The 56,315-nt window shown below is 34.3% G+C and overlaps 3 protein-coding genes and 1 non-coding gene across 4 annotated transcripts; 2 read left to right on the top strand and 2 right to left on the bottom strand.

Moving 5' to 3' along the window:
• Window positions 1-16,037: 16,037 nt before the first annotated feature.
• On the top strand, window positions 16,038-18,346 carry LOC141707063 (beta-glucuronosyltransferase GlcAT14A-like). The gene is made up of 4 exons (XM_074510032.1): window positions 16,038-16,859; window positions 17,236-17,311; window positions 17,412-17,527; window positions 17,710-18,346. Exons 1-4 carry the CDS (start codon window positions 16,244-16,246, stop codon window positions 18,219-18,221), a joined length of 1,320 nt encoding a protein of 439 aa, XP_074366133.1. The 5' UTR covers window positions 16,038-16,243; the 3' UTR covers window positions 18,222-18,346.
• Window positions 18,347-18,432: 86 nt separating this feature from the next.
• On the bottom strand, window positions 18,433-18,504 carry TRNAD-GUC (transfer RNA aspartic acid (anticodon GUC)). Its single transcript has one exon. It is a non-coding gene; the product is annotated as a tRNA-Asp (tRNA).
• A 156-nt stretch (window positions 18,505-18,660) lies between these two features.
• On the bottom strand, window positions 18,661-22,377 carry LOC141707062 (putative galacturonosyltransferase 10). Its single transcript, XM_074510031.1, has 2 exons — window positions 22,119-22,377; window positions 18,661-20,405 (listed from the first exon to the last, which is right to left on the bottom strand). Exons 1-2 carry the CDS (start codon window positions 22,266-22,268, stop codon window positions 18,954-18,956), a joined length of 1,602 nt encoding a protein of 533 aa, XP_074366132.1. The 5' UTR covers window positions 22,269-22,377; the 3' UTR covers window positions 18,661-18,953.
• A 2,151-nt stretch (window positions 22,378-24,528) lies between these two features.
• Window positions 24,529-54,115, top strand: LOC141686088 (uncharacterized). Its single transcript, XM_074491148.1, has 9 exons — window positions 24,529-24,584; window positions 24,665-24,740; window positions 25,398-25,460; window positions 26,222-26,325; window positions 26,406-26,481; window positions 26,901-26,987; window positions 27,281-27,430; window positions 41,328-42,417; window positions 53,328-54,115. Exons 1-9 carry the CDS (start codon window positions 24,529-24,531, stop codon window positions 54,113-54,115), a joined length of 2,490 nt encoding a protein of 829 aa, XP_074347249.1.
• Window positions 54,116-56,315: the final 2,200 nt, after the last annotated feature.

Below are 56,315 nucleotides of genomic sequence, written 5' to 3'. Positions count from 1 at the left end.
TATTGTTATGAGGTTGTAGACATTTAAATGAAATATGCTGATTTTTGGATATAATCATGTATATAATTGTTTATTATATATCTGTGTGCCTTCCCTCTTTAGGGTTATCAGATATAAAAAACGATCCCCGCGAATCTGGTATCAGAGCTAGAAAATAGGCCGGAAAAAATGAACAGTAAATTACTGTAGCAAAATTTCGGAATGAATAGTAACCGATGAATAGTAAAAAATGAATAGTAATTATGAATAGTAAAAATTAAAAATTAAATGAGACCTCCAGCAAAATTACTAAAAAATAAGAATAAAAGTTATAAATCTAAAATAATAGCAAATCTATTAATTTATTTTATAGTAGAGAATAAAGAAACAAAACAAATGTGTAAGAAAAATCTATATAGACAATTAATATATTTATATAAATAAAATAAATATTATATGGAAGACTATAAGTTAGAAAGTATTAAACTAATAGCAGATAAAACTTTACTTTTAATAAAGATATAAATCAACATATTGAAAGTTGTAAAATAAGTATGCAAATAATAAATGAAAAATTAGATATTATAGCTAGGTTACGAACAATGTTGAAAGAGAGAGATGAAAAAATTAGAAGACTGGAAGAAGAAAAACTTTTAATAAAACGAGAAAAATTTATTAAAGAAACTAATTTAGAAATTCAAATAAAAGAATTAAAAGAAGTATTAACTGAACAATATAAATTAATAGATGATTTAAGGCAAAAAATTTAAAAAATGAATTGGATAGATCCAAATGCAATAACTAGAAATAATAGAAAAATAAAAGAATTAATAAAAAATCAAGAAAAACTAGAAATAGTACTAGATAAATTGCAAGAAAGAAAAAATGAAATTGAATGGACAAGAGAAAATACGGATGAAATAATAAGATGTTATCAACAACTTGGAAATATGATAATAACATTTAGAAATAATAAACTAAGAATTCAAGGACTTAAAAGAATAATTTTATCGAGTAATATAACTGGATAATAATACAGTTTGAAAAAATGTCATTAGAGAAATCAAGTGAAACACAAGATGTATATTATCAAATGGATGAATACGAAGAAGGAACATCACAAACTCTAAGTTTTAAACCAGATATATATAATCAAATCCAAGGTGAAACAGAAGAACTAACAATAAAAAAGATATTCAAAACATCATATTTTGAAAGAAATAAAGAAGTTAGATATATAGCTCAAAAACATGAAAATATAATAGACATATATACAATAAATGGAAAAGCAAAAATAAATTTAATAACAGATGGTTTGATAAAAAAAGAACTATCTAAATTAAAACAAAAAGAAGCAAATAAACTAAAAAATATTTATTTTGGAGCAATAGAATTTACAATAAAAGCATATTTTCAGAAAAATATTGATACTCCCATACAAATATATGTACTAGACGATAGAATAATAGGAAATATACAAGATTCATTAATAGCAGTAGTAAAAGGAAACTTAATATATCAGAAATTAAAATTTATAATACAACCTGATTTCAGCATATCATTAAGAGATGAAAATAAAGAAAGATCTTTAACATTATATTATAAATTAGATGGAATAAAATGCAAAAGGGAAGTAAGGTAATTAGTATAGAAACTAAAATAGTATATGCTATGACTGGAAACCATCATGTAAAGAAACAAACGGAATTAGGAATAATAGTACCAAAATTATATAATGATATATTAGAAAAAATTGAACATAAAGAAGAATCTCAAATAACAATCCCAGAAGAATTTACAATAGACTTTAGTAATAGACAAATAATTCCAACACAAAGAATTAAACCAATATTAGAAGGATCTAGATTAAGTTTTAGAAGAGAACACAACCCTATAAATTTAGTTAGATCAATGAGTATGACCAGTAGAAAATTAGATTTAATAAAATTACCATGTTACGAATCAGATAAATTAAGAATAAAAACAATAATATTTAATGGAATATTTGCCAAAGAAGTTATAACAGAAATAAATACCGGAGCAACAAAAAGTCAAATACATATAACTGAAGTTGACTCAAACAAATGTGAGGAAATAGAACCTCAAATAATAACTGAACCAAATAGCTCGAGAGAAACAATAATAACAAAAAGTATAAAATTAAGATTAAAAATTTTAGACTTAGAATATAATATAAGCCTAGGAGTAATAGAAAATGACGTTAGTTATCAACTATTATTAGGAATGGATTTCTTAAATGAAATAAAATATAATATAACCAATGAAGGAATAGAAATAAATGATCAGAATAAATTAAGATTTATAGACAGAATATGAACCCTGAAAAGGAAATAAATGAAAAGAAAGATGAAATAGAAACTATTAATAGGATAATAAAAGAAACATTAGTTATGTCTCAGGAAAAAGAATTACAATACTTAAAAGAAAAAGAAAAACTAGAGGAAGAAGTAAAAGAATTAGAGAAAATAAAAGGTAAGAAAAGAAAAATATGGATAATTAAAGGAGAATGGAGAAAACGAGTCTATAAATATGAATAATACTGAAAACCAAATAAAAGATATTTGGAACGAAGTATTTATAAAGGAAAGTTTAAACGCTATATTAAAAAAGATGGAAGAAAATCAAGAAATTAGTAGAAAGATAATTAAGGAAGAAATAACAGCGTTATGGAATATATCAGAAATCCCAATCTTTAAACAAATATTAGATAAATTAACCATTATACAAAATAGTTTAGAACAAAATAAAGAAAAGAAAGTAATTAAAGATGAAACAGAAGAACCAGAACTAGTACCTATAACAGTAATAGGAAGAACTAAAGAACCTATATTAATGGATATAAGCAAAGCAAAACCGAAAATAACTATAGGCGTTAAAAGAACAATAAATGGTTTAGCAGAACTTCATAAATCAGGAAAATTTTAGGAAAATGTCTATAACAGAACATAGTGCTATAACATTTCTTAAAAAACATGGAAAAGAGTTACTGGAAAAAGAAAGACAAAAATATGAACCTATAAAACAAGAAATAAGAGAAGATGAACTAAAAGAATTAAGAAAAGAAAATGCTAAATTAAAAACTAAAACTAATATAGAATGGTTAAATAAATATAAATTTTATAAAAAAAAATATAAAACCCAAAAGAAAGAATTAAAAGAAACAAAGTTAGAAGTAATAAGTGTATTAAAAGAAATAGATAATTTAAAAAATGAGATTAATCAATTAAAAATAGAATTAAAAGAAAAGGAAATTATTAAGTCTGACGATAGTAATCCAGAAACAAACAAGAACAAGATGAGAGCAGTAATACAAGTACATCAGATAGTAATCTAGGAAAAGAAGGATTAAATTACTTAGAGGAATCAGATAATGAGGAAAAGGAAATAGTAATAAAAGAAAATAAAGAAATATTAGAAGCCCTTGGAAAAACCGTAAATGCAATAATAACAAATGAAGAGAAAAGCGATGAAAGTGATATAGAAGAAAGAGAAACTTCACATAAACAAACAAATTATGAAACCGAATCAGATAATATAATGGATAACGATGCATACCCAGAAGAAGAAATAGAAGATCATATAATAACTAAAAATAATATTAAAATGCCAGGAAATATACCTATAGGACAACAAAATGAAGTACAAGATTTCATAGGATCAATACACCAAGGAATAAATATAAATGGATATTTTCTAGATTTAGATAATGTCTACGACGATCAAGAAATAAGTAGAAGAATAAAAGACTGGAATTTAGGGATGTATATAGCCTTAATGAATTCAAAAAATATAGAAGATCTGGATTATGTTTTTGAACTAATATCAAAAACAATTATAGGAAAAGCAGCATTTTGGTTAGAAAATATTATTTATGAATTAAAGGGACAAGTAAGAACGTATGCTAGAAGCTGGAAAGATACATTAAACGCATTTGATATATTATTAAAAAGAGAATTTCTAGGAGAAAGAATTAGATTATTAAGAGCATATTTAACTCAAAAATGTGAAGAATATAGAATTCAACAGAAAATTAAAAAGGATAAAAAACAAGGATTAAGAGAAATCTGTAATTTTACGGAGAAAAAATTAATATTTGGATGTGATAATCAAGATTATAAAACTAGAAAGAAGTATAGGAAATATAGGAAACTAGATTATAATAATCAAAATGAATATTATAGAAAACAAAATAAAACCTATAGACCTTATAAACCATTTAATCGAAGATTTAAAAGAAGAAAATTTAAAAAATATAGAAATACTCCTGAAAATAGAAAGAGATTTAGATATAAGAGAAAGTTTAGAAAAAGAAATAAAACAAAAATAGCAGATTGTAAATGTTGGAATTGTAATGAAAAAGGACATTATGCAAATAAGTGTCCTAAATTACAGCAAAAAGGAGTAAAATACATAGATACCACCGAATTAATAATGAAACTAGAATACATAAGAGAAGATAATAATAACTGGTATGATGAAGAAGTATTCTATATAAGTGAAACAGAACCAGAAGAAATAAATTATATAAATGAAAACGATAGTAATAATGAAAGTTTAACTACTGAATAGAATAAAATGGTAGCTATATATATTGAAGCACAGGTTGAATATAAACCTACGAAATATATAAAACAAAAGATATTTATAGATAGTAGAGCAGATATTTGTTTAGCTAAAGAAGAAGTATTTACTCAACACAAATGGAAGCATACAAAAAATAGAATAATAGTAACAGGATTCAATAACCATAAAAAAGAGATAGATATAATAGCAGAAAATGTAAGATTTATATTAGGAAAAATAAGATTTAGGTTACCTATAATATACCAAGAAAATAATATGAAACAACAAATGTTACTAGGAAATAACTTTTTAGATTCTTTTAAAACTCAAATAATAAAACAAGATAGGATAAGTTTGTTAACACCTTGCGAAAAATGGATAGTATTAAAAAGAATAATACCTGTAAAATCAATAGAAATAAGTAATATTAAAGCAGAAAGAAAAATAAATTTAGAACTATTAAAACAAAAATATTTAAAGGCCTTAAAAATAAATTTTGGAGAACATCCAATGAAGTTATGGGAAAAAGAAAAAATATATGCTGGAATAAAACTAATAAACCCTAATGATATAATTAGAAACAGACCAATAAGATATAGTCCAACAGATCAAAAGGAGTTAGGAGTTCAAATAAAAGAATTATTAGACTTAGGACTAATACAAGAAAGTAAAAGTCCGCATAGTAGCCCAGCGTTTTTAGTAAGAAATCATAATGAAGTAAAAAGAGGAAAAGCTAGAATGGTAATAGACTATCGGGAACTAAATAAAAAGACTATATTTGATGGATATTTTTTACCATATAAAAGAAATTTAATCAACCAAACAAGTAATAAAAAATGGTTTAGTAAATTTGATTGTAAAAGTGGATACTGGCAAATAAAATTAACTAAGGAATCTAGATGTTTAACAGCATTTAGCGTTCCACAAGGACATTATGAATGGATAGTACTACCATTTGGATTAAGAACAGCTCCACAAATATTTCAAAGAAGAATGGATAAAATATTTAGAGAAATGAATGATTTTATTCTAGTATATATAGATGATATATTAATATTTAGTGATAATTTAACAGATCATTCAAAACATCTAGATATATTTATTCAGACTATTAGAAAACATGGAATATTATTATCAGAAAAGAAATCAGAAATATTTAAACACAAAATAGAATATTTAGGATATATTATAGACTCTGAAGGAATTCAATTACAAGAACATATATCAACAAAAATAAAGAATTTTAAAGAAATTTTAGAAAATAAAAAAGAAGTACAACAATTCTTAGGAATAGTAAATTACGCTTCAGATTATATAAAAGATTTACCAAAATTAAGAAAACCACTACAAGATTTAATAAAGAAAAATAAAACTTTTGAGTGGAAGAAAGATCATACAAATGCAATAAGAGCATTAAAAACAAAGGTAGAAAATTTACCTAAACTACGATTACCCAAAGATAGTGATCAGTTAGAACTATTTACAGATGCTAGTGATATAGGATGGGGAGCAGTATTAGTAGCTTTTGAAAAAGATGATATTGATAAAGAAAACCCTTTAATATGTGGATATGCAGCTGGAACATGGAAACCCAATGAAAAGAATTATCATATTAATGAAAAGGAACTATTAGCTGTAAAATTAGGGATTAAAAGATTTCATTATCATTTACTACCTGTAAAATTTATTGTTAGAACAGATAATACTCAAGTAAGATCATTTATATTCAATAAAATTGACCCTTTACCAGAATTAAATAAAAGAAGAAATTGGCAAGCATTTTTTAGTTATTATGATTTTATTGTAAAAAACATATCAGGTACTAAAAATATTCTTGCAGACTATCTTAGCAGGGAAAATGGAAAGTATTAGCAGTATTATGATACAGGTGGGAGAAGTAATTCAGAAGATAAAGGAAAAGAATGACCAGATAAACTTTATTAACGAGGAAATCAGCCAACTCACTACTACTTTAGAAGGAAAACTCAGAATATTAAACAACCTACAAAAAACCCCCAGAAACCTTTGTATCAAGATTAGCCAATACTCCTACTATCAAAACAATAACCATACCAGAAAATACTATCAACACCATTACACTAAAAGATCGTGTAACCTTTACCAAAGAATATACCGAGTCCTTTGAAAAAATACAAAAGTACTATGATTATAAAACCAATACTACAATCCTGAGAAATGGGAAATTTGGAAAATACCCAAGGTATATCTGTAGGGAAAACGCAGATTCAACTGTAGTAAAAAACCTATTACTCTTAGGATTTATTGACAAAATAATGGTAGATGAAACCTTATCAAGTATAGCACAACTACCATCAACTATAACACAAAGCCTTCAATCTTACATGAATTCATACGGACCAGGAGGAATTTATGGTATACAGGTTTTTGATGCCTGTACTGACTTAACAGGAAAACCTATATTACTCTGTCAAATATTTAAGTATGGCAGGAATACTACTATAGAAGGTGAAAATACTAGCCTAAAGACGGACATGGCATGTACAATAGAGCAATTTGGCGACTGGTTGTGTAACAAAAGAGCAATCGGCATAGCAACATTGAAGTCTAAACTTGAAGATATGATACGAGGAGGAAATGCATGTGTCATTGGCACAAGTAAAGGTGGATTAGCAGAAGAAATACTAACCATTTATTATAATAATGATATAATTAGCAGGGATACTACAGCTTTGAACGAAATGCATGCAAGATTATCAGATTTAAAGCACAATCATGCTCAGAAGACAAAGGAAATTTATCAGAATTTATTATCAGGCCAAAGACGGAGACCAGTGGCAACTCTAAAGAATATAGCAACAAAAGAAGAAGGATGTTCTGATCCCTTTGCATAAATATTTGTTAGGCCCTGAAAGGGTGACCTAACCATATAATACAATGTAATACTATTTGATGAAAGTTAGGCCCAATAGAATTTGGTGACCTAACAATGTAATAATAACGATGAATTGATAGGCCCAATGAGAATTGGTGACCTATGGATATTACAAATGATATTTCGGCCCAATGAGAATTGGTGACTGAAAGCATATTACAAATGATATTTCGGCCCAATAAGAATTGGTGACTGAAAACATATTACAAATGACGCTACGGCCCAAATTATATTGGTGACTGTAAAAAAAAAAAAAAATAATAATAATAATAATAATAATTTTCAGGAAAAAGAAAAAGACAGCAGCAACAAAGAAGAAAGGTTACTAGAAGAAAAAGACAGCAGCAGAAAAGACAAGGACATTTACCAGAAATTTTATCTCTAAAGTCAAAAAGAAGGTGGAATGGCAGACAAATTACAGAAAGTGGATTCAGCTTTTGAAAAAGAGGAAAGAAAAAGAACGGAGGAAATTAAAAGGAATCTTAGAAATAGAAATTAGTAGAATCAACAGAGATTGAAAAACTCTATAAAAGCCATCTTGTAAATCATTAAGAGATATCAAAAATTTTCATCAATGGAAATAGCTGTTTATAAATTTTCTATGAGTAGCTAAACCTTTCTCTCTACAATCTCTATACAAGAAAATATTGTGAGATCGAAGTAAATATTATACTATGTCTATGTTTAGTAATTGTTAAGACAGATATAATATTTTATTAAGTATTTTAGAGGATATCCCAGGCGATCCCAAGGTCAGGCTATATCCCAAAGCAAGGAAGCGAGGAGGGAAGGAGAGCCAAGACAGGTTGACAGCCATAGGTGATCTAGGATACTTATAAGGTATTATTCTGAATTTATGATTGCTAAATTATGATATTAGTAGAATGTTTATGGAACAGATCACAATATGAGTATTGTTATGAGGTTGTAGACATTTAAATGGAATATGCTGATTTTTGGATATAATCATGTATATAATTGTTTATTATATATCTGTGTGCCTTCCCTCTTTAGGGTTATCAGATATAAAAAACGATCCCCGCGAAGTAATCCCTGAAAAATACACATTGATCCATTGGTCCAGGTTAGGCCATCTATACTAGCTAGCTAGAATATATGCGTTATAAATGCATAGTACATAAAAAAATTATACAATACACTAACCTTTTGTTCCGCCTATTCAGGAAAAGCCACTTCCATACATTCCTCTCCTCAGTCGTTATAACATGGCTACTCACATCAACAACTCTGCTCACGTACTCGGCGCGGTCTCACCATTTTTGTAGTTACAATTCTTTTATCTCCCACCCTACAATGTGCACCCTTCTCATCAACAACTTTAGGCACAGGTTGTCTTTTACCTACTCAACTTACTGAACCCTGAACTTCCTTGTAGTTGTGAATTACCAATGCCCTTTAGATCACTGAGGAGGTTTTTGGGCGTCAAATGTGACAACCCCAAAGAATAGCTAGGTACGAATTTAGGATCCTTTAAATTTATTTCAAACCACCCTTTTATAACTTTATTTAATTTATTACCTCCCCCCTTCACTGCTTATCTCGTTATCTCTGACCTGCGTGCATATAATTTGAAACAGATTAAAAACATAACATTAACTTAACACATATATTGAACCAAATAAAAGAATGACTTGCTTCCTTACATTTGTCCCATCATGTAATTTAAGTAATATACCCTCTCCAAAATATTTTTCTTCTGTATCAACTTTTTGACGTTCGCGTATAAGTATGTCTGACCAAGCACGGTAAGCTGGATAGGTTGTAGGAACACGAACAGTGTCCCTGTTCCGTATTTTGCACACATACAAATACTAAAAAGACAAATAACTATTATTATCATATTACTACCATTTAACGTACACCATGTATACAATTTCAAACAACTGTAACTTACAATCAGAAAAGCCAATGGTCCTGCAAAATGCCTCTTTGTATTTGCAGCCCAATAAGTATGTGTCTTTTTTAACTTCTCAACTAGAATCTGACACCAGTTATATTTGCCACAGTTTTCAATATTTCCAGAAAATCTTAGTATATCTCTCTTTAAAAATAGATTCTGATTTGATTCGATGAAGAAATTATAAAGCATGACCAGGAAATTCCACTTGAAGTTTGTATCTGCTTGGCGATTTTCAAGAATCTTGCATGTAACCATCAATGGTGAAATTTGGGAACTTACAAAACCAGAAAACTGTTCAGCCCAAATGTCACATACTGCGCTATCCTCATTACATATAATTATTTCATCCCCAATTGGAAAACCCATAACACTATGCACGACCCGATCATCTATTTTAATAACCCCAGCTTTTAGCTTAACTAAACAAGATTTACCATCGAATGACTCAGCAATATTATCACCAAGATTGTGTGCATAATGCTCCATTCGAAAATGCAATAACTCACCAAATTCCGTTGATTTCACCCATTCCACTTGCGATTTTGACAAATTTCCTATAACATCTCTCATTATAGATGGAGAGAACTTCCATTGAATATACCGCTTATATATCCTTACCTTTTTTTTCTTCTGGTTTGTCTTTGGTGTAATGCTCTTTGCCCTCCTTCCTACAACCTCCTTTGCTCTTTTTGAAAACAAACTTCTCTTCCTAACATTAGCACTTGCTTCAACATGTATATCCGCCAAATAAAAAAATACATTAATTTATATACAATACAATTTTTAAAAAAAATACTTCTATTTATTTTAAAATAATGGTAGTACAAACTTTTGAAGAACGTGCCTTATCTTTCTTTTTCAATGCATGTAAGTGTACCCCACTCCTAATTTGATCTTTCGTGTTTATTATACACAAACTTCTTTGATTAGTGTCCTGCATCACATCAAAAATATATCAAATTAGAACATTGAAGCTTAATTAGATTGGTGACGGGTTAAATGGCAGCTAGGTCACTCAACTCACTACTAACTTTCAGTTGGGTCATCCAACTCAAAAAGTTCTCATTGAGGTCATATGTAAATTAAAAATATTCATTTAAGTCATTGTACTCGTTTAAAATTTCAAGTCCGTTAACTCGCGTTGACAATAGACAGAAGTCCGTCTATTGCTGCCAGATAAGTGCCAGGTGAGTGCCAGATCACATGCCACGTCAGTGAAATGACCCAGCCCAGTTAGCAAACCCAGCCCATCTACAAACCCGGTTCTATTATAACCTACCCTCTTATAACAAAATTCCCCAAAATTACTTACTTGATAACAAAATCCCTAACTGTAACACACACCCAAATCCATTCTATTGTAAACCTAATTTCGGAGATGGTTCGAACTCGATCAGGAGTTGAAGTTCGTACAATTCAAGAACCAAATGATGAAGACGAAATTGTGATTGAAGATGATGACGCTGGCATAGAGGATGAAATGGATGAAAATGCAACCACCGGAGAAGAAACAACGTAAGTAATTAACCGTCTTGTGTTTTTTAATTATTAGGATGCTTCAATTAGGGTTGAACCCGTCCTGTTTTTTTCTATTTTATTATAATGTTCTGTACCTGTGTAAATTAGGGTTCTTTAATTATTTACTTACATTTAACAAGGATAATTTGTATAATGTTATATTATACTATGGAGGTCATTTTGTGCATGTTCCTTATCAATCGTACACAAGTAATGTGAGAAAACTTTATAAGCGTATTGATTTTGAGAAGCTTAGTATTGATGATTTGAAGAAATTATTTAGTGGTCCTGTTGGTGAGTTTGATTCCCTGTACTTTAGAACTCCTGAACTTAAGATTTATTTGCTTAATGCTGAATCGAAGCCAGTACTAATTGAGCTGGGTAAGGAATGTGGTAATAACATTGTTTTGTATGTCTACAATGTTATTGTACCTACTGATGAGTCTGATATGGAAAGGGAGTATGGTGATGATGAGTTTGTAGAGATTAGGAAATCCAGTAGAGAAGAAAAAAAGAAGATGGATGAACATGAGAGGGAAGCGAATTTGAATGAAATGTATGAGAGTAATGAAGACAGTGAGTCAGACATGGGTTTTTATCCTAGTAGTGAGGAGAGTGATGAAGAATTTTGTTATGCTAATCCCCCCCTGGATATGATAAAATGAAATATGTAGATGAGGTTTTTAATGTGCATACACCTGCCAAAGACATAAAATTTTAAGTTGGTCAGATATTTGGTTGTAAAAAGGACTTTAAAGAAGCAGTAAGGTCAAATTCAATGGAGACTGGTAGACCTTACCAGTATGCACATGATGATTTAAAAAGGGTTCAAGTTGTGTGTGCACATGGGTACCCATTTAAAATGTGGTTGGGATATGATAAAGATAAGGACAGGTGGCAGATAAAATCAATAGTAAATGACCATAATTGTGTTTGAAACCATAAAAATAAGCTAGTGACTACTAAGTACCTTGTCGAAGTGTTTGGGGATAGGATAAGAAAAAATCCTAACTGGAAATTATGTGATATGCAAGAAGAGTTCAAGAGGGTACTTAAGGTTGATGTATGTGATGCTAAATGTAGTAGAGTGAGGAAAGCAACATTGTCTGGTGTAGTAGAGAAGATGGCTGAACATTATGCAAAGTTAAGAAAATTTGGTGGAGAGATACTTAGGAGTAATAGACAGAATACTGTGAAGATCTCTACAACTAGGTTGCAGTAAGGGGATGTCAGTAGATTTAGAAGAATATACATATGTTATGCTGCCTTGAAGAATGCTTGGAAAAATGAATGCAGACCAGTTTTAGGACTGGATGACTGCTTCCTAAAGACAGTTACAGGTGGACAGTTGCTCTCTGCAGTAGGGAGGGATGGCAATAACTGCATTATGCCTATTGCAATGGCAGTGGTAGAGAGTGAAAACTATGACTCCTGGAAGTGGTTTCTAGAGCTTCTCATAGCAGACCTATATCTTGAAGATGGACACAGAAAGACTTTGATTTCTGACCAACAGAAGGTAACTTCTCATTCTATATCTTCAATTTTTGACTTTAATTTATGTACTTTTTAACTTGTTATATGACTGGATGCAGGGGTTGGACAAGGCTATTAAGAAATTATTACCTCAGGTGGAACACAGGTTTTGCACCCGACATCTAGGTGCTAACTTGAAGGGAAAATATCCAAGTGGTGCAGTTAGTGATGCATTCTGGAGAGCATCTACTGCAACTCACCCACAAGCTTTTAAGTCTGCCATGAAAGAACTTGCTTCTGTCTCCAAGGGTGCCTTTGAGAAGATGAATCAATTGGATCCTGCTGTGTGGTCCTGCTATAGGAAGGAAGGCCATAAGAGAGATAAATGCCCAGATAAATACTTGTATCCAGAGGGACCAAAAAAGCAGAGGGGGAGACCACAAAAGGAGCAGTCTGCTATGGAAGAAGTAACTGAAGAGATGCAGTTGCAACAAGAAGAAATCCTAACCGGTGAGGATGAACTGATGAATGATACAATGGAAAATATGAAAGAACCACAACCTGGGCCTAACCAAAGGATGAAATTTGTAAGTATTCTTAGTTTTTAAACTTTTGCTGCATATTGTAATAATGTACTTATATTTTATGTTTTTTCATAGATGCCAACTCCAAGTCTAGGGAACCACATCGGTACTGGATGCACACCACCTGCATCAACACCTCCAACAGTTGCACAATCAGCCAAGAAAAAAACTCTAAGAAAGTCTGTCAAGTCCTTTGCACCTCCAAGACCAAAAAAGAAGTGATTATTTTATGTTACTTTTGAGACATTTTGTAATGGGAATCTTGTGAGACATTTTGTCATTGACAGTTTGACTCTTTTATTATTTAGGACCCTTTATTATTTTATATTCCCAGTTTATTATGTAGCTTTATTAGGTTCTACCTAAACTCTTTGTAATGAGAATCTTATGATTGTTCAATTTCAATCTATATTATGTTATTTGCATATTTCTGGCCTAACTTTTTATTGGTAACACACATCACAGTGCATTTATATTATGAAACATGGGTAGAGTAGAATATTTTACTAACAAAATGTTGATAACATTGATAACATCCATTACATGAAGGAAGTACAAATTACATGAAATCACTAAGAACATTCTAACCAATGTTCACCATTACTTGAAGAACCTAAAAATAAACCAAGCTATAATTATAAGCAATACTAACTTCTTCATTTTGCTACCATCTAGTTTGTTACTAAGAACATTGTTTGTTAATTCACCATTTTTCTTACGAAGTGACATACATTCTTCATTCAAAATCAATATTTTTTTTCGACAAAACGTAACTCTGCTATAGCTCTTTCCAGTTGATCATCTTTGACTCTCACTTTTGCCTTCAATTCCTGAACAACTTCTCTTGCTCTATCGGTGTATGGAGGATCAGCCCATAGAAAAAAATTATATTTTTTCCTTGAATCCTAATCAAATTATAAGCCAAGTTAGCTAAATACATTTAAGGATTAAACAAGATAACAATGCAAAATACACTTGCCTTCCATTGACTGCAACCAAAAAACCTTCTTCCCGGGTCCAATGTCCTTTCTTTCCAAGCTTCTTGACATGGTGCCACAAGATCGCACTTGCATTTGATACCATTGAAACGATATTCAAAATCAGGGTCGTAATGTTTACCACCCGCCCATGAGTTACTACTACTTCCGAACGGATTTCTAACTGACGAACTACTGCTTTTCGTACTGGACATAGCAGATGCTTTGAGCTTGATATGAACCCTAATTTTGTATAAAAGGGGGATAATTTATAAAAGAGGGATGCTATACTGGGTTCTCTAATATTTGGGTCGGGTTAGATGAGGTCCATATGCCACAAATCAGCCATGTCAGACTGCTGAGTCATTTTTCCATCCAAGATTTAACGTCTGTAACGACAAGTGACCTATGTGAAAATTTTAAAAAGATTTGTGAGTTGACTGAAAGCTTTTTGAGTTGGATGACCCAACTGAAAGTTAGTAGTGAGTTGAGTGACCTAACTGCCATTTAACCCGATTTGTAACAACATGCAATTTATCATTTCTGCAACATACCAGAGATGAAGTAAAAACCTCCTCTCCCCTCGTCTTTTTTCTACTTTTTAATTTAAGTCCACGTATGCCTTGGGGGACCTCATTTATACGTCTGTTCATACCGGTCTTCATCATTGTTCGTGTCAGCGTCAACTTACTGTCCCTAATACCATCATCTGCTGGAACTGATTTACATTTATTGTCAAATATTTCACCCGGGATAACAAAACCATCATCTTCATCACTCAAGTCAAAATTTTGCTCATGTCTAAAGATTTTTCTTTCATCTCCCATGTCTATTTTATCTAGAGCATCTCTACTGTTTCCTGCAACTACATTCTTACCGAATACACATGCATTACTGTCATGATTACTGCGGTACATGTACACCTTATTAGATCTTTGAACAGTTCTTTTGCTTGATCCTGAACTTAAGTCAATGTATACATGCTTTTTCTTTGGCCCTCTGTACAACCAAGGACTTTTAATTAATCTCTCACTCCTCATTCGCCCTGTAATGGAAAGAGTATCCAAGTGTTAGTCTACAGTTTTTATAGAGAAAACTAATCACCAAACTTTCCAATCTATCCAAAAAAAGTACTGCAAAACTAAAATTTTGCTAAACTCAAACTACAATACATAATCAATTACGCATAAAGGTGCAGTACTTCATTACACCCAAACAAAACAATGTTTAATTTCAAAATTTAACAAACTAATGCATTTACTAAATCTCACTAAACTCACTTAAAAGTACATTAATCAAATTAAAGTGAATTGGATTAACAATATAAAGGTGCAGTACGTGAAGGAGATATTGCAATTTAGTGTGTACATGAATACTGAAATGCCTTCGCTCATGCCTGCTCCAGTTCTGCAATTCAGTTTTGATCCACAAAGAAATTAGTTATGCACTCTCTTTCCATCTCCAAGAAGAAGCTGTACAATGGGTTAGTGGATAAATTATAAATTGTAACCATCTAGTTGACTATGATGGGCGCGGGGTTTTCTATCGAAATTGATGGTTATGCAGAACAATGCCCCAATATAAAATATATTTTTTTAAAAAAATAGAATTATTTTCATTTAATCTGAACCATTGATTAAAATGTTAATCCAACGGTGTTTAAGTAAGTCTCTAGGACTCCAAAAACATTTTAACTCCATAAAACCCACCTCTAAAAAATTATACAAAAGTTTGCTTTGAAATAAAAGAAAGACAAAGGAGTAATAGTTCAACAAAGTTCATTTTTAAAATTAATTAAGTAAAATGGGAAGGATAATAATAGTTAAGACAGAGTCACACCTGATTTATTAAAAATAATTTCTAGTATTTTACTACTACTGTATTTACCTAGAAGTGAATTTGCATGGTTTTAACTTAGTAATTACTCACTGAAACTGCCTGAGTTGAATGGATGCAGTACATGAAAATTTAGTCACTATTCCATTTTCAACCCCCTCTTGGTCTCTGTATTAATGTCTTTAACTCTCTCCATATATATATATGTGTGTATTTATGAGTGACCAACATTGAGGACCATTATTGGAGACAATGAATTTATGGTTTGTGGGGAATGTGATAGCCAGGATTCCATTGTTCACTTGATTCTGACTTTGTATACTACTACTTTACTATTTTTTTAAGGCAGTTTCATTTTTGTTAACAAGCTTTGAAGTCAGTGCTATTCTAGCTCTTTATCTTTACCAAAAGTCTGAGACATTTTTCTTTCAAAACGATCATTTGTTATATTTTGAGAATGAGTCCGTTTACGAGGGTGAGGAAAATTGGTCACTTTAACTCTGGAAGTATATTCAGGGATAGAAAGTGGATTAAACCTTTTCTTGCTAGTTCATTTATCTTGATTACTCTGTTTACATCTGTTGGTGTTTTGATGTTTTCATCCTCTTTTGTTTGGGATCCACATCAATTCGACATTGCTTCATTTACAAGGTCTGACACAAGTGGATATTTTGTGGAATCAGATTTAAACAGATTATCTGAAATCAGCAGTGTTTTAAAAACAGAAGCACCGAGATTTGCTTATCTTATTTCAGGCACAAATGGTGATGGTCAAAGAATGATGAGAACCTTGCAAGCTGTTTATCATCCCAGAAATCAGTATATACTGCACTTGGATCTTGAGGCTTTGCCACGTGAAATGTTGGACTTAACAATGTCGGTGAAGAATGATCCCTTGTTTCGTGAAATTGATAATGTTTATGTGATGGAAAAGTCCAATATGGTGACATATAGAGGGCCTACAATGATTGCAACTACTCTTCAAGCAATTGCAATTTTGCTAAAGAAGAGCGCAAGCTGGGACTGGTTTATAAACCTCAGCGCTTCAGATTATCCTCTTATGACACAAGATGGTCAGTTCCAATTCTATTTTCTATTACCATGATTTATACTACATATCCCTTGTCAATGAAATCTAGAATGCATTGAGATTATTGTGATAGTGTTAGTAGCAGTAGACAGTAGTCCATAGTTGCTTAGTTGGGATTATATTTTTTCGATGACCCTTGCGAATATCATACTTTTGTACTGGAACACACGTCTCGGAACCTTATTACTTCTATTCTGTTTCATGATTTCATGATTATTTAAAGACTTGCATGTAGAACTGATTCCATTACATGACAGGATGTAGCGAAGATCACTAATTACTGTGTTATGCACATACAAGCATAGATATGAGCTTCGATTTTTCTTAGCCATGTCTAAATTTGTTGTCTGATTGTGCAGACATGCTTCATGTTTTCTCTAATATGTCCAGAAATCTGAATTTTATTGAACACACAAAGATACGTGGTTGGAAACTGTAAGTAGGCATTAACATGAGTACATATGATTTCTCTTACATGTTCTTGCATTTGCAAAGAAGCATACAATTGCCTTATCAGTTGTCCTTTTGCTTTCAGAAATCGCAGAGCAAAGCCGATTATAGTTGATCCAGGTCTTTACTTGTCGAAGAAATCTGGCATATTTTGGACCACCCAACGCAGATCAGTCCCGACCTCTTTTAAGTTGTTTACTGGTACATTAGAAAATCTCAGTAACATATGCATATGTTGATTATCACTACATTTGAAATCCTTAGTTTAACTCGTCTAAATTATTTGCAGAATGTGCATTCATCAGTTTATGTACATCAACTGCGGTTGTTAAAGTTTATGACAAGTTCATGTTTTATGCATTTTCTCCTCATAACTGCTGCAGGCTCAGCTTGGGCGATTCTTAGCAGATCGTTCGTCGAATACTGTATATGGGGATGGAATAGTCTTCCTAGGACTATCTTAATGTACTATACAAATTTCATCTCCTCTCCAGAAGGCTATTTCCATACAGTTATCTGCAACACTGAAGCATATCGTCACACTGCAATAAGCCATGATCTCCATTACATTGCTTGGGACAGTCCTCCAAAGCAACATCCCAAGTCCTTGACCATCAAAGATTTTGACAATATGGTAAATAGCAGTGCTCCGTTTGCCAGAAAGTTTGACAAGGATGATCCAGTATTGGACAAGATTGATAAAGAGCTTCTTGGGCGTAATAATCGATTTGCCCCAGGATCATGGTGCATAGGTAGCTCAGAAGGCGGGGTTGATCCTTGCTCCTCCGTAGGTGATGATTCCGTGTTTAAACCAGGCCCTGGTTCAGAGAGGTTGAAAGTGCTAATTAAAAAGCTTCTATCTAGGGAATTTCGAGAAAAGCAATGTAAACTATAACCCCCTAAGCACGTACTTGGGGGCATTTTTCTCATAAATGAAATGCATACTAAAACTTTCATCTATTTGTAGAGTCTTCGAGGCATCAAAGGTGCTGTTGAAGCTTATCTGAAACTGGTTTTAAATTGTTTGTTGCATCTTATTTTCCCCAGCTCCATGCAAAATTCAGTTGCCAAAAATTAATCAAGGTACAAAAAAAAGCAAAAAAACTCGCCGTTGCCGGGGATCGAACCCGGGTCATCCGCGTGACAGGCGGATATACTCACCACTATACTACAACGACCGATTTGTGACACAAGATCTGTCAGCTTGGATTTATAAAAGGAGCAAAGCATTTGCTGATTACTATTTCCTTCGAATAAACTGAGGTTAAATGTTTGGTTAATAAGATCACAAATACCATTCGAGCCAAATTAAAAATTTCACTTTCATGCTTAAGTATATGAAAATATTATAATTATAAATTAATAATGATATTACAACAAGAAATTTTAACTAAGCCATGGTGTTCAAATTTGTACAATAGGAAATTTGGCCACCTATAAATTAACCATGTTACAATCACCAGCATGATTGTTTTTTTCTATAGAAACTCAACATCTCACTAATTATCACAGTAGTATCACAAACCATCAGCTCCGACTTGCCCCGTGGTACCTCCTCTCCTTGAGTCGCCCTGGAACGCAACACAGACCATCCTCACTCCTTGATGCAAACTTTTCATCTTGAAATTTAATGAACATTACACTGCTGCAACAGAGGATGGTCGTAACCAATGTATTTGTCCCAAAGGGGTTTGTATTTCTCCATTCCTATCTTCAACCAAGGCTTCGAGTTCCCATTGTAGTGCAATACAGCCCCATTTTCTATCAACTGAGAATCAACATTTGTGTAGCCTAGCCCCAACACATGCCAAGCAGGGGCTAACGGCTCAGTCAATCCGTAGAAAGTTAAAAGTCCTGGGGGTAGTGTCCCAAGTTTCCACAAGGTGCGGTCTACATTTTTTTCTTGCCAATAGTGGTAAATTCCAGTCACATTCTTTTTCTTCCATTGAACCAAGTCAAAAACATTCATTCCAAATGCCCATCCACAAGCATCTGGATCAAAATGAGATCGTATGAGTGGGTGAGAATAGTTCAAGTACTTGTGGTATCTGTGAAACGTCTCCATGCAGGTCTCAACAGCACCATTAACATTGCCCTTTAGATCTATGGAGAATAGAGGTGATAGATCCTTCTGTACGACAACATCATCATCAAGGAAAACTATCTTGTCAAGTGAAGGAAATACTTCTGGGATATAGAACCTAAGGTGATTTAACATGGATAGATATTTAGGGTTTCGAAACTTTATTGGAGTCTTGCCACCATCATTGTTGCCAGAAAAGTAGTAACTTCGAGTTTCAGAGTCTTGGAGCTGCTTAAGAACAGGAACATAGGAAGCATTTAGCCATCTAAACTCCTCTATCTTTTGTACGTCAACAGTTACTCCTCTGAAACTGTTCATAGAGAACCACGCCTTCATTGCAGCATAATTCACTTCATCAGTTACGAGATGAAAGACTACCTTCTCAGGATTTTTGGAATTTAAAGCAGTTGAATTTACCACAACCGATGTTGCAAGAATGTTGTCAGAGAAGACACAGAAATGATACATACTGTTATCTCTCAGTCTCGTGGCTACTTGTATTTTCTCTTTGAGTCTTTTCTGTATATTTGAGTTTTTGAACCATTCTGTTGTCAGCCGAACACCAAGGCAGTATAGACTCTTCGGGACTTCCTCGGCTGCTATCTGCCCATATTTGGAGCTCTTCTCACTCACTGAATTTTTCTGTTCTTCAAGACCCTGAATTTTGGCTTTCATTCTCATGATCATGGTTGCACTGTCATAGTGGAGCTGCTGAGCTTGGTATAACAATAACGCCATGTCACGAATAGCGACTTCTGATTCGCTGTTCGTCAAAGGAACTCGTCTAAGAGCAGCATTAGAAAGGAGGACCTGTGAATTACGAATCTGGGCACTTAATTCCCAAGCAAATTGGAGGTTGTTGCTTTCTTTTGCAATTACTACAAATGCCTTTGCAAGTGCAATTTGATCACTAAGTTTCCTTGTAACTGAATCAGCACTCAACATTTCATCTGTAATGTTAAGACCTTCTAGAATCCTGTCTTGCCTGTAAGATTTCTGCAAAAGAAACGAGCTCAAGTATGAATATCTAATATCCTTAAAAAGGAATAAGTGACAACGCACAAGTATGGTGGCCTACCAAATAAAAACAATCAGTTAAATTAAAACCTCACCTCAAAGTTCCAAATATAACACCGACTTCATAATTGAATAGAATAAAAAGTAATGTGCAAGGATCAACCAGGGTGTTTAAACACCTGGGAAAAAGGTGTTATTTAATTGTTTACCCGTAGTGACACTATTGACATGTAGAGTAGATTTCTTTGGTTCTGCTTGTTTTCTACTATCTGGTTTCATAGATGGAGGGGGGAAGGTAAATTATCTCTGATTACTGTGTGTTCATCTCGTAAATTTTCTGCAACTTAAAAGCTGTCTCTTCTTCATTGTAGAACAAACACTAATAAAACCCTCAACAGTGTCAGAGAAAGCCAAATGCCAGACACCATGGCATAGTCAACGGGTTTTTTTAACAAATTTGTGTATGTGTGGTTTTTTTGGGGGGAAGCGGGGGGCACACTACGAAGACGAAAGGGTCCCATAAGGCTTTGCCTAACTTATTTGCATAACAGAAAGCTTCTTGAAACTGTGTATTGGTGGACTAACTGAAAATCTAAACATCACCAGAAGGAGTTTATGAACCATCTCTATGATGAATAAGGTCTCACATTGTTCAATTTTTATAATATTTACACCCTACTAGACAACCTTATAAATATTCACCTTGCTTGCTTTAGTTAGACATATTTGATATGCTTATTTGAAGAGTGGTCAGCTAGTTATCTCCCCCAATATCTTTAAACAAGAACCGCAGGAGCCCAAACCTGAACGGAATGATTACTATATCTTGAACACCAGCATAACACAGTTCCAATTAGCTGAAAGTCAATTTTCCTTGTACATTATTTATAAGGAATGACAGTGCTGTAAAAGGTCAGATTTGCTGGATAAAATGGAGCCAGACGTTCTCTGCTCTATAAAATTCCCTATATACCTGACTCTCCAGGCTTATCTCATTCAAAATCAATCTTTCACAATCAATTTAATAAATGTGCAACAAATTAAACTATTAGTAGAAGAAAAGTACTGCAACTTTGCTAGACACATAAACTAACTTTATATTTAATCTCATCTATCACCATCATTCATTACATTTTACCGGCTACTATGCAAATCGCATTATAGATTACATCATTTTTACCTCTCATACACACACATGTCCCAAACCCCTATTGCCAAACCTGAATCGATGTCCCGTCCTTGACAGTTGACACCCTGCAGCCTACAATATTGCTTCCAAAACAATGCACAACTCATCCTTAAGTACTACTTTATGTAACTAAGCAACCCCCCTCCACTACCAATCGTAATCATAATCGTTTAAGCAAAAGCAATATCACATAACTATTCCTATTTTCCGCTAACAACCCTCAAACATATCAATCACATTCAAGTGTGCTAATATCAACACACTAACAAGATCACCATTTCGAAACAACAAAATACCAACTATAAGTATAAAAAAGTCAAACTCTTCGTGGACCAATAGTAAAGTCAAATGCTTTACAACAATACAAAATGACCCATCAAACAAAACCCACATTAGCCCATCTCAAGAACACACAAAACCCATCTCAGATTCAAAAAAAGATCAAAACTTTCAGCTATAAACACAACAATTAACAATCAAGAACCAAGAACCAAGAAAATGACCTTATCCAACACAGATCTGGATGAAGAAGTGGTGTCACGAGTGAGCAAGACGATGAAAAGCAAGATTAGAAGACCACATAATGTGAACCAGAATACATTTGATAGTCTCCGGCGGCCAGTTCGCCGGAATTCCTGTCCTCTCCGCCCCATTTTTGATCAGAAATGAACTCAACGCCGGAGCTTTTCAGTGGGAAAAATGTAGGAATGATTAGATATATGTAGTGGGGGAAGTATGGTCGGTGTTGAGTAGGCAATTAGGCCAATTATTAGTAGGATCACTTGGTTTTTAACTAACTCAACTCAAGTGAGATCAAGATATTTTTATTTATTTTATTTTAAAAATTTCGTTTGGGGGTAAATAATAAAAATATATAAAGGAAGTTGTATAACAAAAAAAAACCCCGCCCTTCTATCGATTCATTCACTACCCTAAAAAAATTTTTAAGTGTTTCCATCGATTTTATAGATGAAATCCCAATTTTTGTATTCATTTTTTTGATTAAGTTTCATTTTTCTTTAAGTTCCCTATTTATACAGGATTTGTTTGATCTCTCATTAATTATGAGAGTTTAATTTTTATTTTAATTTATCTTGTTATTTTATTCGACATTGCGAATATACGGGATTTTCATGATATTGATAGAGGTTTTTGTGATTATACATTCACGATCAATTGCTCAAAATAACAATTGGAGTATTATAACATGTACACATCTTTTCAAAAAATCGCTTGATTGATTATCCAAAAAAAAGGATTCAGCGACAATATGATAATGTGTTTGTTGAATTTCGATGCAAGGTATGTGATCGATTTGATTCCAGATTTTATCGATTAATCCTCGATTAATCATCTGTAAGGTACGCTGTCCAATTTTTTAAATCGAATTAATTCATGTATATTATTATTAATCGATATATTGCAAATAAATTATTATATATATAATAAAATTTAAATTAATTTCAATAACTATAAATTTTATAATATTATATGATAAATATCTATATATTACTTATAAATTAAAATAAGGATATAAAAATTAATTTTAATTTAAAATATTAAAACACCTCCTATTTTTTCTTAAACTAATCCTCCCGATTAATTATCAATTTTTCCGATCAATCATAGATCGGTATCAAACCGACCTCTTCAAATTATCAATTTTTATAAAACTGATTTAAAATTACTAATCTAAAATTATTTAAACACAAGTGTCCCTTTATTCGATTTTTTAGAATCAATTATATTTACCAACCTTATTTTAAACTCTCAAACATCGGTAAAATAAAATATTCAGATATAATCATGCCAAAAGTTGTTAGGTTAATATTTTAATTGTTTATAAATTACTATCTACCCGAAGGCAATTATGTAAAAATTTTAGAAAAATTTAATAAACGATAAAAAATATAGGGCCTGATTGGCAAAAAAAAACTTTTAAGCTGCTTACCGTAATTACTTATCGACGAGTGTTTATCGACCCAATTTATAAGTCGAATAAATAACTTATAAGTTGATAAGTTGAATGTTAGTAACGACATATTTCTTCTAAAATTATTTTGATATATTCACTTTTTTATTAAATTTGTTTTAAATATATGTTTGTAATTTTTTTTCTAATCCAAAAATCACGAATTAAGATAATTATATTAAAAAATTATTTATTTTGATTCATTTAAGTAATAAAAATTATGACTTATAAGTAAAATTATCCAAACACTTATATAACTTATAAATATTTATTTACTTATCACTTATAAGTCAATTATTCATTTTAAATTATAGGTTACTTTTTTTTATCGTAGGGAACTCGCAGCCGCCACTCCGGATGCACTCGGCACACAATATTTTAAAATGAAATATAATGTAAAAACAAATTATTGTTCTAATAATTTTATCTCTACTGAAAAAAATTCCATGAAAACCCGTATTTGGTCGGAGAACGAGGAGATCATTTATACTTTGTAATTAAAAATATTAAAAATATATTAATTTGCGAGACATGTCTTACAAATATTAATAATTCATTGAAATTGTTGAAAAAAAATTAAATTTAAAGTAAAAATATATGTATATTCTGAGAGTCGAAAAAATATTCTGCAAACTAAACATGTTTCTAAAAGTAAGATATTTTATAATATTTTTGTGAAATATTTAAATAATATTCAAAATTTTTGAATAAAATAATAATTTTTAAAGCTTGATTCATAAATAATATATTTTTTAATTTATAAGTATACATAAAAACCACTGCATACAAATCCAGTTTTCAATTTTCAACTTTTAATAGCCGTTTATAAGACCATTGCCAAGCAAACTCTAAAAAATATATTTTTACTTCATTTTAGTGTAAAACTCTCATCCAACCCAATTCTAAAAATTACATTATTTTAAAGTTATACCAAAAATTACATGAAATTTGGTGTCTTTTCTTCTTCTGGTGATATCCTTCATGTTACGATGCAAAGGTTAGTAGACATGATGATTCAAATTTCTATTAGATCTTTCCCAGTTTCGTGGAGAGTTGTGACATGTGATATATGTGCAGGGATGATGAGCGGTTTCAGGTAGCTTTTGTCACCTTTAAGGATGCCGGAGGCGCCGAAAGTGCAGTTCTACTTTCGGTAATTAAGTTTTTGATCATTCTTTTCTATAGAAACATATTATTCCAATATTTTGAAACACCTTATTGACATTGCCTACCATAGGGGGAAGGACTTACGGTCTATGAATTTCATTAGATATTAGAATTTTGATGTATGTAGATAATTTTTTGTGCCATATTGAGGTAGCATTCAATCTTAAAGCCAGTTTCTGTTTCGTACCGGCATAGTTGAACACTTGAACCACCTCAAAGGCCTGCTTCTGGAAAACAATAAAAATTCAGATTTATGTCTAGCTTGCGTGGTTGGGACTTGAAAGTATTAATGCCGAATTGAGGTAACATTAAATCTTAAAGCCAATTTTATTTCTTACCGTTATAGTTGAACACTTGAACCACCTCAATGGTCTATTTCCTCCGGAAAACAAAAAAAATTAGATATATAAAATAAGAGCACATACCACTCCGTAAGAGACATGATTTTTTCCCTTTCTTTTCCGTTTTGTAAATCAACATTTAATTTTTCGAATTATAATATACGTGTGATGGGACTTTTGTGATTTCAATGTAATAGTTTCTTGAAGTCTAGTTCACTTTAGTTGAACCGTTTAGAGATATATGATTTGTGTTGTAACATTTATGTATTTATGAAAGTCTAATTGTTTTCTCTTCATTCCAGGCTGAAACAATTATTAATTCAGTTGTTATTGTAGCTCTGGATCCAGACTACGAGTCTCCCAATGTTGCTTTTGTTCCCCTCACTATAAGTAATATTTGTTTCTCCAAAATTTTCTTTTATTTGATAAATGAATAATTTTCTTAGGCGGTGGTAATTATTTTGAACTCTCGTCAATTGATGTTTGTTAATGTGTGTTAAATTAGTTGTGGTCTACTTCTCTCGGTACATTTCGGAGTATGCTTTTGCTTAATGCGAAATTAGGTTGTATTTTGAATCTATTGAATTTGAAGAAAATAAGATATTAATGATACGATGATGTATTAATGTGTGTATTTTACTATGTATTTAATTCATTGGACTTTGAAAAAAGGTAAATGAGTAATATATGATTAGATCGAGTGTATATTTAGTCAAATGTAGTCGATATTACATTTAATTTGAATGTGGATTTGTTAGATATACGGTGTTATTAGTTTAAGTGCTTTAAGAAAACTTTCTTGTTTTTCAATACATTGAGAAAAGTTAGATTCGGGTGCTTTATCTATATTATATTGGTTTGCAAAGTTTCGTTATTTCCTTGGTTTTTTTGATTCTCCAAAAGTTAATTGTTAAGTTCAGGTAAGCTACATGTTGCCACTTTGTGCAACAATGTTTGTTTGGTATACTGCTACACATATTGGATTGAAAATTTCTACCAGATTAAATCAATTAGGTTTATTCATGTGAATTAAGGAGGGTGAGGCTCTATTGGTTGTGTTTAGTAAATCTTGTTTAGTTAATTGCACAAACTTCCTTCTACATGTCAAGTCATGTATCTTTTGTAGATGAAAAGTGTCAAAGTTAGCAATATTTCTCTTCGAGCTACTGTGCAAGATGTTCGAGAGTTCTTTTCTTCTTCTGGTGATATCCTTCATGTTGCGATGCAAAGGTTAGTAGACATGATGATTCAAATTTCTATTAGATATTTCCCAGTTTCGTGGAGATTTGTGACATGTGAAACATATGCAGCGATGATGAGCAGGCTCAGGTAGCTTTTGTCACCTTTAAGGATGTCGGAGGCGCTGAAAGTGCAGTTCTACTTTCGGTAATTAAGCTTTTGATAATTCTTTTCCATAGAAACATGTTATTCCAATATTTTGAAACACCTTATTGACATTTCTTACCATAGGGGGGAAGGACTTACAGTCCATGAATTTTATTAGAAATTAGAATTTTGATGTATGTAGATAATTTTTTGTGCCATATTGAGGTAGCATTCAATCTTAAAGCTAGTTTCTGTTTCGTACCGTCATAGTTGAACACTTGAACCACCTCAAAGGCCTGCTTCTGGAAAACAATAAAAATTCATATTTATGTCTAGCTTGCGTGGTTGGGACTTGAAAGTATTAAGAAAAACATACCACTTCGTAAAAGACATGATTTTCCCCTTTCTTTTTCGTTTTGTAAATGTACATTTAATTTGTTGAATTCTAAAATATACATGTGTGACCTTTGTGATTACAGCGTAATAGCTTCTTGAATTCAGCTGTGACCGTATCTTTGGATCCGGACTACAAGTCTCCTCCTGATGGTGCTTTTGTTCTCCATCCTGTAAGAAATATTTGTTTCACTAAAATTTTCTATTACTTGATAAACAAATCTCTCTTACTCTCACACATACGAACGAACTCTCTCTCAATAATTAATTTTAAATTTCTCTTTGTTAATTATGTTAAATTTAGTGTGTTCAATTTCTCTCGGTATGTTATAATCGATTTTACGATTTTAAGTTCTAGGCATATAATTTGCACGTAGACTTGTGTGTTATTTGAGTTCATCGTGTGTTTGTGTGTGTTATATTCATGTACTGTGTATTATTAATATTTCTCAACTAATTTGCATAGGCCAAGACAAATAACTCTGTTGATTTTGCACCTGATGGATGGACAATGCAGTTCAGGGGACCTGTTGGAAACCAGCGCAAGTTCTATGTTTCTCCGGGAGGACGTCAATTTCAATCAAAGCCACAAGTGTCACACTCTCTGAAAATCCAGGTACTGCTTAGTTGCTGATATGTGACTGAATTGAAATCTATGTTGTTGGACACATTTAGTTGTTGATTTAAGTTGTTTCTTATCAGATTTGATTGAGTGTGCCTTTGTTTAATGGCAAATTAGGTTGTGTTTTGAATATATTGATTTTGAAGAAAATAAGATATTTATGATATGATAATATTAATGTTAAATATATGATCCTATTGGGGCCTTCCTCTAACACCTAAAGGTTTTAGATGAGCTGGTTACTCAACATGGTATCAGAGCTTGAGTGCTAAAGAGATATTCATTCCTTTTAAAAATTCGTGTTCTCTGAGCTTTCATGGCGGCCAGGGTTACTTATCAAGATATGATGACACCATTATTTCTTCATCCTTCAGAGAATGCCAACTCCATTCAAGTCGATAAGCTTCAAGGCTCATCAGATTATCGAGCATGGCGGCGTTCGATGGAGATCAATCTTTCTTCCAAAAGGAAGCTCGGTTTCGTCACAGGTACAGTTACGATCCCTACTGATGATGATGCTAAAGCAGAGATGTGGGAAACTTGCAATAATATTGTTATTTCTAGAGAACTAACAATGAGATTTACAGAAGGGGGGTTGAATGTAAATCTCAAAACTTTTTCAAGTTTTGAGCAGTTTATAAAGACTGTGTGTTCAAGATGAACAAGTGTGTGAATTGCTTTAAGCTGATACAGACAGATATATATTCAAACACAAATGTAAAGAACACAATAAACCTTTAAAAACTTTTCTGGTGGATTTGTTGTTCCACCAGAGATGGTATTTCAGAAATTCTGTGATCTGAGAATTTGATCACAGCTGCATCCTAGTACAAACTAGATAATTTTTCTCTCAAGATTTTTCTAAACAGCTCTGGAAAAATTCTTTTCTAATTACTAGCTACTTCTTGGTTTATATGTTACCAAGTTTACAAGTGAAGGCAAGGATATATAAAATAATAAAGTAAGATCTCCACTTGTTTCTTCTCCAGTTCACTCCAGTACTTTGTTGACTTAATGTCTCTTTATACTAGAGTAGAACAGCTGCTTTTTCTGATGTTCCTGAAATTAGGCTGCCACATTTCAGTTATCTCTGTTCACCCACGTGCCTCTGTTTGTAGGTACAACTACCACTTATCAACGGTTAATCAACAGAACATTCGTTGAAGCTTTCATCCGTTGATGCACTCATCCGTTGAAGGATGTTATCCGTTGAAGCTTTAGAGACATCCGTTGAAGCTTAGCTTCTCATCCGTTGAAGGTCTTTAAGTCATCCGTTGATACCACTTCATTTATACAAAATTACAAGGCATGAAATATTTACAATTGGCCTTCCTATCTGCATATCTTCTAGTAGTCAACATGACTCATAGTTTCTCTCAACATCTAAGAATTACATCTTAAATACAGAGACTGAAATATGCTACAACACTAGACTTATTTCTAAGTAAAGCTACACCATCAACGGATAGCCAAAGTGGTCTTATCCGTTGAGGCTACAGACACTGAATTTCTACTTAAGTGTTTTGTTAAACATATCATCAAACTAATGCACATATATTCCTAACAATCTCCCCCTATTTATGTCTATAAGAATTGTAGGCATAAATTCAGGGTTAACTTGATGATAACAAAACACTTAACAGATATATGAATTGAAACTAAGTAGAAATTTGAAAATGCTGCAAAAATGTATGTACTAGGAGGAAATTGAAGATTTACAGTATTTCCAAGGATACTCCTTTAGCCTGAGCAAATCATCTTTTTCTTCTTTGTTCCCTGGTTTTCTTTCCTAGCCCTTTGTCATTTTCCTCAATTTGGAGTTGGAGTTGTCTGAAGAATTCAGCTTCATCTTCAACACTGATATCCAACTTAGATTGCATTTCCTTGAGAGTTTCATTGCTGGCAATCTTGAGTTGGTCTTCAAGTCTGAAAAATCTTCTGACTCCTTTATCATCTCTAAATTCCATCAACCAATGAGGTGATTTGTGAATTGTAATTCCCCTTTCTTGAATGAGTAAAGTCCTGGGTAAAGCATTGGGCTCCCTCCAAGTTTTCCTTATATTGGCAATCTTGTTGAGAATTTCAGTCTTGGCAGTTCTGGTAAAGCCAGAATCCTTTTGTATAGCTGAAAAGACTCTAATCAAGGTAGAGTAGCCTTCATTCAGAATCCTGTGGAGAGGCCATGTTCTTTCCCCAGCTCCTTTGTATCTGAACACTAATCTCTCTGGTAGCTGTCTGTAAGCAGCTATTCCTCTTACATCCTCCAGCTCATCCAGATAGAGTTCAATGTCTGAGATTTCTTTTATGTCACAGATGTGAACATAATCATCTTTAGAAATGGATGGCTTAGGCTTAGGCTTTTGTTTTTGAGTGAATTTCTTAGAGGTTATGGGAGGTGTAGATTTGGGTTTTCTTTTCTGTTTCTTTGGTAGTGGAAGAGTGGTTAGAAAGGTAGGCCATGTGATGGTGTCCCAATCAATAGGTTCCTCTTTTGGAATGATTGGTTCACCATGGATGTTTATAGTGGGATTAGCAACAAGAGGTTCAGGTATGGAAGGTAGTGGTTTAGATATAGATCTGGTTACTTCAGTATTATCTTCACTCCTTCTATGTGCCTTGGCCTTTCTTCTGTTTCCCTTCTGCCATTCCTCTCTTTCTTCCATACTCTCACCAAATATACTCCCAAAAACCTCATCTAGGTTTGCAATCTTGTCTTCACCCCTGACTTCAATTTCTTTCTCTTCTTCAACTTGACTTGACTTTAGCTGTTGTTCAAGCTTTGCTTGTGCTCTTTTGTCAGCCTTTAGTTGCTTGACTTCTTCCTTCTTGGCTATTGAGAATTTGGGATGTCCTTGCATCACACATATGCTCTTTCCCTCTCTAGAGATAATAGCCCTATTTCTCCTTACAGCCTCATCCATGGTCTCTTTGAGATAAGCAATACTCCTACCTAAAAGCTTGTTCTCATCAGCTTTTGGAGGAGGAAAGTCCACTTCTTTTAAAGGATTCTTTGTAGATTCCTTATTGGATCTTTTATTGGGCTTGAGAATTATAGCTTGTAGTTCTTTGGAAGAAGCTTCTCCATCCTTATGTCTCCCTACTGGCTTGAGCTCCATGTTGATTGGTTCAATCTTTGTGCTATATTTCACAGATGTTGATTTATCTTGTGTAGAGCCAAACAACAGTTGCAACCTTTCATCAATTCTCCTCCTTTGCTCTTTCACTTGAATTTCAGCTGCTGTTAGCTGAATCAAATCAATTCCATCAGGCTTTCCTTTGATTTGAATGATTGGAGAAGTAGTGATGGCAGGAACTAGCACTTTAGATATTTTGATTTTTGTAGATGGCTCTCCTTCCCCTTCCCTTTTACTCTCCCCCTTTTTGTTATCATCAAGGAGAGGGGTCAAGCCTTGTGCTTTTGCCAGCTGCATTAGGAGACTGGTTTGAGATTGTTGGTTGTGAAGAATGGTGGCCACAGAATCTTCAATAACTTGAACTCTGTCTTCCAACTTGGCCAGCCTTTTCTCAGTAACTGATTCCTTTTTCAATCTCAAAACCAAGTCCTGCAATGTACCATAGGGCATGACTGAATCCAATTTTTCAGAACTGTAGGATTTCAAGTCAGCAATATCCTTCTTGAGATCATCCATACTTAGATTCTGCTTTACTTGCTGCAACTTCATGAGATGCAGTGAGTCCAGGTGAGCTTGAAGGATAGCCTTGATACTTGCATGTGAAGTGTTCTGAATGGCCTGTTGAATAGTGTTGATTTGTTTGACTAAGGAGACATTGAATTCCCCTGATCTATACTCCTTTGTCAAAGCCCATTCAGGTAGATTTGGAATTGAACTAGGGCCTTCATCTCCCCCTAAGTTCATGCTTTCATCAAAAGAAACAGAGTCATCATCATCAGAATTTACTCCAAATTCCTCAGATGGCTCACCAGCTGTAGAAGGCATCTTTTTAATAGCAGCTTTATCCCTTTTAAGAGATTCTGTTGTGTGTACTAGATGTAGTGTCTTTTCTGCCTCCTCATTGCCCTGAGCAGCCAACATTTGATAGGCTGACACAGGATGAGTAAAAGTGTCAGCATCCAAGGAAATGTTATCAATTACAGCTTTGTAATGTTGCTGAAATTGTCTTTCCTTTTCAGCATCATCCACAATCATTGACTCAATAGCAATGGCTGGTTCCACCCTTATATCTACTGTACCTGCCTTTCTCTCTTTTTCTCTATTTTCTTGCATCAGGGGCTCCCCCTGGCTCACACAACTCACTCCCTCACCTTCACCTACTAAGGTGGTACTCCTCTCACTTACTTTTGCCATGCTGGAAGAAATAACATGCATTTTTGAGCTCTCAATCTCTCCTTTTGCCTGGGAGCAACCCAGCCTCTCACTCAAATTTTCACACCCTTCCCTCAATCCTAAGAGTGATTGCACAGTATTCATGTCTTCTACACTTGGAATTGATTCAATTATGTGTGGAGAGACTATCAACGGATGTGGAATATCCGTTGAAGGTGAAACTGATGTTATCAACGGATAACTGCTGTTAAGCTTATCCGTTGAAGAGCAACCACTTGTCAACGGATGAGTGATATCCGTTGAAGAAGGAAAAGAAGTTGAAATTGAAAGTGATATAACTGTTGAATCTGTGTAGATTGATTTGAGATGTGGTGACACAGATCCTTCAATTATATCTGAAAGAATTTGCGGGTGATCCAACAAATCATCTAAGAGATGATGATCACCTGTATTTGAGTGGGGCTCCTCCCTGAGTTGTAAAGAGGGAGAATCAGGAATTGATGGGAATAACATATCCACATCCAGAGATGGTGATGAAGTGTTTGGTGATTGATGTGTGATTATTGTGAGAGAATGGGGCTGTGACTCCACATTTATTGGAGCCACATCAAACTGAGTTTGAGAAGGCATAGATACAGATGGATGTATCTGTGCAGTGTGTGCACCCTGTGTAGAAGATTGGGTTCTAGCCTTCTTTCTTCTAATAAAAGCTTTTGTTGGTGAGTGTTTGGCTTCAGTGTCCCTCCCTCGTTTGTTCTGTGTTCCTGGTTGGGAACTATTTTCAATAGTAACATCCTTTTGGGAGGATGCAACTAGGGATGTGCTAGATACCTTTTCAACCACCACAGCTTTTTGAGAAACTGTGGCTTGGCTAGCTTGGGAAGCACTTAACTCTCCTTCCTTATCCTGGGGGTTTCTTTGATGTTCACCCCTCCCCTCACCACTCACACCCTGTTCACTCCCCTCAGGGTTAATGGTTGGTGTTACAACTGTTGTCTTTTGAGAAACAACAGAGGTGGTTTTCTTTGTCTTTGATTTTGAAAGTTTAGTTTTGGTGACCTTGGTAGAAATCTGTTGGGGCATTGTCACAGATTTCATGGCCACACTAGAAGATAAAGAAATAGAGGGGTTGGAAGAAGTAGGAGTTGTAGAAGCAATTACCTCACCTACCTGAGGTGCATTCATGATTGGTAAATATACCAATGGCACACTGCTGTTGAGATCCATTCTCAATAAATCTGCAAGAACTCTTTTCTCTTGTGCCCAGCACTTGAGTTTATTATTCTCATTGATTATGACCAAACCTTCAGCAACATGGTTAGCCAATAACATAAAGAATCTAGCATAATAGATGTTATTAGGTCTATTAGCTTTGTTACCTAATCTAGTACCCAATTCTAGCATCACATAGTTGCTAAAGTTAAAATACCTATCAGAAACAAGCATATAGAGCATATTAACAAGAGATGAAGTTATGGCATCAAAATTACTAATTTTCCCAGAGAAAACCTTTATAAAGGCATCCCCAAGAAAACTCCATTCTTTCCTAAGGCCTTTTCTTCTAATACTCCCTAAACTAGCAGAGTTAAGAGAATAACCTATGGAATCTAACATGCTGGATACATCATTATCAGTGTGTGGTGTCATGGCATTGTTCTCAGGTAATTTAAAACATGCTTGTAAATCATCACAGTTAATACAGTGATTTTTACCTTTGAGAGTGAAGGAGATAGTCATATCTATGGAGTTGAACTCAGCAGTTGTCCAAATCTCCTCAACTACTTCACAGTAAATCGTTGGGGCTTCCAGCATTGCATAGCTAAGTTTACAGTTTTTGATGAAGTCCATCATTTTGTGATAGTCTGAATGGGCTTCATTCTTTTCTACCAAAGCTATGAAATTGTTCTTCTCATAGATGAACCCAGATTGAGACATAATTTTCACGACTGGTGCCATTGTTGTGAGTAGAAATTGCAGAGAATAACTTGAAGGTTTTGCAGAGAGAAAATGGTAAATGCTTGAAATTTTAAGAAAGCGTAAAGTAAAAATGAAAAATCAGAAGGGCTTATATGCTTTCAAAAAAAAATAGTAAAAGATTAATCAATAAGTATATGTTAGTGAATTTCAGCCGTTTAAGAATAAACTGTAAGAATTCTAACAACTACCTTTAAAACCAATACATACAGATGTATGTATGAGTATCAACGGTTAAGAAAATAGAATCAACGGCTGTGAAACACCTGAGTCGACTGATGTGACATTTCAACGGATAAGGCAAATTGTCATCCGTTGAAAGGTACTTCAGTTTTATCCGTTGACGGATAAAAATTCCAGAAATGTATTTGTCTTTCAACGGATAATGAATATCCGTTGATAGAGCAATTTTGACTTTCAACGGATAGGAAACATCCGTTGATGGTATAAACTTTGTTAAAAGTCAAATTTGTTCTAGCAACTAATATATTTCAGGCTTCAATTCAAATTACAATAAGGACATGAATTTTAAGAGTAATTAAGCATACCTAGCTCACTTACTAATCTTGTGAATGTTGATTCATCAAGTGGCTTGGTAAATATGTCTGCAATTTGTTGTTCACTTGGAACAAAATGTAGTTCCACTGTACCATTCATGACATGCTCCCTAATGAAGTGGTACTTGATATCAATGTGCTTGGTTCTTGAGTGCTGTACAGGATTCTCTGTTATGGCTATGGCACTTGTGTTGTCACAAAAGATAGAAATTCTATCAACATGAAGTCCATAGTCAAGGAGTTGATTTCTCATCCATAACACTTGAGAGCAGCAACTTCCAGCAGCAATGTATTCAGCCTCAGCTGTAGAAGTAGAGACTGAATTTTGCTTTTTGCTAAACCATGATACAAGCTTGTTTCCCAGGAATTGGCAGGAGCCTGTTGTACTTTTCCTGTCTATTTTGCAACCTGCATAGTCTGCATCTGAATAACCAATTAGATCAAAGCCAGATTCTCTAGGATACCAAATACCTAAATTTGGTGTACCCTTGAGATATCTGAAAATCCTTTTGATAGCTATTAAGTGAGACTCCCTAGGATCAGCTTGAAATCTAGCACACAGACATGTAGCAAACATTATATCTGGTCTGCTAGCAGTTAAATATAAAAGTGAACCAACCATGCCTCTATAACTTGTAATGTCCACAGACCTTTCAGTCTTATTTAATTCAAGTTTGGTGGCAGTGGCCATGGGAGTTTTTGCAGATGAACATTCCATTAAGTCAAACTTCTTTAAAAGATCATGAATATATTTAGTTTGACTAATGAAAATTCCATTACTAACTTGTTTAATTTGTAAACCAAAAAAATAGGTTAGTTCTCCCATAAGGCTCATTTCATAATTACTTTGCATTAGCTTAGCAAACTTTTTACAAAGTTTATCATCTTTAGAACCAAATATTATGTCGTCTACATAAATTTGAACAAGTATACTAGAGCCATTAACATTCCTAAAGAAGAGAGTTTTATCAACAGTACCTCTAGTGAAGTGATTCTCCAAAAGAAATTTTGATAAGGTTTCATACCAGGCTCTAGGTGCTTGCTTCAGTCCATAGAGTGCTTTCAACAGATAATATACATAGTCTGGAAAATTTGGATCTTCAAATCCTGGAGGTTGACTTACATAGACTTCTTCCTCTAATTTCCCATTTAGAAATGCACTCTTGACATCCATTTGATAGACTTTGAAATTGGCATGAGCTGCATAGGCTAGAAAAATTCTGATGGCTTCAAGTCTTGCAACTGGAGCATATGTCTCATCAAAATCTATTCCCTCTTGCTGAGAATAGCCTTTAGCAACCAATCTGGCTTTATTCCTTATGATAATGCCATTTTCATCCATCTTGTTTCTGAATACCCATTTTGTGTCAATAAGACTCTTGTTCTTTGGTTTGGGCACCAGCTTCCAAACTTGGTTTCTCTCAAATTGGTTTAGCTCTTCCTGCATAGCTAATATCCAATCTGGATCCAATAAGACTTCTTCCACTTTCTTAGGTTCCTCCTTAGATAGAAAACTACTATACAGACATTCATCTTGAGTAGCTCTTCTTGTTTGCACTTTAGATGATGCATCACCAATGATCAGTTCAAAGGGATGATTCTTGGTCCATTTCCTTTGAAGTGGAAGATGTGCTCTAGATGAGGTGGCCTCAGTATTGTCATGATGTGAGACAGAGTGTTGACTAGTTAAAACTCCCCCTGAGTTGTTGGTCCTTTGCAGGGAACTTGGAGTTCTATCAACTGATGATGTAAATCGATTATCCGTTGATAAACTATGATCAACGGATGCTTCATTTAGTACTTCAACGGATGATACACCATGTCTTTCAACGGATACTGCATTGCCTCTATCAACAGATGCAGAATTCTGACTTTCAACGGATGCAGTATTTTGTGCATTATCCAAGGGCATGTTTTGAATCCCTTTTGAAGTGTTATCTCCATCAGTCTCCTCTTCACTATCATCACAATTTATCTCAATGTTGTCAAATTTGAGTCTCTCATATTGTCCCTCATCTGTTAGTCCATCAATCTTTTCATCATCAAACACAACATGCACAGATTCCATAACAATGTTGGTTCTTAGATTGTAGACCCTATAAGATTTTCCAGCTGAATAACCAACAAATATCCCTTCATCAGCCTTTGCATCAAACTTCCCTTTATGGTCAGATTGATTCCTTAGTATAAAGCATTTACATCCAAAGACATGAAGAAAGTTTAGAGTTGGTTTTCTTCTCTTGAACAACTGATAAGGAGTCATGCCTTTAGCTTGATTGATCAAAGAGATATTTTGAGTGAAACAGGCACAATTAACAGCTTCAGCCCAGAAATATGTTGGTAACTTTGATTCTTCAAGCATTGTTCTGGCAGCCTCAATTAAAGATCTGTTCTTTCTTTCAACTACCCCATTTTGCTGAGGTATTCTTGGAGCTGAGAACTCATGCATGATTTCATTTTCTTCACAGAACAGCCTCATTGATAAATTCTTGAACTCAGTTCCATTGTCACTCCTGATATTCCTAACCTTCAGGTCAGGATGATTATTGACTTGCCTGATGTGATTGATAATGATTTCACTTGCTTCATTCTTTGATCCAAGAAAATAGACCCATGAAAACTTTGAGAAATCATCTACAATCACTAAGCAATATCTTTTTCTTGCAATTGACAATACATTGACTGGTCCAAACAAATCCATATGTAGCAGCTGTAATGGTTCATCAATTGTTGTTTCAAGCTTCTTTTTGAATGATGCTTTCCTTTGTTTGCCTTTCTGACAAGCATCACACAAACCATCCCTTGAGAATTCAACAAGAGGAATTCCTCTTACTAGGTCCTTTTTGACTAGATCATTCATTGTCTTGAAATTCAAATGGGATAGCTTCTTGTGCCATAGCCAACTCTCAACTGAACTTGCTTTGCTGAAGAGACAAGTAATAGATTCTGCATTTGCAGAGTTGAAGTCAGCTAAGTACACATTTCCTTTTCTAACTCCAGTTAGAACCACTTTGTTGTCTTTCTTACTAGTGACAACACAGGCTTCAGAATTGAAGGAAACTGTATTCCCTTTATCACATAGTTGACTGATGCTCAGTAAATTATGTTTGAGACCATCAACTAATGCAACTTCATCAATGATGACATTCCTTGTTGAAATCAAGCCATATCCCATAGTAAACCATTTGCTGTCATCTCCAAAGGTTATGCTAGGGTCAGCTCTTTCCTTAAACTCTGTGAGCAGGGAGAAATCTCCTGTCATGTGTCTTGAACAGCCACTGTCCAAGTACCATAGATTTCTTCTATTTCCCTGCACACCATAAAATCAATCAATTTGATTTTGGTACCCAAGTTTCCTTGGGTCCATTCTTGTTAGCCTTTCTCCTAGACTTCATTCCTCCTGCATCTCTAGACTTAGGTAACTTTGAGTCAACCTTGGTCTTGGATGTAGTTGGTTGAGGTGTAGGGTTAGTCACAGAATCATTTAGCACATTTGGAATATGATAAGGCATGGATTGTGCATACATGTTATTCCACATAGGCATATTGTATGGCATTTGAGGCATACTAAATGCAGCAAGATAAGGATTGTTAAAATATGGCATGTTTGCAAAATGTGCATAAGGATTCTGTTGAGACATAGTAGGCATAGCATGTAGAGATGATGCAGATATGTTAGGCATGGAAGAGGGTACAGTTATGGGGGTTTTCTTAATAGATTTGCAATTAGCAGATAGATGATTAACACTACTACAATGCACACAGCTTTTTCTAGGAGCATACCTATCAGGTGTGTAATTGTTATATTTGTTAACACCTACCTTCCCATTTCTGTTAGATTTTCTTTTAGTTTCCTTTTTATCCTCAACCATCTTGAGCCTATTATTTAACTGTTCTAAGGTCATGTGCCCTATATTCACCTTACTGACATCTTTGGATGTGCTTGCTTCTTCTTTAACAAAGTTCTTGGAAGTTGAACCAAACTTTTTGTTGAGTTTCTTTAGATTTTCACTATTAGAAACATCTGCCTGATTTAATTGAGGAACCTTCAACGGATGCTCATTTTCTTCCTTCAACGGATAACCTTCATCATCCGTTGATTCCACATCCGTTGACAGCCCATCAATTAATTCCAGTTTCTTTTTGTTTTTATCCCAGGCAGTTTCACAGAATGATTCAATTCCTTGGACCTTGGCAATTTGAGCACTAACATCCCTAGATGTTTTCCAGGCTTTAATCACCTCTTGCTCTCTCTTTAATTGATTAGAAAGTATTTCTACTTTCTTAATAGATTCAGTTAGTTCATTCTCAACAGATTTACGATGCAGCTTGGTTTTCTCTAGGTCAATCAACTTATCTTCTAACATAGCATTTCTATTACTTAAAAACAGATTGTTCTCTTTAATCCTACTATTTTCTTTAGCAAGAGATTTAAGAGACACACGCAAATGATACAATTCAGTAGACATGTCATTAAAAGCATCATTGCACTCTTCTTTAGTAAGTTGTGTTACATCAGTAGTGATTACCTGAGTTGTTACCTGATTGCTTGATGAACTAACTTCATTTTCCTCAGAATCAGCCATGAGAGCTAAGTTGACATACTCCATATCTTCATTCTCTTCCTCTCCATCAGCTGCCCAATCTTTTTCTTGAGTAATGAAAGCCCTTTCCTTTTGCTTGAGCAGATCAAAATATTTCTTCTTGTAATCTACTTGGTCAAATTTCTTCTTTTCAGAAGTTGGCTTTCTGCACTCACTTGCAAAGTGTCCACTTATACCATAATTGAAACACTTGAACTTTGATTTGTCCACCATGTTCTTATGAGGTTTAGTGGCTCTAGTATTTTTCTTAAACTTCATCTTTGCAAATCTCCTGGACAGAAATGCAAGATGCTCATCAACACTATCAGAGTCATCTTGACTGGAGTTGTCTTCATTCTCAGCAACTTGCTCTTTTCCTTTGCTTGATTCCTGATATCTTGTACCATCTTTGGAGTTTGATGTAGATCTCACAGTTTCTTGTCTGCATTCCCTCTCATTTTCAGCTACCAATGCAACTGAACTTCCTTTCTTTGTCCCCTTCTCTAATACCTCATCCTGTTCCAACTCTAGTTCATATGTCTTCAAGATTCCATATAATCTTTCAAGAGTGAAGTCCTTATAATCCTGAGAGTTTCTTAAGGAGACAGTCATGGGTTTCCATTCCTTTGGCAAGGATCTTAAGAATTTAAGATTTGAATCCTTCACCTGGTACACTCTACCATACAGCTTCAATCCATTCAACAGCTTTTGGAATCTGTTAAATGTGTCATTTAAAGATTCATTTTCTTCAAAATGAAAATACTCATACTGTTGAATGAGAAGCTGCATCTTGTTCTCTTTTACTTGTTCTGTACCTTCACACAGCAGCTGAACTGTGTCCCAAACCTCTTTGGCAGTTGAGCAATTTATCACATTATCAAACATATCCTTGTCAAGACCATTAAACAAAATGTTCATAGCCTTCTTATCCTTGTGGACTTCTTCTGTGTCTTCCATTGTCCATTCTGCTCTAGGTTTTGGAATGGATTGACCAACAGCAATTGTGGCCGTAGCAACTGTGGCTACTTTGTGGGGAATGTGAGGACCATTCTCAATACAGTTTACATAACCTTCATCTTGGGAGAGTAGATGAAGGTGCATTTTCACCTTCCAGTGGTGATAACTGTCTCTGTCAAGAACTGGGATTTTTACTCCAATATCCTTCTTACTCATCTTTGTTAGATTCCAAGATCTTTAAACTCTTTGTTTGTCAAGAGCCTGCTCTGATACCAATTGTTATTTCTAGAGAACTAACAATGAGATTTACAGAAGGGGGGTTGAATGTAAATCTCAAAACTTTTTCAAGTTTTGAGCAGTTTATAAAGACTGTGTGTTCAAGATGAACAAGTGTGTGAATTGCTTTAAGCTGATACAGACAGATATATATTCAAACACAAATGTAAAGAACACAATAAACCTTTAAAAACTTTTCTGGTGGATTTGTTGTTCCACCAGAGATGGTATTTCAGAAATTATGTGATCTGAGAATTTGATCACAGCTGCATCCTAGTACAAACTAGATAATTTTTCTCTCAAGATTTTTCTAAACAGCTCTGGAAAAATTCTTTTCTAATTACTAGCTACTTCTTGGTTTATATGTTACCAAGTTTACAAGTGAAGGCAAGGATATATAAAATAATAAAGTAAGATCTCCACTTGTTTCTTCTCCAGTTCACTTCAGTACTTTGTTGACTTAATGTCTCTTTATACTAGAGTAGAACGGCTGCTTTTTCTGATGTTCCTGAAATTAGGCTGCCACATTTCAGTTATCTCTGTTCACCCACGTGCCTCTGTTTGTAGGTACAACTACCACTTATCAACGGTTAATCAACAGAACATCCGTTGAAGCTTTCATCCGTTGATGCACTCATCCGTTGAAGGATGTTATCCGTTGAAGCTTTAGAGACATCCGTTGAAGCTTAGCTTCTCATCCGTTGAAGGTCTTTAAGTCATCCGTTGATACCACTTCATTTATACAAAATTACAAGGCATGAAATATTTACAATTGGCCTTCCTATCTGCATATCTTCTAGTAGTCAACATGACTCATAGTTTCTCTCAACATCTAAGAATTACATCTTAAATACAGAGACTGAAATATGCTACAACACTAGACTTATTTCTAAGTAAAGCTACACCATCAACGGATAGCCAAAGTGGTCTTATCCGTTGAGGCTACAGACACTGAATTTCTACTTAAGTGTTTTGTTAAACATATCATCAAACTAATGCACATATATTCCTAACAAATATGGTGATAGCTTGGCTCACTAGCAATGTTTCACCCATTATTAAAAAATTAATCATGTATATGTCTAGTGCTAAGGACATCTGGACACATCTTGAAAAGCGATTCTCGCTCACTAATGGTAGTAGAAAATATAAGTTGTGCCGTGATTTGTATGCCTTGAAACAAAATAGCTCTTCTATTACTGAATATTACACCTCCATGAAGATTGTTTGGGAATAGTTGGATACTTTAAATGTTCTACTTGTGATTGCTACTCCTGCTGCTGATGTGGTGAAGTTGTTGGAAGCTATTAAACTTCAAAAGGAGGAGATGCGTTTATTTCAGTTCTTAAATGGGCTTGATGACCAATACAATGCTCAACGCAGTCAACTATTGCTCAACACTCATTTACCCTATGTAGAAATTGCTTGTTCTGCTTTGGAACAAGAGGAAGCACAGAGAAATCTGCTGGGTTTAAATAAAGAAGGGGGTGAGGTGATGGCTATGAACATCATAAGAGTTAATCCTGATAGAAATGCAGTATGCACAACTTGTGGGGTAAAAGGCCATGTTTCAGAAATATGTTGGCAGAATATTAGTTATCCAAGGTGGCACCCAAAATCTGGCTCAAACAAAGTAAGCTCTCCTGGCAAGAAAATGCAACCAACAAAGTGGAACAACACTCAAAAGAGAAATAATGGACCTAAGTTTGCAGCAGCAACTCAGTCTGAGGAGTCTTCAGGATTCACACAACATCAGTTGGAACAATTAGCTAAGCTTGTGCCTCAACTTGTCGTGAGTCAATCGAGGCATTCTGACACTGACGAAGAGATTGATTATCATTTCTCAGGAATGTTGTCTTGTTTCAGTGCTAAAACAAATGGAAGTGGATCCGAATGGATAGTCGATTCGGGGGCAACAGATCATATGACAGGAGATTTGAAACTTCTCACAGATGCTAAGGTTTTGACTGGACAAAAAACTATAAATCTGCCTACCGGGTTTGGTACAAAATTCTCTCATACAGGTCAGGTGCACTTGGCCCCTCATTTATGCTTTCAAAATGTTCTCTATGTACCTTCATTTAAACACAATTTAGTCTTTATGCAAAGACTTATTAAGGACAATAATTATGAGGTTCAGTTCTTTACTGATCATTGTGTTATTGCTGACAAGCATACTAAAAAGCTGCATGCTATTGGTACTGTTCGAAATGGTTTATATTATGTTGATTCTACTACACTTGTGAATCCTACATGCCTAGCTGTGCAGAGTAAAGCTGATGGTGATATTGCTTTATGGCATCATAGACTTGGAAACACATCTCTTGGTAATCTAAAGCACATCCCAAACTTGCCTAAACACAAAAATAAACCTACACCTATATGAAAGGCATATGTCATAGCCTATTTGTTTATTCGAGGACTTAACTCAACTCAGATAAGAATGTAACAAGTAAATAGTGGTTCTATCGTCAAAGAGATCTCTCAAAGTAACATCTGTCAAATGATTCAGAAATAATGTTCATCTACATACTTGAGGAATTACTTCACTGGAAGAAGTTCAAGAAATTGATCAAGCATCGGTGATATAAATCAAGATTGTGGATTTAATCAAGTGACAGAGATCTTGTCAGGGTATCAGATAATTATAGGGATTTAATCTGAAGAAAATTAAGTTATCAAAGGCAAGACATGAAGAAACGTCACGAAAGTTAATCACTCATGAACCAGACAGTACATCGAGTGTCAACATTGAAGTGGTGGAATTGATTCATAATTGACAGTGATTTTCAGAAGATTTTCAGAAGAATGGTTGTTGTTCAAGAGTAGTATTAATTCTCTATTAATTAATTAAGTCATATAGTTTAATTAAGAAAATAAATTATATCTTCAAAGATTAATTTATTTATTAATTGAATTAATTGATTAATTAATTCTGAATTAATATTATGAATTTTCAGGATTGATTTTGAATTTATATACAATATTAATTCAGCATGACAATCAATTGAACTGGTATGTGTGGCGCCCTCCAAACCCGGGTCAGAAGTTTGGGGTCCACAACACAAACACAACATATAAACCTGTATATAAGATATTATTTGCAATGACCCTTCTTTACATAACCACATATCGCAACAGGTTAAAGTATGAAAATAAGCCACAACCTTAACTTTTATTACAACGTACCAAATCCTGACTAATTTAACTTACAACTGATAATAAAATTATTCTTACAATCTTACTATCTCACTACTGCAATAAGCTCCTGCTAGCTCGATCCACCTCAATCTAGAATCCTAGCTCGTACATTGAACTGGGAAACCTCGCTATCAATCGTATCCTTCTTAACTATAGAATACATTAAAAGATTCGCAAGAGTGAGCTAACTAGCTCAGCAAGTCACAATGACAATAATTGAGATTAATCAATGATCAAACGAGATGATTCAGGGGAATCAAGTTTATTGCTAAACAATCATTAGAATTGGACATTCATTTTAAGTTTTTTTTAAAAAACCAAGGTTAGGCTGCTGATCAGTCATGCACTAACCTCGAGCAAAGCACAGATCACTGCTCTAACTACTGGATCCAAGGCACACATTGGCCTAAATTGACCATAGATATGGTCTGACCACGAATCTGGTCCACATATATATAAAAACTATCCAATTCTAAAGCAATTCAATATGATAAACAATATAATTCGATAAACAAGATTATAATCAATTATGGTTAAACATTTGAATAAAAACGTAAAGAAACTCATGGATATCTCAAGGGTATATCAAGGTATGTATAAGAAACTGTTTTCAGTCTGTAAAATGATCAGGTATTGGACGAATACTGATTTTTCAAGGTATAGTTCTTTGATGTTATAAAGAATGGTTGGAGTATAAAAGTTTCTGTGTTTTCAAACAATTTTTGCTCCAGTGTTTGGTGTTTGGTAGTTATACATTTGGGGAGTGGTATCATATTTGTGTGATTTGGTATCTGAGGATCAACAAAGGATGGTTTACAAAGAACAAGGCTTACGGCTCAAGATCAAGAAAAATCAGGGTTCAAGGGTAAATAGTTTAAAGCACTTGCAATATAAACAAGAGTTATTTTGAATAAGAGCGACATGTTATGAAACAGTTCAAAAATAATTGCGATATATCTTGAAGAAAAGTTCGGAAGTACTTGCCTCACAGGGCTTTACAACTGTTACTGACCAACTCTGAGCCGACTTTGCCGCTCAGGTTTTAACGTCCAACCACTAAACCACATTAGATTCGACTTCGACACTCAGGTTTTCTGTTGAAACTCTATTGAGCTCGTCGACTGACCACTACGTTGTCTTTAGTCCATCATCCACTTCCAGGTTCCCGACTATAACCTACAGGGTCGAAATACCCTACGTTAGACGTCTAGGTATACTTGATATATCCTCGATACCAATTTACCCAACGATATTCAAACCCGACTCGTAATTATATATATTATAATAACACACGCAACAAGTAGGGTTCACAATCTCGAAAATCGGTTCGGTGTTCGTTTTCGGGAAATACATATACTCTTTATTTTACGAAATCAGGGTTATCGATTTGGCAAAATATTTCATCACATTGTACAACCAAGTTTCGTATAAAACACACACAAATATATATATATATATAGTCTCTCGACGTCCCGATATTAATTGGATACATTTCCGTATTTACGTAATTCAGTTTCCAAAAATTGGGCAGCGTCTCCTTTGTTTATCGGACTACCCGTCGAAACATTAATCAACGTCAATTCAACCACAACAATCCAATTTAAAACACGACAACCAATCACAACTCGCAAATTCCAATCACCGATACAATTTAGTAATCACAACCAACTTAACCATCACGATGCAATATTTACTAATTAACTATTTCGGTCCAGAATAAAACACAACACGAATTATATTTATTAAAAATATTAGGACTCAGAATCGTGTCATCACAGTCCACCATCGGCTCACCGAGGCTCATCGCCGACGGCGGCGAAAATTCGCGGGTGCCCGTGTTCGTCGGGTTTCCATCACAAATTTTCACCGATTAATTTGTACGGGCAATCGAAAATAATTACAAAGAAAGTTCGAATAATCAAGAAGGTTTCTTCGAATTTTATTCACAAGAATCCCAAAATAATTCGAACAACCTAAAACAAGAGTTTGAATTAACCACAGCAACACAGCCATCAAAGCACAGAAACAACCAAGGCAACAAGAGCAGCATACAGCGAATCGCAGCCACGCGCCACCACCCTCGCCGTTTCCGGTGAGGGGCGGCGGCGGCCACGTGTATATATATGTATAAGTATAGTTAATTAACAGAAACGAAACCAAAACCAGCAATTACCACCACAGTTCACCGGGAAAACACGGCGGCGGCCGGAATCCAAGGTAACAGCGGCAAAGGGCGGCAAAACGCAGTGAAACAGGGAAGAAAGAGGACCAACCGCATGAAGAGACTAAGGAAACAAATTAATACCCGAGGGTATTAAATATAGGAGGGCAAGTATATAAGCAAGATTGATACACTGCCAAGAAGAAGAGTAAAAGAAAAATATACGCCTGCCACCTGTCCAAACACTTGCACGTATCTGATAAAAAGAGGACACGTATCCCTTTTTCCGTTGTACATCGAAAATTTATCCCGCAATTATGCATTTAACGAACCAAGCAATGCATAAAACAATTTCATAAAATTACGAAAATAGCCTTAAAATGTTAAAAACATCCCGAGGTTTATAAAAACATAAGTTTTGAAATTTTAAAACAATTTTTGAAACACAATTTATACCCGCTTTTATCAATAAAACGAAATAACGCGCGGGTAAAATTAATCCTGAAAATTTCCAAAATAATTTTAAAATTCTCGAAATATTCCAAACTTAAATAACTATGAGTTACATAATTTTTGAAGAATTCTGGAATTAAATACAGATTTTACAATTAAATATAATCAGAAAATCATACAGGGTTAAATAATTGATAAAATATTGATATCTAAATTTTGTAAAATCCCAAAAATAATTATTGAAATTATAAAATCATAAAAACAATTTTAAAGAAATTCTAAATATTTATGCAAATAAATTTGCACTAAATCCATTTTTTTGAAATTAGGAATAATTCAATATGACTCCATAATTAATCATGCGGACAACCCGGTACTCCATAAATTACACCTAGATAATAATCAAACAACACATAGCGGTCAAAACCAATACACATATTTTATTTATTTAATAATTTCCATAATCACATATTTAAATAATTCAAACATACACGAGTCGTTATAGTATGACAATCAGATTGTCATACCGAAAGTCATGCTAGTTCAAATTGATTGTCATACCGAAAGTTCTACTAGCTATGGGATTGTCTTGCTAGTTCAGGAAATAGTCATACCGATTGTCATGTTAGTTCAGGAGATAGTTATACCGATTGTCATGTTAGTTCAGGAGATTGTCTCACTGAAAGTCATGCCAATTCACAGATTGTCTTTCCAGTTCAATTGATTCTGTTGAAGTGAATTATTAAAGACAAGCAGCAGAAGACATTCATATCATTCAATCACTCAAGAACAGAACACATCAGCCGCAGAACAAAACATCTTATCTCTCAAACTGCAATTCAAGATCACATATTTCTAGCTTTTAAAGTTAAATCCAAACCACTAGAAATCATTCTCTTATTCTTGTGTAACTATCTAGCGGATCAAAATCCCTAGAACTTAATCTCAAATTGCTTTTAGCATTTGATCTTTTTATTGCAAAAATAGAAAAAGTTCATGTCGAATTTATTCTAGATTTGTGATAATTTATTTAAGATTAATCCCTTGTAATCGATACCGTTGTTGTAACACCTTTCAAGTTTAATAATAGTTTTATTTAACTTGAATTTTATTTCACTTTTTTATTCCGCATTAAATTCGATTAAACGGTATAGTTTGTATTCAACCCCCCCTTCTACAAACATATTGGGACCTAACAATTGGTATCAGAGCCTTCTAATTAACGAACAAATCAAGATCCTAGACTTTTGTGATTTTTCAACTCCTTGAATTTTTATTTATTCAAAAATTCATAATGACTTCACAAAAAGTTTGAACCGTTAAAATTCCACTATTTGATAAAGAAAATTATATTATGTGGAAGAAGAAGATGCTCTTGTTTTTACAAGTTGCAAATCCCAAATATCTGAACTTGTTAAAGAAGGGTCCAAAAATTCCGATGGTTATTGAACCAGAGGTGATAGAAGATGATGTTGTAATTACCAAAGCTAGAACCTATGAAAAAGAGCCTGAGGATTTTACTCCTGCTGAAAAGGAAGAAGCCTCCTTGGATGCCAACCTTCAATTAATTTTAGTTGATTCCCTTGATCCCTTGATGAACAGGCATGTGATGAACTGTAAAAATTCCAAACACATGTGGGAAACTATTGAGGTGATTAATGAAGGCACAAAGAAAGTTAGGGAGAACAAGTTAGAGATCCTAACCTCTGAGTATGAACATTTTAAATCCAATCCGGGAGAAGGAATTACTGAAGTGATCGAGAGGTACAATGCATTGATCAACAACCTGAACATAAATGGAAAATATTATTCAATCAGGGAGATCAATGAAAAGTTCCTTTTAACACTGTCAACTCATCTTGAACATAGAATCACTGCCATAAGAGAAGCGAGAGATCTGAGTGAGATTTCTTTGGAAAGGCTCTATGGTGTGTTAAAAACCTATGAGTTGGAGCAGATTCAGCAGAAGGAAGTCTACGAGAAAGATAGAGTGGTCGGCACATCTACTGCTCTAGTAGCTGAAGGTCAACAACAACAATAACAACAATCTCAACAGTCAGAGAGAATGGTACAGTCTTCCAAGGCTGAGGAAAATGTGATAGTAGCAGAATATGATCCTTCTACTATAAATCAATCCGGTGATGATTTTTACTCATTGGAAGAGCTGGAGCAATTGGAAGATGAGTCAATGGCCTAGATTGTCAAGAGATTCTCCAATGTCAGATTCAAGAGAAATCCCAAGTTCAAGTACAAGTCCAACTACAACAGATTCCAGAAAGGTGGATCTTCATCCTCTAACACCAGCAGTGGTGGATACAAAACAGGGATGGTTGATCGGAGCACCATTCGATGATTTAACTACAATGAGTTGGGACACTTTGCCACATAATGCAGGAAGCCAAAGTAAGTAAGGAAGAACTCTTATGATTCAAATCATAAGAGTAACTCTGAAAGGGCTTATCTGGCAAAGGGAAGAAGCTGGGATGATACTGATAGTGAAGATGAAGAAGTTGGGAATCTTGCTCTTATGGCTATTGATGGAAATACTTCATCGTCAAGAAAAGAGGTAAAATTTACTGATGCTGAATTAGTTTATCATCTAGGAGGTTCCTTAAATTGTGCTCATCGTGATAATGAACTGTTAAGTCAGCAGATCAAAGACCTTGAGAAAGAGGTCAATGAATTAAGACTTGTGCACATTAATCAAGACAAATTAAAAGAACAAGTATCTTTTCTAGAGAATAGAGTTAACTTTTATAGACAACTCGAAACTATTCTCAAAGACAAGATCACCGGTCTTCAGACTAAGGTTAAAGCTTACTTTAATTCTTGTTCGAAGGCTAAAGAGTTCGAGAGTAAGCAAGCTGTTAATCAAACATCTGGAATAGGTTTTGATTACAATACTGCTATTGGAGAATTAGGCATAAACTCCCCTCCTCATGTCTGTGCTAAAGGTAGGGAAGAACCACATGTGCTTAAGGGTGTTGATAAACCCCTATATAAAGGATCAATTGCTGAACCATTTGATGAGACCTCCTTTATTATTCAAGAAGAAATACGTGCTGAAGATCATGCTAATGAGAAGGTTATTTCCATGCCAAGTGTGTCGAAAGTTCCAGTCAAAGTTGTGAAAGTAACTGAGACTAACTCAGACACACATGAGTTGGATAACAAAAATGCCATGTCTACCATGCATAATTTGCCTATTGTTAATCCCTCTCATAAAGTATGTGGTGTTCCTAATTATATGTCTTGTGCTTTTAATTTGATGTATTCTTATTTTAATGGTAAGCATGTTTCTAGTGATAAGACTACTCCTCGTCAACATGTGAATAATAGGAAGCATGATAGGTCTAAGACTGCTAGTCCTCTTAAGGCTAGAAAGGAGACATTTGTGCCTAAGCCTACACAGAAATTTGTTAAGGCTGTTTACAAGGTCAAATGTCCAGTCATTGAGAAAGTTGAGAACATTAAAGTTAAGAATGTTATTTTGCCTGACAAAGGTCAATTCTACAAGTATGCCGGGCCCAATCAAGTTTGGGTTCCGAAGAAGGTTTAATCCATTTGTATTGTAGGGCATTAAATAGGTGGAACCGGCAGTATGGATTCTTGACAACGGATCGTCAAGACATATGACCGGAGATAGAGCCCTGCTATCAAATGTGGTTGAGAAAGCTGGCCCAATGGTTACCTTTAGAGATAACAACAAAGGTTTAACTGAGGGATATGGTTGTTTGCAAGCTGGTAATGTTATCATTGAACTCAAACTTCTTTCAACATTAGTGATTTCTTATTTCATTTAAAATCTTTTGAAGTCACTATTGTACATCCTTTCTCTCAAAAGATTAAATGTATAATTTTCATTCATTATAGATCTTAAGTACATTTTATCTCTATATTGCCATATGTTCTGTGATACAGGTTCAGCCTCCAATGGCCTTCTTTTATTGACAGTCATGAGGTTGAAAACCCACAACATTTATCCCAGACTGTAAAGACAAACATAGAAACAAAACCAACCGACACTCTCTTACCACTAAAATGTAGTATGAATGAGCGTGAGGGAGATAGTGCCTTAGTGCACCACATAAGGAAGGTTCTGAAGTCAACCCAGCAGCTCTGTCTCCTACAAAGATGAGTAGTACTTAAACTGAGACAACTGCTAGCCCCCATATATCTTCTAAAAAAGATGTAATGGCTGAAAAGGCACAAAAACAGTTACTAGATTCATTCTCTCAACAGGGTGCGTCTATTGAAATTTGTCTGTCGGCCAAGGCATCCGATGTAGTGTCACCACCTCAAACACAAACAATTCTTGATGCACAAGGAAAGGTTACACACACAAAGGAGGAGTTGATGGAAATAAGAGTTTCGACCATTTTAAGGTCAGATTCAATTGTTCAAGGTTCTTTAATGGACCAATTGCCTTTACAGGTGTTAGGAGAGGATACTGATCCAAAAGCCATATGTTAGTGGTCAATGTGTACCTCCCCAAGCTTAAATCCCCTGGATGCATCTGCGGATAGTGGATCTGATGTAGGCGCAGATTGGCAACATGTTGATAATGATTCAGATATTACCTGATGAGTCACAAGGAAATGTCTTCACAGACATTAGAAGGGAACTTTGATCTTTATGCTAAATTCGTTGGATCATTGTTTACCTTCCCAGAATTCAAATCTGGAACCCTAAAAGGGAAACTAGCAACTTGTAGATTATGACTCAGATTCATCTGACGAGTTTAACAAGGACGGGGATTTACGAACTCCCATTGCACCACCTGTGACCTCCTTAAGGATGGCTAAGGTGATTTTCCTTGCAGGTACAGCTGAATTTTGGAGCTATGAGAGGAGTGATACACTTGTGAGAATGAATGTAAACACGAGTGGAGAGAAGAGTGAAACACATGTGAGGTACACTAAACAGAATCACACACTCACCGTAAGGAAGAAAGAGAAACTACTTGTTATTTCTTTTCCAACCAAGTGAAATATGAGAACTCCTTCAGACAACGGAATACATTCCTTCTCTAAGGGGGAGATAAAAGCTTAAGTAATAGTTTAGAGGATTCCTCAACTAAGGGGGAGAAATAGCAGGGAGGAAAGAAAAAGAAAAAGGTAAAGCATATGTACACTACACCACACCATTGTTGTTTGTAACTACGGATCCTATTGTACGGGAGAGGTGGTAAATACAAGGTGATCTCCTTTAAGCAGTTGATTCTCATAGGGGGAGAAGCAAGAGATATATGTGCTTCTCAACATGAAATGTGGTTGTACAAAAGAAGATGAAACTACTTGAAGATATGTTCAGTCTAGAGGAACATCTATTTGGGATCTGGAAAATGTTAAATATTATCCAGAACTCTTCTGCTATTTACTTTGCATTTCTGTTTACATCTTTTTCTTATTTGTTAGTTGAGTTATCCTCTAGATATTTGTTGTTATTATCTAACAAACAAATAGGGGGAGATTGAAAGGCATATGTCATAGCCTATTTGTTAATTCGAGGATTTAACTCAACTCAAATAAGAATGTAACAAGTAAATAGTGGTTCTATCATCAAAGAGATCTCTCAAAGTAACATCTGTCAAAGGATTCATAAACAATGTTCATCTACAGACTTGAGGAATTACTTCACTGGAAGAAGTTCAAGAAATTGATCAAGCCTTAGTGATATAAATCAAGATTGTGGATTTAATCAAGTGACAGAGATCTTGTCAGGGTATCAGATAATTACAGGGATTTAATCAGAAGAAAATCAAGTTATCAAAGTCAAGACATGAAGAAACATCACGAAAGTTAGTCACTCATGAACCAGACAGTACATCGAGTGTCAACATTGAAGTGGTGGAATTGATTCATAATTGACAGTGATTTTCAGAAGATTTTCAGAAGAATGGTTGATGTTCAAGAGTAGTATTAATTCTCTATTAATTAATTAAGCCATATAGTTTAATTAAGGAAATAAATTATATATGTAAAGATTAATTTATTTATTAATTGAATTAATTGATTAATTAATTCTGAATTAATATTATTAATTTTCAGAATTGATTTTGAATTTATATTCAATATTAATCCAGCATGACAATCAATTGAACTGGTATGACAATCAGATTGTCATACCGAAAGTCATGCTAGTTCAAATTGATTGTCATATCGAAATTTCTACTAGCTATGGGATTGTCTTGCTAGTTCAGGAGATAGTCATACTGATTGTCATGCTAGTTCGAGAGATAGTCATACCGATTGTCATGCTAGTTCAGGAGATTGTCTTACCGAAAGTCATGCCAATTCACAGATTGTCTTTCCAGTTCAATTGATTCTGTTGAAGTGAATTATTAAAGACAAGCAACAGAAGACATTCATATCATTCAGTCACTCAAGAACAGAACACAGCAGCCGCAGAACAAAACATCTCATCTCTCAAACTGCAATTCAAGATCATATATTTCTAGCTTTTAAAGTTAAATCCAAACCACTATAAATCATTCTCTTATTCTTGTGTAACTATCTAGCGGATCAAAATCCCTAGAACTTAATATCAAATTGCTTTTAGCATTTGATCTTTTTATTGCAAAAATAGAAAAAGTTCATGTCGAATTTATTCTAGATTTGTGATAATTTATTTGAGATTAATCCCTTGTAATCGATACCGTTGTTGTAACACCTTTTGGGTTTAATAATAGTTTTATTTAACTTGAATTTTGTTTCACTTTTTTATTCCGCGTTAAATTCGATTAAACGGTATAGTTTGTATTCAACTCCCCCTTCTACAAACATATTGGGACCTAACACTATATGTATTTCTTGCCCAATGTCAAAGCTGACCAAACAACCCTTTCTTGTAAGTACCTCACATGCTAAAGTGCCTTTTGAACTTCTTCACATGGACATCTGGGGTCCCTACAAAAAACCTTACAAAGCTAAATATAGATTCTTCTTGACACTTGTTGATGATTTTTCAAGACATACATGGGTTTATTTGCTGGAAACTAAGTCTGAAGCTCTTACACAGTTGGAGAACTTCTTGAAGTATGTGTCAGCGAAATTCAACACTTCTATTCAAATTATAAGGTCAGATAATGCCTTGGAGTTCACATCTGCAGCATGTCAAAAGTTCTTCAATGACAAAGGCATTATTCACCAAACATCTTGCCATATATACCCCAGCAAAATGCTAGAGCTGAGCGCAAACACCGTCAGATACTGGAAGTGTCACGGGCCTTGAGGTTTCATGCTGGAGCACCACTAGAACTGTGGGGAGCTTGTGTTCTTACATCTGTGTATTTAATCAACAAAGTACCCACTCATATTCTGTAAAATAAAACACCTTATGAGAAGTTATACGACACTCTTCCTGAATATGACAACCTTCGAACCTTTGGGTGTCTTGCCTTTGCTTACAATCATACTGCAGCAGACAAGTTTGATCAGCAGGGAGTTCCTTGTGTCTTTATTGGGTATCCACCTCATCAAAAGGGATACAAACTGCTGGATCTTGCTACTAAAAAGGAATTCGTTTCTCGCGATGTAGTGTTTCATGAACGTATCTTTCCATATCACAAGAATGTTGTGCAAAATTACATGGCTCCTGTTCCACCCTCGATGCCTCAATATTCTCAGGTTAATGATGCTGATGATTTGATTGTGTCAGAAACAGTGCACACCAACACACCAAGTTCTCCAGTTTCTCAATCTAGTGCAAGGATCTCTGATGCTTCTCCTTCCTCTGTATCCGAGAGTAATATACTAACACCCGACTCTACCACTGTTGTACATGTAAGGCGATCAACAAGAGTCCATGTAACTCCAGTTTGGATGAGTGACTTTGTTACAAACACACCCTCACAGTCAATTTCTAATCTGGCATACACTAGTATAAATGAGAACTTTCATTGCTTTCTGTCAACAGTGACAAGTGCTCGAGATCCCATTTCTTTTTCTAAGGCAGTCACTAAAGAAGAGTGGGTACATGCCATGAATTGTGAACTTGAGGCATTGGAGCTTAATAGCACTTGGGAGATTGTGCCATTGCCAACTGGAAAGCATGCCATTGGGTCCAAGTGGATTTTTAAAATGAAATACTTGCCCAATGAATCTGTTGATAAACATAAAGCTCGTTTGGTTGTCCTCGGTTATCATAAAAGGCCTGGTGAAGATTATTTCGAGACCTTCGCACCAGTTGCCAAGCTCACAACTGTGTGAACTCTCTTGGCCGTCGCAGCTATTCAAAAATGGCATACGCATCAAATGGATGTTTCCAATGCACTCCTCCATGATGAGCTTGCTGAAACTGTTTTCATCAAAATGCCAAAAGGGTACAATGGATTGGGAAGTCGTATCAGCCTCAACATGGAACTGCCAAAAACATAGTCATCTTTGGTTTGTCGCCTCAAGAAATCCTTGTATGAATTGCGTCAAGCTCCCCGGACTTGGTTCTCAAAGCTCTCGAACACTCTGTTGAAGATGGAGTTTGTGCAATCCAAGGCAGATTACAGTTTATTCACTAAGCACACGGGTACGACTATCACTCTCATCCTGGTTTATGTAGATGATTTTCTTTTAACTGGGAACTGTATAAACTCTATCGACATGTTGAAAAGAATGTTAGCTGCAACTTTTCACATGAAAGATCTGGGTTTTTTGCGATTTTTTCTGGGACTAGAGATTGATCATACTGCAGATGGCATTTTTATGAGTCAAAGGAAATAGACTACTCATATTCTGAAGGAGCACAAACTTCTGAATGCAAAGCCCCTGCAGTTACCACTTGATGCTCATCAAAAGTTGACTCCAGATTTGGGTGATCCCTTGCCAAGTCCTGGTGTTTATCAACGTCTAATGGGACAACTTATATATCTCACTATAACTCGTCCGGACATTTGCTTTAGTGTTCAAATGTTGTCTCAATTCATGAACAAACCCACAACAGCTCATCTTCAAGCTGCATATAGGTTGTTGAGGTACTTAACTGGTTCCATTTCTCAAGGCATACTCTTAGCCTCACAATCTGCTGCACACTTGACTGCGTATTGCGATAGCGATTGGGCTTCGTGTCCCACTACTCGACGGTCAACCACTGGGTATTGTGTGTTCTTGGGAGAGTCTCCAGTATCTTGGAAGTCGAAGAAATAGCATGTGGTAGCTCTTTCCTCAGCCGAAGCCGAGTACCGGGCTATGTCACTGACAACATGTAAAGTCACGTGGTTATCTGCATTATTAAAGGATCCGTGTCTCCACAAGCTTCCACCTACTGTGATCAATTGTGACAACAAGGCTGCCATGTCCATTGATGCTATCCTGTGTTGCATGAACGTACTAAACATGTGGAGTTGGATTGTCACTATATCAGAGATCAACTCAAGGAAGGCCTGATCACAACTGCTTTTGTTCCCTCACAAAATCAAGTTGCAGACATATTTACCAAGCATCTACCTGCGAACTTTCATAATACTCATATGGACAAGCTGACAACTTCGTTGGATAACTCTCCTGCAGTTTGAGGGGGAGTGTTAAGGAAATACACTAGTATGTACTTAGTATTTTACTTATATTGTCATTGTCTTAGTCAGCTATGTGGACCATTGTCTGTAGAGGTTGTTATTTCTTATTTTATCTGTAGTGCAACTATATAGTCTGCAATTAGTCATTGGGATGGATTAGGAGAGCTGTTACTCCAAAAACTAGATCTGGATAATCATTTGCTCTCATTTTCAATATACATCAAGAATATCTCTGCATTCATTGTTTCATCAAGCTTGTTTATTGCTTGTTTTCAATTAATATGTGCATTCAACTATGTGTTTAATTCTTTGGACTTTGAAGAAAAGTAAATGAGTAATAGATCGAGTGTATATTTAGTCAAATGTAGTAGATATTTTATTCAATTTGAATGTGAATTTGTTACAGATACGGTGTTATCAATTTAAGTTATTTTAAGAAACATTTCTTATTTTTCAATACATTGAAAATAGTTAGATTCGGGTCTAGAATATATTCGTTTGCAGTGTTTCTTCGTTTCCTTGGAATTCTTGATTCTCCAAAAGTTTAAATGTTAAGTTCAGCTAATCTCCATGTTGCCACTTTGTGCGACAATATTTTTGTTTAGTATACTAATATACATATTATTTTTAACATTTCTATCAGACTAAATTTTTAGAGTTTTTATATATTTTTATGTTGCTCTTATACTTTTTTATTAAAAAATAAATTTGTTTCATTTATATTCAATTATTTTATTATTTTTAATTTTACTTTTATAGTTTAGTGATAAAACAACCTATATAATAAAATAATGATATAAAATTTAATATTAATAAACCGGAGTTAAATTTTAAATTAGTATTGTTTTTACATTTGATGTAAAAATTACACCTAAATGGTGTAGGGGTCGTTTGATTCAATT

The sequence above is a fragment of the Apium graveolens genome, chromosome 2, assembly GCF_009905375.1.
Source record: "Apium graveolens cultivar Ventura chromosome 2, ASM990537v1, whole genome shotgun sequence".
Taxonomy (NCBI): Eukaryota; Viridiplantae; Streptophyta; class Magnoliopsida; order Apiales; family Apiaceae; genus Apium; species Apium graveolens.
Note: the sequence above shows the minus strand (reverse complement) of the source record. Positions and strands in the feature narration are given on the sequence as shown.

Bases quoted from the DNA above. Each gene is read 5' to 3' on its own strand.
- LOC141686088 (XM_074491148.1), top strand. From the start codon at position 24,529: ATGAAATTTGGTGTCTTTTCTTCTTCTGGTGATATCCTTCATGTTACG. The intron at 24,741-25,397 runs GTAATTAAGTTT...TCTTCATTCCAG, and splicing joins AAAGTGCAGTTCTACTTTCG to GCTGAAACAATTATTAATTC. The intron at 42,418-53,327 runs GTAATCTAAAGC...ATCATACTGCAG, and splicing joins ACTTGGAAACACATCTCTTG to CAGACAAGTTTGATCAGCAG.
- LOC141707063 (XM_074510032.1), top strand. From the start codon at position 16,244: ATGAGTCCGTTTACGAGGGTGAGGAAAATTGGTCACTTTAACTCTGGA. The intron at 16,860-17,235 runs GTCAGTTCCAAT...CTGATTGTGCAG, and splicing joins TCCTCTTATGACACAAGATG to ACATGCTTCATGTTTTCTCT. The intron at 17,528-17,709 runs GTACATTAGAAA...TAACTGCTGCAG, and splicing joins CTCTTTTAAGTTGTTTACTG to GCTCAGCTTGGGCGATTCTT.
- LOC141707062 (XM_074510031.1), bottom strand. From the start codon at position 22,268: ATGGGGCGGAGAGGACAGGAATTCCGGCGAACTGGCCGCCGGAGACTA. The intron at 20,406-22,118 runs GTCATTTTCTTG...TTTCTTTTGCAG, and splicing joins CCAGATCTGTGTTGGATAAG to AAATCTTACAGGCAAGACAG.